General features: G+C 42.0%; 1 protein-coding gene across 3 annotated transcripts; it reads right to left on the minus strand.

Annotated features, from left to right (window-relative positions):
- Nucleotides 1–31,753: 31,753 nt before the first annotated feature.
- TRIM36 (tripartite motif containing 36) lies at nt 31,754–57,043 on the minus strand. Of its 3 annotated transcripts, XM_050330189.1 has the most exons (11): nt 56,899–57,043; nt 55,654–55,888; nt 53,211–53,240; nt 48,425–48,750; nt 45,265–45,411; nt 44,114–44,209; nt 42,948–43,201; nt 42,177–42,301; nt 41,350–41,643; nt 40,756–41,053; nt 31,754–36,641 (listed from the first exon to the last, which is right to left on the minus strand). In XM_050330189.1, exons 1-11 carry the CDS (start codon nt 56,923–56,925, stop codon nt 36,287–36,289), a joined length of 2,187 nt encoding a protein of 728 aa, XP_050186146.1. In that variant the 5' UTR covers nt 56,926–57,043; the 3' UTR covers nt 31,754–36,286. The 3 variants fall into 3 exon arrangements, with proteins under 3 accessions (XP_050186146.1, XP_050186147.1, XP_050186149.1); XM_050330190.1 differs by lacking the exon at nt 53,211–53,240; XM_050330192.1 differs by lacking the exons at nt 53,211–53,240; nt 55,654–55,888; nt 56,899–57,043 and adding an exon at nt 53,080–53,171.
- Between the last annotated feature and the right edge of the window lie 12,590 nt (nt 57,044–69,633).

A 69,633-nucleotide genomic window follows, 5' to 3' on the forward strand; every position in this document is an offset into this window, starting at 1 on the left:
ACAGGGAAAGGCAGCAACAGTTCAGCTGACAGTATAGCTGTGGAACAGCAAGGCACCAGTCTGCATTGACAGCAAACATAGTCATCAGCAGGCATTTCCTCATCACATGACTCTGTTAGATCCCAAAGCATGAATGGGTTGTATGAATGAGAACCCCATCTTCTTGTAAAGGATGAAGAAAAGCAATCCCACTTACTGGAAACTTGAAACCAGCTTTATCTAAATACAAATGTTTTGCCAGTGATTGAACTCTACTCATAAACTCTTCATATATAATTTTTATAATGAACCAAGATTAACCTTTGACATTTTATTTTGCAAGACAAATTAAGAACATGTTAATAATTAATACATATCAGCTATTCTTAACACCAGTATGAAAATGTAAGTACATTCTGGCATGTTATTCTTAACACCAGTATGAAAATGTAAGTACATTCTGGCATGTGTCTACTGCTAATACAGTTCATGCATACACCCTGTTACAACACTATCTTCCTAGAGTCACAGCTTCTTTTGTTCTTCTCTGGCTGTTGGGAGAAGACTGAGGTGATCAGTGAGCCAAGTAAACGTGTTCCATTGCAAAGGCCGTTAACATCAAGAGCATCATTTTCCAAATGTTTTTGGTTTCTTGTTTTTGTTTCTGTTTTTTGTCTAACACCAAAATAGCACAATGGCATTACAGCTAAAATATTATGTCATATATAACATAAGTATGCATTGCCATATTTTCTGTCTGTAATATATATAGCATATATTCTTGTATTATATATGCAGCAACTCTGCAGTACTTTTTGTATGCTAACTAGTTTTCAGCATACTTGTACATTAAGAAACGTACCATAGTAACATACATCACCCTGCTTGTAATTTCAAAGCTAAAGGGCATGCCTCTGTCTCACTCTGCCCTGTGGTCACTCAGGTCCAATTAGCTTCCTAGGAGATTCTCAGCCAAATGCAGAATGCTTCAAAAACAGCCTATGTACCAACTCTAATTATTTCAATACAGATTTGGAAGTTATTCCTTTCCAGGTATAAATCTATCATCATAGCAAGGTTCCATTAAAAACTTTGTCTTTGCCACTTCATAAACAATATAAATAAAGTTTGACTGAATCTCATAGGCTAAAAAGAATTTTTCAGGTCAGTGACATGCCTTAAGAAATTTAACAACTTCTCTACAGATGGTTATAAATATGTATAGAGATGTTTTGTCACATATGAGAGTTTAATAATTTTAAAAAGAATAACAACTCATCTTTGAAACTTTCATCTGTAAAAACATACATATATGCCTGTATTTATATTTGCTATGTGAGGAGAAAAAAATTAGGTCTTCTTCTTTGGTTTATAATTTCCTTTGACTTTTCTATACACTGCTTAATATTCAAGGAATTCTTCATTTATATACACTATGTGTTGTATTGCTGTTCTGGTATATGATGTAGCTGCAACCCTGCTAACACTAGGAATTGAACTGGCAACCTTTGTCATTCAAGCATACGTCTCTACAGACTGAACTACGGAAACAAGCTTGCCAACTGATAGACTCATATTCAAGATACGTCATACAAGCTGTCCACCAAAGTAAGCAAGTGGAATTTTAGGGAATCTAAACTAGCAAGAGCATGTGTTATGTCACTTTCATATTGGTTCATTCGTTGCCATGCAACCAGCAACACCAGTGAGAACTGATGAGTGGCAATCTACTGCATCCTGTACAGCCGACCCTCCAGTTCCTTTGAACTCCTGTCAGATTGCCTTCCTTTATGGTCCTCAAAATAATCCTTTGGCAGTGTGGTAGGTCTTGAGGAGCAGCCAGAAAATGGTGACAATCTTCCACAAATACTCAATGCTTCCTTGTCAACAAATCTAATGGAAACAGTAATAGGTCTACAGAGAGTGAGTGCTGTCTTCCAGACAGGAACGCACCCAAAATGCAGGAGGCAAGAGCTCAGAGGTGCTGGCAATAGGTGACAAACTCTTCATTAGCATGGTCTAACAAGGCATACAACACATTGTGGCAGGTAGCTATGCAACTAAATACTTAAGACAAGTGTGCCCAGCTACTGACTTGAAAAACATGTTTTTGTAGTGAGGTACAGAAGGAATAGGGACTTTGGACTATCGCTATAAACAAAGTGTCCCTGGCAGTAGAAGTATAACGAAGGAGGGGAGAGGGGAAATATCCTCTTTTGCTCCAAAATAATAAAAACTGAAAATGGGGATAAAAAAGAGGAAAAATTTAAATACTTGCAAAACACACTGCACTGAAGAGCAGCACATATCACAAAGCTTGCTGGAGGGTTAAAGGAATTTTCTGTTTATGTGGTACTGTTGGCAGTATCTGATTGCAGGCAGCAAAATGAAACTCTTTGTCCTTGAGGACAAGGGTTACTGCTATTTTGCTTGCACCCTCTTCCAGGGCTTTTTTTTTTATCTTTATGCATCAACTGATGAATGTAGCAGTCATCCTGCGGCTGAATGCAGTGTCACTGGCCAGAATAAACCCATTTTCATAATCACTGTCCAACTCGGAAGGTAAGGAGAGCTTCCACTGCAGAATGACTGCTACTAGACCTCTGGCTTCAACTTTGTTGCTAATGGAAGTCTCACTAAAAAGGTCTAAGGAAAAACACCTTGATTTTATATTTCATGTGCTTACATTTCCAGAAGTTTAGTATTCCCAAGCCTTATTTTGACCTAAAGGTAAGCAGGTCACCCAATCAGCAGCATTATTTTCTAAAACCTTCTCTAAGTTTTTTTTTACAAAATGCCTGTAACTAAATCCCAGTATTTCAGTTTAAATAGGAGTGATCACCACTTGTTTAACAAGAGGCACTGAACACATTCTCAAATTCACCACCTCTGGTGGTTTTGGAAATGCTCTGTGGTTTTGTTTGGTTAGGCAAGAAGGGTAAGCACTAAAAATATCTTTTCTTTGACTTATCTCTTCAAGGGGTCAGACTAGTGGACAGGATTCTCCTGGATATCAGCTTGAATAAATAAATGAACTCAAGTTCCCTCTTGTGTTTCTCTACCTAAAGTTAAGAGAGGCTGAAGAAAACATAATCTTTTAATATTACAATATAGAATACAAAAAATTAAGAAAATATTCATCAGAAAATATTTAATAACTTATAGCTGTTAAACGTGAAAGAGCACTGAGATATTCTCAAAATATTTTCAGGACCCAGGCTTCCATGAAAGCACTGTTTCATTTCATAGTGAAAAAAATACACTAAAATACTTCTAGTCTTTATTGATCACCTGTTCTGTATTGTACTGCCTCAGCACTGTTACATTCATATCTAAGTTACAGCATAAATCAAGAAAGCATCAGCAGAAAAGAAGAACAGTTACAAAAATAAGTGCTCATAAACCAGTACAAAATGTGACACTCTTGCTTTCGTCCATTTCCTGAAGTAGCATCTTTAAAAATGGCAATAAAGCAAGATTTTATGCCAAAAAAGCCTTCAAGTAGCAATATTTAGTATTAAACTGGCATCCTTTTTGTCAGATGAGTGGGATTATTCACGTTAAGAATGGATAGGACCTGTGTATCAAGACTGAGGGGCCAGGCTCGGAAATATTTCTATGGTTGGCTATGTTTGCACAGTAGGATATTGCAACATGTTATATGCAAATGTTAATGTTTATATACTGCTTTAGTATATAAAGTAATGTATATATATATGTATATATATATAAAGTAGTGCTTTAGCATATAAAGTAGTATATGTTTATCCTTGTTTGGGATAAACAATGTAAATGATACTAACAAATTTATTGTTTATTTATGAGGGAGGAAAATACTTAAAATACAAATTTGCTTTGGAAAGATCAATCACAGTTTGAATGTAAAAGTCTGTGAAGAAAAAATTGTGAAAAAACTTGTGAAAAAGTTTGTGAAGAAAACTATCAAACTTTCATGTGTCTTCAACTAGGGGTATTCCTGACAAGTGTATCTTATTGGGAAGATAAAAATCAAAAGCTTTATGCAAAACCCATGAAGCAAATTCAGATAACTACAACAGGAATGGGCACCTGCCAACTGCTCTGGGCTGGCAGAGGCATCAGGAAGTGTTCATGCCTGGGTTGTCCACCTCACTGCACAGCGTTCCCTACTTTCAATTACTCCTGCTTTGCTCTGTCCCCACGTTTTTGACAAGCAGTTCCCTGCAGATCTCTATTTTAATATTGAACAGCTGAACTGGAGCAGTTGTTTGGGGAAAGAAGTGGAGGTTTTAGTATCTGGGAAATTTTTGCCTGGAGACAAATGAGACTTTCTCATTGGAGTGGTTGGCTTATAATTGCAGAGATTTAAATGTTCGTTTTTAGGTTGCAGTTCTGGTCTATTGAGATAGATGTAGCACTTGACATCTTTCACTACAATTGTTTCAGTTCTCTGGGGGGTCAGGGAGACTGATTTCAGCTCATATTTTTCTTTAGACTTTTAATTTCTTCACAGCTATAGAGGCTCACTCTTTAAAATGAAAGATAAGGTTCTGTTCCAAGGGATCTATTTGATGACCATCAAATTATAAGTTAAATAGGCCTCTAACCACAAATATGAATCTTATCTACCTACAGCAAGCAATAGAATAGGGTGAGCTGGTTTTGAATCTGTCAACATTCAGAGCTTAATATGTGTGCAGAACTGGGCTGTCTGTGGAGCACTGCTATCTTATTTCCCACAGTTTTTCTATTGTTTAACACATGTATAGGTGTTTTAGCACTCCTACTTACCTGAGCTGCTCCACACAGACACACACTGATGCAGAATCTATTTGGTCTCTCCTGAAGTGGAGTAATTTGTTTGGTTGCCATATCTCCCAAAGGACTCTGTGTTCTCCAGCAACCTACATGAGTGATTCTCAAAACCCACAGTCTCATCCCATCTCTCCCTCCCTTCCTCTCTCTCTCTGCTCTGATGGGATGTTCTTTGAAAGCTCAGATTTTCCACAGGCTGCTATTTTTCTCCTTCCTCCTTTGGTACTGCTTTTGTAAGCCAAATTCTGGCAAACCAATACATGTTTCACAACCACCAGGTAGAAATTCAGGAAGCCTGAAGCAGAGATCATTGGTTATGGTCTCAGCAATTCCACCTTACAATCTGTGAAAACTGACTTAGTCTTTGATGACAAAAATCTCTTTCTAAAATATAGAGTCTGACTTAATAGATGCAACTATTTGGGTTTATTAATATTCTTAACTACAACTGTGACTAAGAGTAGTGAATTACTGCCTCAGCTATTCTAGTATTATTCTATTATTTTTCAGTTATTGCTGTGTTATAGTCTTTTATATTTGGATGTCTTCTCTATTTTGTTGTTACATATTTTCTTCATTTGTTTCAGCTGCTCATGAATTGTGCCTACACCCTAGATAAAAAGCTTTATGAAACTCCAGAAAGGATGAAAGAGTAATTCCCATCAGATAGCTGACTAGAATGACCTAGTAACCTGCTTTCTTCACTCAAAATTAGAATTAGGATGTTATTTCTCTTTTCTTGCCATTCCCCTCACTGAAGACTCGATCCAAAGACTTCTGAGTTCAGCAGAGCTCTTCTCACTGGCTTTTTGTCCATTGGGAATCTGACTGTGATACAGATGTAGATCACTGAATACTGCAAGTTCTTGTAACAACTTTAGAGAAATAAAACATGCCTCTGAACTAAACACTGAACCAACTGGCCAAAAGACCAGAATTGCAAAAAACAGACACATGTATTTGAAAGGGAGAAGAGCACAGGAGAAGTCATGCACAATCACTTGTTCAGGTCCAGAATGATAAATCCTTGCTATCTCTAGGGTCCGCTTCTCTCAGTAAACACAACCACTGAATTAAATAAGTAGATATTGTAACTATTCACAAAAAATACTCTGATATGTTGCCTAAATGGCTGTGGGGAAAAACGACTCCAAGCCAAATTAGGTAGGAGATAAAATAAGGATACAAAGGCTTCAATGAGCCCCCAGGCTTTCTGGAATACCCCAATGTTCCTGGAATACAGATGTTCACAGTTTTTATAATGATTTTCACCCAATCCCCATCCAGCCACCACCCAGGTTCTGCCCCCACCACACGTCTTGGAAATTGGGTCTGGGGGCATTTTGGGACCCCTGGGTCTGGGGGCATTTTGGGACCCCCTCTTCTTCATCTTCATCTTCCTCAGAGCACGTAATGTCCTTGGAGGCCTTCCAGAATTCTAGGCCTGAAGGTTGTTGAGTCTATGGCTATAACTTCTTCTGTAGGGTTAGGGTGTTCTTCTACAATTCTACCTTGAAAAAGAGACTAAACAGGCTAATGGAATTCATGGGAATTGGTATGGGAATGGGTAACAGGGGTTTGAGCTGGTGTGTTAAAGGGTAAAGGGATAATATGCTGCTACTCTAAAATCTACATTTACTGCATAACTACTTCTAAGGTCTACAAAAATTTAAAAAAATCAAAACATCAAAACCTCCAAGGTATCAATACAAAATATGGTTTCAGTTATAAAATTATCATAATGAAATCAGGTGCTCTCCTGAGTTCAATGAATGCAGACCATAATAAAGATTTCTCAAAGCTGAGAATGGCTGCCTTCCCCCCCACGCCCACCCCTGGCTGTACTGGGGTAGCAGGGATGTGTGGCTAACAGAGTGAACTTGTGTGGGAGGGAGGAAGGGTTCACGGTGCCACTCGGCAAACAGAGGGACTGGGGAGCCCCCAGGAATGCTTCCACGTCCTCACTGGTGGTACTGGGAAGAAGGGTGTTGCGTAGCAGGGCAGAGGGTCACAGCTGTGCCATGCTCAGGCAGCTGGTGCTGGGGGGGTGCAGCTGACCAGTGTCCCGTCGTGCCACAGGGTTGCTTTCCAAGCACACCGTGTTTCTTGGAGGCTGATCCCAAGCAAGGACCTGCAATGGCCCCATCTGGCAGCAGAGGAAGACATTGACGCTCCCCAGGTGAGTTTTGGGTGGAAAGGCAACCCTGTGCTCAGGCCAAGCTGTGCTTACTTGTCTCCTGAGTGTCACCATGCAGGTGTGGCACCTGGAGGGAGGACATCACCTGGATGAGAAAGGACACCCCCCAGGCAGCAGACATTGGACACAGTCTTGCAGGGACAGGGAGCCTCTGCTGCTGCCCAAGGCTTGGAGAAGGGCAGGGCAAGGTTTGGAACAGGCTGTCCTGGTGACACACCAGCTCTCAGGAGCCTCTCAGCTGGAGCCACAGTTGCAGCTACCGGCTCCTTGCCTGTCCTGCTGCATCCCTCAGCATGGCACTGAAAAGCAGAACAGGCTGTGGGACAGCATTGTACTCAGGAGAGTAATAATATATGTGAGGATCTTAAAAATTTATAATTTGATCTTCTTTAAGTAAACTGTTATGTTTTAGCAAATTTTATGACGGTGTAATTATGCAGAATTTTCTACATCTGAACTTTTTGTTTAAAGAAATCAATATGCATCTTGCATATCTACTTCATACAGGTAAGAAATTCAGACTATAATTTATTAAGCAAATTTGGTTGTCTGTTCTTTATTGCTTCAGTATAAGATGACAGGAGGTAAAAAATAAGAAAGTATTTAGAGATGCTGAACTGAGCAGAGAGGTATAACAGGTTATGGGCTTTTTTCAGAGAATATTTTGCTATGGATGCAATATCATCAAAAATCTTACAGGCCATGATTTAGTTCACTATTTCTATTCAGGTAAGTTTTCAAGTACATTTGTAGTCAACAAAACTTTTAAGGATGTGCTTAATTCTCACTGCCTTAAAAACTATAGTCTATCTTTATTTCAGCTCAGTATCACTATAGGAATCTCACTGGAATGCATTAATTTTCATGCCCTAGATAAATGTTGCAAGATGAACTTCTGAAAGGGTTATCCTTTCAACTGGTTGAACTTTGTGTATGTTTGTACTCCTCTGTCTATGTCAAATCTGGCCTTGCAGAGCTGACAAAACAGCTAACTGTCTTCGTGTATCTCTGTTCTTTCTATACTAAAGCATTAAGTATAGTCAAAGAAGTGGTTTAAAAATGGCCTTGGAGGTTTAGGGCACAAGAAAAGATCCATTATTTGTTTCTCTTTCATCATTTTTGAACTTAACATTGAATTACAGGGGCAGTATGACAGATGAATTTAGTCAGCCATGTTATGAAATAGTAAGTAAATAGTTTACTGAAGTTAGAGGGAAGTCAAGGATTCTGTTTTCCCCAGAGATTACATGTTAGCTTTAATAAAAATTTGATACTCAAAATAGACATCTGACGTAATTGAAGTGTTTGTCTTGAAATGGTATGAATTGGCATTCTCATAAGGAAAAATTAAACTAGTGTTAATGACTGTAGCCCCAGATAAGCTGATGGTGCTAAATAAAACCTTAGGAGCTGAGCATCGTGTGTATCTTGGTATGACCTCAGGCATTTCAGTCAAGTATCAGACCTGAGAAGATGAGTACTTCTGTAATTATCGGTAGGTGCTGCCTGTTGTAGGTTTGGTTGGTTCATGAGTGTATTGACACCAAAACCAGTAGAAATTATGAAAGGACACAAAAAAAATTCTGCCACAAATCCAAAAATTGTGGTCAATCTACATATATCCTGGAGAAAGACATCAACCTACTGGCCTAAGCCTCATCAAATACTAACCATTTATTTATCTTAGCCCTTGATAGAGGGTTGTTCAAGGCTTGTGTTTTCTCATTTTGACTTTTATGCTTTCTCATTATGATATTCCTGAATAGATTATAAGAATACAAAGAGTTAGATACAATACTCCATATAAGCATTTTTGCAATATGAAAGTAAGCTATAGAGCAAGTTGATAAATATCCCTTGGTAGGGCCATTGATCAGACTCCAAAACATTCTTATGTTGCTTTCCTAACCTCATACATTTTCACCATCCATTTCAATGTAAGAGTACCTAAATTCAGTGTAACACAAGTCACCACAACAACCCAAATGAGTAACTGCATCCACACTAGATAAGAAAATAATATGGCAATTCCATGAATAACAGTTGTTAAGGAAAAAAATATACGTCTATGCTGCAGACATGGTGGGATTTGCACTCCAAAGGGCCACTCAGCTTGCCTCCTCAGACGAGGCATCTGTGACTTACAGGCAAGGTTACCTGGTCAGCTGCATGCTGAGGGTCAGGCAGCTGCAAAGGAATACCACCACACTACAGACAATACCTGCAACCTCCACAAAACCCTAAAGCAGACAATGGCCAATGCAGTGCAGCAGAGTGGCATATATCCAAAAAAAGTGAAGCCCAAGAAAGCCAGTGTACTTTTAATCAACCTAACCTGTGATCTCAAGCAATTTAATTAGGTACATTTGACAAGGCCAATTTTATTTTAAGCCCTATTGACTGTCATTAATTCTGCTTCAATCTTTTAACCATTCCATCTTTTGGCCACAAATCAATGCAAGATTGACCTAAAATTACTCAGGTCATTTCACTTACCTTTCTAAAAATATTGTCATGACTTTCATCCTGTCCCTAGATTGTTGGAACATATGCAGTTATAACTTTACAAGAAATTGTAGACATGGCCCAGTTATGTCTAGTCCAAATACAAGCATTTTTCTGTCATTTGGTACCGTAGTTGGAGTTAAAAAGATGGAAGAGGCTGGAGGAACCTGGACCTCCAACCTGTGCATTTCTGTACCTAGAGAGTGTTTGTCTGCTCCAGCTGGAGGTGGTACCTCATTAATCCCTATTACTCCCATACATCCCTCCTGGCCATGCTCTCCTCAAATCTTAGTGCATATTAGGGTGCAGTCTCCTTATGTTAAGGAATTTGCAACAGGCACTTCTACAAAATTCCTCAGGCTTGTCACTTGTCTCTGTAAAGAAGAGCCTAAATGTTGGAAAAGCATATTGAGTCAATATACCCCAGGGATGACAGAGGATTTGCCCTTTAGGATGCGGTGCAGATTAGGGGAAATGCAAGATTACTGAGTAAAATACGTAAGACCCTCTCAAATATAATTTGTCCTGACTCTGGATTATGCACTGCTTACACCATATTACTCTTCTGAATCAACACCTGACTCTTCAGATTCTATAGCATTATCAGGCTGTTTGTTCTTGGATTTACCCCTGTCCACACATCTTTCTTCCAGCTGAAGTCATCCTAAATTTCTGACTTCTTCTAAGTTAATTTTCCTTTCAGGACCCTGGGCTTTGTCTCCTCTTCATTCTGAACACCAGCTCATTACTTTGAAAAGGGCCCTCTTCATTAGGAATACATCAACAACTACAGCCATCAAAACTATTCTTTCTCTGGATCTAACAATGATGATAGCATTGCTAGGGAAAAAGTCTGGTGTATCAGAAAAGAGTACTGGGGAGGGAAAAGTGGAACTGGACTAGTAACTAGTCCTTATTAAATAATTAATACAATAAAATAAATGCATGTCAGAAGGCTTGAAAATCCCAACCATTAAATGAAAATGACTGAAAGGAAGAGATATTCTCAGGTGAGCATAGTTGCTGTGTTTCCATTTGCAATGATTCCTCATGTAACAGACTTACCTCTAACTTTCAAGACAATACAGCAAATTGAGTGTGTTACAGACATGTTCAGAGGGAGTTTGAGAGGTCAGGCTCACTTTGTTATGTAACATAAAATCAAACTACACAGGGTCATGCAGCATTTCCAGTGAAGACATGATAAGAAATAAATTAATCCTGACGCCAAGGCTCTGGCGTAGTATGGCTCATTGCACCCACTAAGGCTAGAGGGAGTAGAGTGAGGAGCATCTCAGTCACAGTAAAGTCAGTGGTGAAGCTCTTTGCCATGGCCTTTTAGGCCCGGACTTCATGTTTATTTTGTCAGTATGTGGTAACTGCAAATAAAATGTATTTTTCACGGTAAATTATTCCTTGCTGCCTGTTCAGCACTTACTCCTCCGTGCTCGAGTATCTTAGTCAATGACATCCATTGCTGATAACAGCTGGTTTGATGGTTTTATTATCCTTTAGTTATCATTTTCTATTTAAAGACATCAACAGTATTGACTACACTGCACTAAACATCTATTTAAATATGATGACCCAGGCAGCCTTTCAGACTGGGGATGTTCTCTCTTCAAGTGACTTGAACTTTTTAACTTCTTTTTAGTTTATCTACTAGGCCACTATGTCCTTCATCCAGACTGTAGGGTAGTGGCCGTGCGTGCAACAGGCCTGAGTCTTGAAAAAGATTTATTTCCACCTTCCAACCATCTTTAAGAGTAATCCTAACAATACAGGGAAACCTGAAAGGTAAAGCAGTGGTGACTGCTTCTTTCTGTCAGTTTGGTGGCTGTGATACTGGCTGCAGGGGGCCTTCTCCTTCCTTAATTAATATTCGTTCTCGTGTTTTCAATCAGCAAGAGAATGTATTGACTGCCTGGAGAATGAGTTTTGCATACCCAGACTGTGCCAGGAAGCAAGCTAAGGAGCAAAACTATTGAAGTTTATCTGACTATTCAGACAAACATGCTTTTCTTGGCCAGTTGAATTTTGACAAGATTGTTTGAGGGTAATTACATATGCTGATAATGGATTGAGCTAGTCCCTGAATTAGGAGACAGGAGACACCAGCATGGAGTTTCATTCTAGGCAGAGGTGGGAGTAAGAGAAGAACCTTGTTTTTTTCTTCCCTTAAAACAGAGCCCCAGAGTGCTGGCAAATCTAGAGAGGACATCAGCATCCAAACTGAAGATCTGCCATGCAGAAGTGCACAGTTATTAACAGAACAGGGACATGTTAATTGTTGTTGTAAGTGAACACAACTCTTGATGTCTAATGGTATTACTTTTTGTTTAGTCATCTAAGTAAACATTAGTTCTTCTAAGTGTTGTGGCATAGACACTCAGCTCACAAAACCCTCATTTCATTCCCTCCAGCACTCTTTGTGTGCTCCAGTCATTTTTCACAGAGTAATCAAAGTAAAGAAATAAGGCATCTTTCCTCAAATGAATATGGTGACACATCTCACTGAAGGGTTCTGCCTCCTGTAAAAGGAGTGTTGATCCAAATCCTTTGGTGTCAACCTTTGGCCAACCCCTTCAGGTTGACAGGCCTAGAAATGGACCAGGTAAGCCCTGAGTTCTCTGAATCTCATGGGCTACATCAAGATAACTGAGTGTGGTCTCCACTTTCACTGCAGTATTCTCCAGTTCTGTTGGAGCAGTTCCTCCACACTTAGCAATAGAAATGCCAGGTGAGTTGGCAACTCCATTACCAGCTCAATTTTTGTTGGTCATTATGACTGCAAGTACTGAATTTTAGGCATATTCTGAACTTTGTAGAAACCTCTGTGTATAAGCTTTAAGCCTGAGGAAGCCCCTAGTGTAGCTGCACAAAGACCTGAGTATGCAGTGCATGGATAGATACTATTCAACAAGGAAGGAACTTTCACTGCCAGGTAAACCTACATGGAATATCACAGGACCCTCTAAGGTGGCGAAACTAAGGCACAAGTGATCTTTCATGATCATGAAAGTACAAAGTACTTCTATCATTCCTCATGCAGAAGGCATTAGTTAGGGCCAAGAAGACTGTGTCAAGGACCTGAGTCATGTCTGGGGCCCTGCCACAGTTGGTCCATGGTTGTGATCATCAATGTGGCATGGGAAAATATTGTATAGTTTCACTGTTGGGAACTAAACCTTGGAAGGAAGAACAGCAGATTAGGACAGGAACTGACCCTTGGAAAGAGAAACAATGGATTAGGTTAACTGGTGGGAACTTGACTTCTCAAAGAGAAACAACAGAGCCAGTGCTGGCATGGAGTTGGGATCATAAGCCATTGTGGTCTCGGTTCGTGCACTGGCCACACGTGAGCCGATATCACAACTGGAAAATGCCGCTCCTGGGAGGGGGATATAAGAGGTGGTTCTGGGTTGGATGGGTGAGGAGGATGAGATGCACACTGCTTCAATCTCAGGGACGCCCCAGAAGGTGCATGGCCTGCCTGCCCCTCCCGAGTACCATGCTCCCTGTCCTTCTCCTGCTCAGTGGCTTTTCAGAAGTCCAGGGGTTGGTATGTACTAATTGCTATTGTGAGTAACAGAATAAAGCTGCTTTGCTTATACTCTTCGTGTCTTAGTGTTTGTGATTTTGGGAATCCTCCCAAACTTAGAACATAATTTTGGTGATGAGGATGGGATTCCCATATCACAAACCATAATATGAAACAGGGCTTGGTCATTGCAGTGCAAGCTGCACCAAGAGGCGCTGTCCTGACACAGAGGTGGACAGGGCTTGATCAGTGGAGCATGTAGCTGCAAGAAGAGATGCTGTGCTGAGTATATGGGAGGTCAGGACTCGATCTGGGTGCCTAGACTAGTAAGGGAACGTTGTAGTGTTTTTCTGTGTCCACGGTGTGTCAGGTGCCATAGACTCATCGGTAGCACAGTGTGGATGCTGTAAATATAACTGAAGCATTTTTCAGATTCAGTTAGACATAGCTCTTAGTCCTTTGTGTTTGTGATGTTGCCGGATGATACCAGTAGAACAAAGCTTTCATTATTGCTTTTTCTGTTGTCATGACAATGTCCCAGTGCATTGGTAAAGATGTTCCATAAGAAGGAACCACAAGCTGCAGCTCCACCAATGGAGTGACTGAGGGGGACACAGGAGCCGTGGAGTACGTTGTGGGACAATTTAGAAACCTGTACAAATATTGGGCCTGAACCATGGGGGGCTAAAGACTCTAAAGAAGTGTTGAAGTACTGGGGAGAGTTTGCACAAACAACCCATATCTGTTCAAAGGAGTGGTTAAATCACGCTGGCCGAATAACAAATTGTTTGTTGTTCATGTACAAGGTCATAAAAGATAAAAACACAAAATTGAAACGACAAATCTACATGCAAAAATAGAACAGCTAAAGGCAGATATGTTAGTACAACAGCAAGCAGTCAAACAAGGGGAAAAGCTAGGGAAAAATTGTGCCACATTAGCCGAAAAGTATGTCTTTCAAGTAGCCAAGAGATGGAATAAAAAGAAAGGGATAAGAGCAACTGGACCCCATGTTTCTTGGCAGAATTTACAGATGATTCAAAGAATGAATATGAAATAAACCACACCCCCATATTCGATTGTCATGTATTGCATCGTGACCCTTCTCTGTTTACTCGCTGCGTTATCTGGTGGTCGAGGGCCAATAAACAAGGGGTCCACACACTTGTAGACATCGGGGTGGAGGTCACAACAATACATGGCAATCCTGACAAAATGCAGAGTCAGAGCACCCCCGTGTGGGGCTTAGGCAATCAACCCATAGTAGGGAAGCTTAACAAACTGAGAATGCAAATTGGTGGTTGGGACCCTCATAACTATTCTGCTATGGTTGCCTCAGTTGGTGAATACGTCCTAGGTGTGGATGTGTTGTGGGGCTCTACATTAGAAATCAGTGGTACCTATTGGCCTTTCAGTAACACACCACAGCTACATGCCAGAGCTATCACTGTGGGACTGATATAGCACTGGAAGCAGATATTCCCGTAGCTACAGAAATTGTGAACATAAAACAGCATAAGGTTACAGGAGGAGATGCAGAAATCCAAGTGACAATTAAAGATTTGTTACAAGCAGGAGTTGTCCATTATGCACATTGCCCTTTCAATAGCCCCGTCGGGCTGGGGAAAAAAAACCCAGATGGCAGCTGCCAAATGACTGTTGATTATAGGGCAGTGAACAAGAAAACATCCCCCCATAACTGCTGCTGTGCCTGAGGTTGTTACATTAGTACACAAAATTCAGGCACATCCAGGAACATGGTATGCTGTAATTGATGTGGCTAATGCATTTTTTAAGATTCCTATTCCTCGTATCACTCAACATCAGTTTGCATTTACCTGGGGAGGAAACCAGTACACTTTTACGTGTCTTCCCCAAGGCTGTAAGCACAGTCCTACTTTTTGTCACCAGGTAATACATCACACTTTAGTGCAACATACCTCACCTGCTAAGGTACGAATTTTACAATATATAGATGATATTTTTATTCAAGGACTTTGTTTGGAACAGGTACAACAAGAAGAAGATGCTATTTTTGCATTATTACAGCACTGTGAGTGGGCAGTCAACACCAATAAAATACAGGGTCCAGCTCAAGAAGTTAAATACCTAGGCATTGCATGGACTCAGGGAGTTCAACAAATCCCACAGGAAGCCCTAGCTAGTATCTGAACCTGGCCCAGCCCAGAGGATTAGCTGGAGGCACAGTGCTTTTTAGGGGCTGTTGGGTATTGGTAGTCATATGTGCCTGGTCCAGCAGTGTTACTTAAGCCCCTGTACAGAATAACTCAAAAGAAGGCTCAGTTTGAAAGGGGACCAGAACAGCCCATTAGGTTCCCAGTCAATGGTCAGGTGTATCAGGCCCAAGCAGAAAACGGATATCTATGTGTGGTACAGGAACCTGCACTCACATTTCATCCAGGAGAAGTACAATGGTTAAAAACAGATCTGGTGATAAAAAGTTCAGAGGATCAACAGGTGGTTTTGTGTTTTCTACTTACCCCTGTTTTAGTAGCCAGTGTTCATAGTGTTAAATCCTGTACAAGTGGTCCTAGGGAACCACTCTCTTTAGGTGTTCGAAACACTGTATCCTCTACTCATATTCTTTCCAGTGGAAAACTTGGATCAATCCTCTTTTGCATTATGCCCCCCATCTCTATTCAAGGTCCTTCACAATTTCACTTTTTCCATAGGAGGTATCAGCCTCCTATGGAACCTGACCCCATTTCTGCCGAAGTAACAGTGGCAGAAAAGAATCAGGCAGTTACCTTTACTGTTCCAGGGGAGCAGCACTGGTGCCGAGTACCCACTCAACACCTACATTGGAGAGAGTAAAGAAAGGTAGCTGAAGGTGGAGGAGGAGAATAACAGCTCTTTTGTTTATGTCTTAACAGATTATTCCAAACACATGCTCCTTTGGATCAAAACGTCTGGGTGACTCTGGTTAATGTGACCAGACAAGATACCTTATGCTTAGTACCACCATGGCCCAGAACCCGTTCACAAGGTGTCTGATCAGCATCCCACTCACCACCCTGGAGCTGCAGCAATTGTGCAGCAGCACCACTGCATCTTTGGCCTGTCCAGACACCAGACTGTGGCCACACCTATTGCAACTTTGGAAAACCCCAGCCTTACCATCACAGGAGTTGCAGATTCTGAACACCTTGAATGCAGATGACTGCACCACTTTTACCTTTACCAGCACAAAGAATAACACTATGTTTTGGTGGGTCAATGCCACGATACTATGGTATCAAAATGCTTCACGTTGGTGTAATTCAACCCCTGCAAGTCCAAACAGGAGTTTTAACACACATATGCAAATCCCGCCAGGTATCTTTTTAATCTGCAGGGACCAAACCTGGGCCGGAGTGCCAGAAGCAATCAATCAAAGGTGGCCCATGTACTTTGGGGAAATTAACCTGTTTATCTCCAAACACAGCTGTTGCAATATGGCTTCAACAAAACCAAATGCACCATTGTCACACACAAAACATACATGCTTTTACTCCTGATTGTAAAGGTACAACCTAGTTTTGGGATGCTGCCAAAGTAATTACTGCCTCTTGGCTGGCTCCTGGGGTAGCAATTGCACAGGCCCTCACTAGCTTAAATAAACTTGGTTGTTGGTTAGCAAAGTTTAGCAATGCAAGTAGCGCAGCTATTTTAGATTTATTAATCAATGTAGACAGCATTAGACATACTACTTTACAAAATCGGGCAGTAACTGATTTTTTGCTTTTAGCGCAAGGACAGGGGTGTGACGATTTTGACGGGTTATGTTGTGTGAACTTAAGTGACCATTCCAGCTCCATCCATTCACAACTACAACAAATGTGGACACTCACTCCACACCTCATCAAGAATACCGGCTGGAATCCATTTGCCAGTTGGACATGGGGCTGGGATTGGCTAAAGAAAGGATTGGTATTGCTTTGTGCCTTAGGTGTTGGGGTTTTATGTATTATATGTTATATTCCCTGTTTAGTGTCATTAATATGATCTTTAATAGGTAGTATGTTACATGGTACTGTTATTTGTATGGTGGAATATCGATGAATTCCAACCATGGACCATGCAGTGGCATATCAGGGATGTGAGTCATGTCTGAGGCCCTGCCACAGTTGGTCCGTGGTTATGCTTGTCAATGTGGCGTGGGAAAATATTGTATAGTTTCACTGTTGGGAACTAAACCTTGGAAGGAAGAACAGCAGATTAGGACAGGAACTGACCCTTGGAAAGAGAAACAATGGATTAGGTTAACTGGTGGGAACTTGACTTCTCAAAGAGAAACAACAGAGCCAGTGCTGGCATGGAGTTGGGATCATAAGCCATTGTGGTCTCAGTTCGCGCACTGGCCACGCGTGAGCCGATATCACAACTGGAAAATGCCTCTCCTGGTAGGGGGATATAAGAGGTGGTTCTGGGTTGGACGGGTGAGGAGGATGAGATGCACACTGCTTCAATCCCATGGATGCCCCGGAAGGTGCATGGCCTGCCTGCCCCTCCCGAGTACCATGCTCCCTGTCCTTCTCCTGCTCAGTGGCTTTTCAGAAATCCAAGGGTTGGTATGTACTAATTGCTATTGTGAGTAACAGAATAAAGCTGCTTTGCTTATACTCTTCGTGTCTCAGTATCTGTGATTTTGGGAATCCTCAGGAACCTAGGACAATGACTAACAGGGAAGCTTACATACTCATTGGCCAAAATGATAGTATAGCATGATGAGGAAGCACTTCAGCCTACAGAGCATTTTTTTACAAGAATGAAATACCATGCCAGGACACTAAATACTTAAAAGTTATCTCAGTAAAAAAAGTGTCTCCATCCCATGAATATTGCTCTATCCATAAAAGATTCACTTTGCGAAAAAGGCCCCAAAGATACAATGGAAAGTTCATCAGCAAAGAACCAAGTGACTGAGATGCAGTGATGAAAAGCACTGCAGCAACTCATTTCTGAGCATGATTAAGCAGGTGCTTGGCACACACAAGCATTTGATTATGGCACTACAGTCTAGTGTTTGTTTAATCTGAAATACAGTCTCTTGTATTTGAGCTGTGAATATACTCGTTAAGAAACTGATAGGAATCAGTTGTGCATTTGTCATTCACAAAGCCCAACATCTTCATGAAATCTTTCTTTGTGGAAGCAGTACAACACTGACTGATGCTGGGACACTTCACTGTTATTCAAACAATGAACAAAGTTTCATGATGCGAGTTTGTTTTTTTTTTAATATGCATTTTTTTCCTCTTACGAGCTACTTTCACAAACTATTAGCATGGTAATATCAAGTCCTGAAGCAGACAAATAACATAATATTTATAAAGTCTCCTTTGCCTATGGACCTGTAATTAGGATTTTCCAGTGTTAACTGAATCATAGCAAATAGCCCTATTTGCTAAATGATCACTATGAAGGTATCTTTATAAACAACAAAGAAGAAATATGTCTCAGAGAATGCTTTTCTTAAGTGATAAACATTTGTCCTCACACAAAAGTGAATATTAAACGTGTATTTATGTAAAATATCTGCAACTGTATAAGAAAACTTGGAACTTGGCAAGTAATTTGTTGTTTCCTACTGCTTTCTGGCTGTAAGGTCCCATTCACGATTCACGCACTTAAAAGCACGTGGGGCTCAGAACTGTCCTGAAAAACAAACCCCACACTTTTATGCAAAATCTCACATTGAGATGTTACAGGTCAAGCTTACTGAATTTTTCTGTTGTTTACCACTATACCACACATACACACTCTGAATGAGCCTTCCCTCTTATGGAGATTGAAAATATCTCTGCTGTACATCACTAACTGTTGTTGCCAGGTTCCCCAGAGCCCTGTGCCATGACTGTCACTCCCTGGCGCTGAGGCAGTGCCCCCAGACAGGGTGGCCTTCCGCAACCACCCTTGTTCAGCCAGCACTCACACAGCCTCTCTGCTACCGCTGCAGCCTGGAACCTGTTGACTCAGTTTAGCCTGACTTGCATGGTTAGTCAGGATTCCCTGGGAAGGTGCCTGTAGAGGGTTGTGAGCTCTTTTGCCACTCTGTCAGGACTATTTTAGTTATATTTTCCAAAGTAAAATAACCACTCAGCTATTTGTGGAGGACATCCTCTGCTGCACCCTGATTCTGAAGCAGGCACAAAACTGTAACAAAGTTCTCCACTATTTGATGAGCTGGCATCAGCAGGCAAAAGAGTTAGCAACACAGTACTAAATATCACTGACAGAAGAGATTTTCAAAGACCTATAGAATCAGTTGGGGGAGTAAAATCATTCCTATTATATTGAATAATATATAAACACCTATTTTGAATAAGATGCTGGACTTTCAGGCTGCTAGAGGGGACTCTGGTCTGAAGGTCAGTGTTGATCACTAGTTCTAAGGTTCCCAGTAGCTGACTAGTGTGGCTAACAGAAAATTGTTTATTTAGTTAAATTACAGCATAATAATGAAGAGAATTCCACAAACCTGACTGCAATGCTTATAGGCAAAGACAACTAGAAGAGATCAGAATATAAATAAATCATACCAAGAAAAAAATGAGAAAGAAGAAATCACTGTGCCTGTACTGATACTTGATTATAGAGTATTTAGCTCATAATTGCATGTTACATTTTTGTTATATGGTTTCATGTTCTAAAAAGTTTACACTTTCCCATTACATGTTCCTCATTCTCATCCATTCAGTATCAGTCACCATCCCTTTAAAAACAGTTGGCTGAGGGTGTAAAAAAACCAGTCAGGCAGCTGGTGGCAGTGTGGCCAGAAGGATCTTAGATCAGCTTTGCTGCTTAAAACTGTAATACAGGATTACATCATTGCTCTTTACACAAAATGTCACTTAGCAGCCTTGACCTGAAACAGATCCCTTCTTCACTTAATCATGACACAGTGCTGGTGGCATAGTCTTTAAATAAGACACAGACGCTTCAGGGAAACCAGTGTGAATGTGTCAGAGAGGAAAAAATGACTACAGCTTCTGAGCTAATTGTGGGGTAAACTCAGGATGCTACTAAGTGAGGTTAATCTAATAAGCCAAGAATAAAAGCACAGACAGGAAAAGCAGTTAAACACACAGGGAAACAGAAAGTCAGCATGCTGGGTCCCATGGAAATGGGACAAAATACTCAGGGACATTGCAATAGCTGAACTTTCCAAAACAATTCATTCTTCTCCCAGGACCCTTTTCAAGCACACAGTTTCCAAAACCAGAGGGTATCAAGTCCTAGAAGTTGTGAGACTGGTTAAGTAATGCCAGGTGAAATAACAGTCTTTTGCTCAACACCTTCAGAAATTATAGTTTTATAACTTTGATATGTCTAAGTAGTTAGAAGGTTTCTGCACTGCCACCAGAGAAGCAGTTTCCTTCTTACATTAATTTTCTTTCCTGTTTAAGAAAAATAAAATACATATATCTGCTGAAACTTACAAGCAAGAAGTCAATAAGTCTGGGAGAACAGAGATATACGGAATTCAAACTATACCCCACACGCTTGCATATATGAGACACGTGAAGCAGTTGTCTGCTGTGGATTCACTTTTGGGGCTGTCTTTCCATAAAAACAGGAGGTGCTTGAGAGGGTCTTGGTGAGGGTGGGGGAAGCAATCAACAACCTAGAAAGCGTGACTTTTAAAGACTGAAGACTTTTAAAGAAGTTGACTCAGAAGGTCGTATTTAAAAAAGAAATTACAAAGGAGGAAGGGATGTGACAAAGATCTATAAAAACTCTGCACACTCGTGCATAGAAAAGAGGGTGATTTGTTGAAGTCCATCATACATAAAATTTTATCAGGCAAGCCATGCCTCTGCAGGAGACGGGGACTCTACCAGTACTGTCTAGGGAGTCTGTGGAAACTCCCATATGAGGGCAGGTTCAGAGCACGTTAGGTAACCCTGTGTCTGGACATTGTCATCAGTGATGACCTCACAGTGTGGCAGGGACCCTTCTGCATCAATTATCCTGGTATTTTGAAGAAATCATTTACTGAGCTGATCATGGAAAAAAAACACCTTATCTTCTGTGTGTTGTATAAAAGAAAGTACAAAATTCAAAGATACTCTTGCTGTTATAGTTGCCAGTAGACAGCCCCGAGCTGGTCTCCTTTCCAAAATTGAATAGTTGTATTGCTTAGGAGGAGATTCAGACATTCGGATATACAAGAACTGCTTTAGATGCCTACAGCCCCATCTAGACAGCAAACTTAGAAAATATTCTCTTGCCTGAGTAGCCTGCAGTGTAAATGGGTTCTGTGTCCTCTTTTCACCTACGTTTTCATTACCAGTTTAAGAAATGGTGGTGTGGTCTTCTCCAAGTTCTTTGCTCTTACAATTATTTATAGTCTTGGACGCGCAGTGACTATGAATTGAGTGTTCTGTATTAGAACAAGCTGCATGTCCTTCTGGGAACGTAGTGAACATATGCCAAGAACAGCCTCCAGCTGAGACAACCGGAGCTCAGCCAGAGGAAGGTTCCACTTGGTCTCACCTGGGGCGGCTTGCTGCCCACAGACCATATTGTCCCCTCTGCACAGGCCTGGGGGAGCAAAGGCAGTGCATAGGCATTGTAGGAACAATTGGCACCAAGAACAGGACACAATCTCTCTACTACAAATGTGGGAGGGATGCAGAAAGGAAGGTAGTTGGTATCTGTTCAACTTTACTCAAGTGGGGAAAAAAAATGGTGTTTCAAAAGCTTGCTCAGAACTCAGCATTTGCAGGAAAAGAAGGAGCTCAGCACTCTTTCAGGAAAAGAAAAAGTGCACATGCTTCACCCACTGATCCAGCAATTGAGAAACAGACCTGGTGCCCAGAGCAACACTCCATTTTAGTTGCTCCTACTCATGGTGGCACAAAGCTGAGTGCTTTTGGCTTTTCTAAAAGAGAGCAAAACTGTAAGTCTGAAGCATGTTTTGTAGGTGCATTAACAAAATGCAGGTAGGAATCTCTTTTGCTCTCCATAGGCCTGATCCTCAACACTGCCAGGTGAACGCATTTCCTTATATTTTACTGCATCTGTCTTACATGTTCTGCTGGGTAACCTTTGAAATCTCTCTTACTTAAGGAACTAGTAGGGCACAGGAGATTTTTAGCCCTGTAAAAATGTGTGCCTAATGTATACCTCGTATATACACGCCAAAATTTGTTCTTGCACTTTGCAACAGTTGTCTCAGTACCAGTGCAACGAAAGTAGACAGAGTGCAGGACTGGTAATCCTGCATCTCCTATCATACCTGGATAGCCCACAGATGTCCACACCAGGGCAGTGCCCAATTTGGGCCAGCATTGCACAGACTCACTATCGCCCTTCTTCATGGGGGACCTGTGTTAGCCAAGACTCAGCTGCTCTTCGGCAATCCAGCAGCGACTTGGCTTTGCTATCTTCTGCTCTGCTTGGGAATCTGATGGCAAAGCAATTTCTCTTCTGCTTCTCAGCTCTTAGAGGGGCTGAAGGACTGTCAGGTACTCCCCATGAGGCTCGACATCTCTCCGAGCATCCGGCAAAGGCAACCAGAGCCCACATCTGTGAGGCTTTGCAAACCGCTGTCTCAGCTGCCGCCCACCAGCTGCGGGTTGGTGCAGGCGCTGCTCTGGGGGCACAGCCTCTGGGATGCCCCGGCTGTATCCCCGGGAGGTGGAGGCGCCCCTTTCACCCCTGACAAAGCTGTCCGTGAGAGCTCCCGCATCCCCTCGGGCTCGGCGCTGTCCCCGCAGCCGCATCCCCGAAGCTCCGCCGGCCGCGGGAGCGTGGCAGAGCTGCCCCCTGCCGGCAGCACCGCGGCACAGCAGCAAGCCGGGAAAAGAAACGGGAGGGTTTTGGTTGTGGGGAATTGTGGTGTTTTGTGATTTTTTTTTTTTTTTTTTTTTAATGCGTGGGGGTGGGTTGGCGGTTTTTGGTTTTGTTTTTTTTATTTATTTGGTTTGTTTTGTTTGTTTATGTTCTGGACTTTTTGTTTGTTTGTTCTTTTCCTTTTATGGTTTGGGTGGTGGGGTTGTTTAGGGCACTGAGGGTTGTGTCGGTAGGGGCTGCTGCCCCTTGATAGGAATTCCCATCATGCTTACAGGCCTGCCTCTGGCTCTGGTTATGGTAGGATTTCATTTCGGGTGCTCCTCAGCAAGATCCGTTTTGGGTTGCATCTACCCATACACTGTTCACATAACTCCTTTCAAGGTCACTGGTAAGGTCACACTCCTAAAATTCCCCATGTATCTCAGACGGATGGCCAGACACACTGGAGCTGAAGCAAGTATCTTATTTTTAAAAGCAACAGAGTTTTAAACTGATTGGTACTGTGGGTGCTTGGGACCAGACACCCTCTGTCACGGAGAATTCAGATATTGTCAGTCTTTGACCTTCTAACTGGTTTTTTTTTTTTTTTTTCCTCACTGACATTTAGAAATGCTTTGCCTTTATAGCAGCTAATTTATATTTGGTTGCATTGCAATACACCCTAACAGAGAGCTTCCTCTATCCATACATCACAAATTAATAATCTAAATCTTTACCACTTGCAGCAATCCCATAACTGACCTTGAGCAGCACAGTGTACTGATTGCAGCTCCAGGTTTTCAATCTAAGCAGGCATCCTACTTCCAACTTTCTCCTTTCCTATCCCAGTCCCATTGCCTGTCATGGCACCCCAAGTAGAAATGTATGTTTCTTGGCCTTTTACATGACCTAATCTAACTTTTCTTTGTGGCCTTTTGGTCTGTCATCAGGTCAAAAAAAAAGGAGACAGATCTAAACTTTTGTTGTTTATCTGCACAAATCCACAGCCTTCCTTTGGATCTCCAGGTGGCCCCTGTGGGGAGGTTGCTGGCCCAGGCCCAGCAGTGCCCCTCAGCTGCTGGCCAGCCATGTCAGGGCCATGCAGGAAGGGCCCCATTAGTACTATTGCAGAAGGGATCCCCATGTGGTCTCACCTAATCTGTCGCTAACAATTCATCCCAGGCATCTGCCTCACAGACAGGCTGGGAGGGCATCCAGCATAATCCCTCTCACCCAGCATGTCTGGACAGCTCTTCCCCCTGTTGACCTTTAGATTTGGTAGCAAAATGGTAGAAAAAAACAAACCAGTCAAAGGGCTGCAACTTTTGTGTGTAAGGTGCAATGAACAAGAACCCTGCCAATGGTCCAGAAAATGGACATCTGGTGCTACAGTTTCATGCATTCAGTGGATCTCCTACAGCTGACTTCACTGCTCACTTCTTACAAAATAGGGGAAGGTAATAACTTAGACCTTCTACCTATTACTTTCCAGTATGATGAAAATATAACAGCTCTGAAGAACAAGGAACTGAATGGTTTACATCACCAGAAATCCTGTTAAAAAGGGTTCTGGCTGCACTCTACCCATAGCAGTTCTCAGGAAGTGTTGTGACCATCAGCTGCATGGTTTAATGGCAACATCTTAAAGGAACTAAGTTGATAGCTTAATGATACTAATTTTCAGATCTGGAAGACTGTAGACTGCACAGTGCCACCAAAACCTGGCTTTTCAGCTGAAGAAACTGTACTTCAAACTGAATCTGAGTGTACAAGTAGAAGCAGAGATGATCATGCTGTCATGATCTCAGAGGTTAAGAGTTCAATGACCTGATATCACTGTGTTTAAAAATGGTCACTCAATGAAAAGTAAAACATGGAGGTGAGTAAGAAAAACTGAAAAACTTTTTTGCAACAAAAAGAAGACTAATATTATTTCTTTGGAGGAATCTTATTTTTCTTCATAATATGCTGTATATGTGCTTTCATGTTTGTTGTTAAGACCTTCATCTTTCTGTGACATCCATGTGGGCACACACTTGCATCTCTCCAGCACAAAGCTAATTTGCAGTTGAACGAAATGTGTTGTTCTTGGCTTCTTTTGGGGTCTGTTCTGGAATTTATGAAGCTGCGGAAGTGCAGTGATGGGGTCTTGAAACTAATATAAGCAAGATGGGTTGAAATTACCTTCTCAAAGCTGGCTTTGTTCCATTTGCTTGGTTTTATCTTTGACAGCCTTTTTGTGTGGAAGATATTCTGCAAAAGGAAATGATCAGTCAATGTTTTGTCAGTAGAGTACACTTTCTTAAACACAGGGGAGCTGAGCTTTCCTGGAGGGGATTAGCTGTGTTTCAAAATGAGAAAGATTATTTGGTATTTTCCAACTGAGCCTCAACACATGTTTTTCTTCTTTCTTCTATTGAATCCAGCAAGAGGTTTTAATAATTAAATATACAAAATTTAGCATAAAACTTAAATAATCTTAACTTGTTAATGTTAACTCTGTCAAATGATAACCACCCAAAGATCAAATCAGAACTTGTTAATGAAGGTGTAGAATAGGGGTTTCCTTCCACTTCAACAAATACTTTGGTACTTGCAATATTGTAGTCTTACACTTTACCAAGATAGAAATTCCTAGCTGTTAAATGAAGTAAAATAATATTAACTATTAAATATTATATTAACTATATTATATATATTTTAAATTAAATATTAACTGTTAAATATTTCTGCCACTATCTATGACAACACATGCAAGCATTTAGACTAAACCTGCTATACAAAGTGGAAGGGTAGAGAGATAAAAATGTTCTAGTAACTCAGTTACAGAAAAAAGAATTAAAGATTGGCAGGCTCTTGTATGATGAGGTTATAACACTAACTTATTTTTCTGAAAATTTTATAATTATATCCTTTATCTTGACTTAAAGCTGCTTTGCTCTGATTTGTTATTTGCTTCAGGAAAACCCTGGAACAAAGTCCACTTCATAGCTTCAACCAATTTGGGGCTGAATATGTTTTGGCTTAATCACGTATGAAGAAAACATATGTGAATGAAACCTAAATTTGCTTTGGAAACTGGATAAATTCAGGCTATAACAACAGATATGCTGGGTTAAAGAACATGATTAAAATCCTGTCTGCACTGAAAAGAAGAAATAATTATGTCTGCATCAGACATCTACTTTGTTAGTCTCAGTTCAGGAAGATGGAACTCATAGCTCACTTTGAGTTTTGTCTTTTTTAAAATAAAACTTGATATTGTATTATAATTAGAAAAAGTTGTAGGTTTGAGAGAAATGAGAGAACCACAGGGGAAAAAAAAAAAAGGTTTGTATCCTTTTAAAAGGAAATAACCAAGTGTAAGAAGTTCAAATTTTGCTAAATCCACAGCAAGCAAAAATGTCAACTGGTGATTAAAAAAAATCTTTTTTGTATTGATAAAGAACATTTTTCTTAAATCAGAGTTTACCCTAAAGACAACTTAAGAACTTCCAGTAGATTTCTCAATGTCAAAGCTGGCAAAGCCAAAACTAAATTTGTTAGAGCAAACACATCGCAAATGAGAACCATATTGATGTCAACTGTGAAACACAGTATGATCACTCACTGAGTCATACTGGGTGTAAGTTTTTAACCTAATTTCCAACAAGTTGTTCTGTGCAAACCTACTTGTTGAACTCTGTTTCAACAGGCAGTGCATTGCTTAGCATAACAGCTGTGGAAAATACAAATATGTTCTCTCTCCTTTGCTTTTCAAAGCCTTTTGATTGTGGCTCTCCACCATCCATTTGCATTGTATGTGTCATATCAAAGGGAACAGGATGGCAGCCTCTAAAGCAGTGGCTTTGTCATTGGGTTTGCATTTCAAAGTGGAAGAACCATTTCCTGTATTTACTTCAAAGCAGCCAGCCCTTGTGCCTTAGCACTTCTTGTATGTTCTGTTGAGGACAGCCCAATGCTACCAGCAGCACTGGAAAATACATTAAAGCTTAGGTTGGTCCCATGTCAAAGAGCACTTTATGCAAACCTAAATCTTTCACTTCTCCCTTCAGAAGTAAATGGGTATTTGTTTGACTGCAGATTGTACAAAGTAAAGCACACACTCACTATACATGAAGCAGAGCAAAGCAGGCTCAGCCTGTCTCCCAGGAAATACTTCCAACAGCTGTGTGAAACCACACAGACCATCCCTCCCAACTATTTTAGTTTCTACTTATCCATCAGTATGTTTTTAGTATGTGTTCTTATTAATACTTGAGCATTTCTTCCTTACTGTCCTACTACATGCTCCGGGCTCACCAATACATGCAACTGGCTTTATTAGGATGAACCTGGAGCTAGCTCGGGCAGGAGTGTTCTGGAGCAGAGGATCATGGAGCAGAGCACCAGGGGGAGTTTTCCTAAACCGGAAAAACTTCCAGGTTAGCACTGACAGAGGGACTCCAGACCCTGAGCAGGGAGAGCTGAAGCTCTGAGGCATGGCAGCTATCCCCCTCATGGAAAACAGCCCCCAGAGGAGCATGAGCGAGCAGGATGGGCAGCCAGGGCATCTGCTCACTCTGCTTGAAAAAGCAGCTTCTGAGACACAACAAAAAACGGTGGCAGGGCCCCGAGGAAAAGCCCACCAAAACAATGCGTGCTGTTGTACTGACTGCTCTCACCAAAAGTGTGAAAAGTGTGCTGGAAGATAAACTCATGTTCAGTTACTCTTGGATGCATTTGCAGCACAAATCTGTATGCTGTATGTTACTGCCCTTTGATTACAGCAGTAATGCACTGATACGGGTGCTGTGACTGCTAGGTGCTGGCTGGTGCATGGGGAACTGGATGGTGCTCCAAGCTGGCCAGCCTGCTTCCATGGAACCTGACAAAACACAAACTGGATAAAGTAGCAAAAAAACCCAAATAAAATCTATTAATGGAATGGAATCTATTTATAATGGAATACATATGGAATTAAGGTATTTGGAGAACAAATAGGATTTGCAGAGAGAAATGGTACTGGTACATTCTTTTCTCTCTAGTATCTTGAAAATACATTTTCCATCCTTTTCTATGACAGTAACAAAGTTCTCTGAAAGAAAATGAAAATAAAACAAACCTGGTACTATACATGATTTTTCTCTCGTAACAACTCCCACTCTTATCCTTCTCCATGCTCATTTTTCTGTCTCAATAGCTTTCTAAAATGGACTCTATCATCATTTTAAAATAAGATAAATTGACAGTTTAAGTTACGTTTACTTTGTGTAAGAGTTTGCCTGTTTCCCTCTGAGGTAGGAAAAAGTTTTAATACAATCAGCATGAATGAATTCACATCTGCATAAATACCCTGAAGTATCAGAGGGTGCCTGATATATAGCACCTTCTAAATAAGGGAAGAAGTGAAAAATTCAACTCAGGTCTGGAATGCCTGAACAAAACCTGCTTCCTTTGCTAGTTAGCTCCTGGGTAGTCTGTGAAGAAGGGTTCTTCTCCTGCTGTGGGGATCCAGACCCTGAACGGGTATCCTGTGGACATGGCCACGGAGTATTTCTGCCAGGGCAGAGATACAGGAACTGGACTTGAAAGGTGTCCCCTATACTTCATTCCCAACTCCAGATCCTTACAGTAATAATAATAATAATAATGGCCAGTCATCATGAGCAAAGATCCGGGGAAGGTCTTTACACCTTCCAGCCTGTGCATTGGATTTTTTAGGTGAGACACAGTGTGCGCGGAACTGAGCCCACCCTTTAATCCTAAGGTTCATCTGCCGGGGCCAAGCGAGCTTGGACGGTGGCAGCGAGGTCCTTAGGACGTAGATGGATTACCTTACATGGCTAATGAGCTCCATCTGCCCGGGGAGTGTCCCTGACCGGGAATCGAACCCGGGTCTCGGCGGTGACAGCGCCGCTCCCTTAACCACTAGACCACCAGGGGCTCCCTGGATCCTTACAGTAAGTCCCAAGAAACAGTAGGAAGGAAGGTGATAAGTGTCTGTGTAGTCCACAGATTTAGTAAGGAAAAAAACGAGGAAAAGTAATCCTGTCAGCTCCACTGGAGTACGTCACATCTCACATCTTCTGACTTAGTGTTTGCACGTACAGGAGATGTACCACCAGCAACGACCCAGGTCCTTCTGTCCCACAGTAGAGAATCCCTTCATCTTGTGTACTCTCAGGTGCATAGGAAATTACTATCCCCTGTCACCTCAATAGTCTAAATACCTGGATGCAGTGAGCACACTTAATTCAGCATTATGCAAAATCCTGAATAAGATAGCCCTAAGAATAATTCTCGATATTATTTGAATGAGTCTCAGTGTCTTCTGACCTTCCTAAAAATTTCATGAGCAGCCAATGAACTTCCTGGAAAAAAGATACATTCACTAAAGCACAAAAATAAATGCACATATCCAGATGTCTAGATACAGGTAGGTTTAGTGAGGAATGAAATGAATCCTTTTCCCCAGTCAAGTAGTTAGTTCAACATCCTGCAATTCTCTTTTGAAATGACTTCTCAAATGAATTCTCAGTTTTTAATCACCATTCATTGCTTACCTCAGTTTTTAAGGAGTATTTATGAGACTTTTTCTTAAAGGAAATTTTTTTCTTCCACCAGTTCAGTTATGGTGGTTCTGTGGTATACTATATAGCAAAGTAGGATGACTCATTTAAATTGCTTTACTAAAAATTCTGCCCTTAAAAGCTATGCCACAGTTCTCTTTTTAGGAAAGAATAGATAGATAGATAGATAGATAGATAGATAGATAGATAGATAGATAGATAGATAGATAGATATGAAGACAAGGGGTTTTTTGAGATCAACACAGAATCTAAACATAATTTTCTTTTTTTTAAAGCTTGGCCAGAAATGAAGTCATCTGTACATCATGCCATTTAGGAAGAAACTGGGAGGAACACACTGAACTTTCCCCTGTTTTAGCCCACCAAGTTGCTGTGGTGGGCTGCACCACCTCCACCAACCCCAGCAACAGTCACTTCTGGACAACCTGCCAAGTGGTTCTGCAGGTTGTCCATGTTTAGCAGCACCACTGGAAATTTCCTCTGCCTGCCTGGCTCCCTTTCCTGCTCAACCATCCAGGGAGAGCCACCAGAGAGTTTGAGAGAGAAAATAGTTCTTTTTCCTGTTCTCTAATTTTTTTTTTTATTTTTTCCCCCATTGTGAGTTTTTTTATCTACCCAGGACACTTTCTCTCCACCATCATCTGATAGGTTGCATCTCTACAAGTATAAAAGTACAGCTCTGTATTTTTTTAAATTCCTTCCCATATCGTTACTGTGAACAGAGGATGAGAGAATACTGACACTGTAGTTGTTTTCAGGTCTGAGAAAAGAGCAGTAGAAAATCCAATAACTGTACCAAAGCTGAACTGATATGGGCATGATAGAGAGAAAGAGAGAGAGAATTTAATACATAGACAGTAGAAAATTAATTTTGAGAAAAGTATTTTTTTTAGACTGCTTGAGCCCCCCACTTCTCCCTTACAAATGTTTTATGGGAGACAGGAGGCAGGAGGAATAAAAGGGTTAAGAACAAGGACTAAGCCTGTCAAACCAGGCAGGCTAGCTAGAACAAATGGATCCTTTCAGGCTAAGTTGGATTTGCTCAGTGAAATGTTTATAGTTGGGCAATAAATACACAAAAAGCCTTACAATTTTGCCAAGGAGCTAGAAATATCCTTCAGGCCAAGTCAAAGCCTCTTCGTTCTAATTTGAGACTCCAGTGCAAACTGAAATTCCCTCTCACACAGATGCATCGTTTGTTTTTCTGAACCTCAAAATAAGCTTTCAGAAACTTGGTACTGAATAGGAGCTGAGCCAAAGACCATCTGAGCCTTCCCCTGATGGCAAGCACCCCAGGAAGCAGGAGACAGCTGTGCATTCATGTGTTGATGGGGCACTCAGAATATTCTTTAGCACAGACCTTTTTCAAGTGCTTCCTCAGCCACCCTTCTGTCTCTACAGTGGCAGTTTTACTGTGCCTCAAGCAATAAACAAACCTGTCATTATACCTTCGAATTACAGCCTTGAGGATGGCAGTCAAATCAAAAAGTTGCTGGTAAGGTGACTCTGTTAAGGAGTGCAGAGGCACCAATCTGCCAGCCTGACAGAGAGGCACAAGAAGTATGTTGCCAAGAGGGTACCCCAACTTGTCAAGACCATGGGCTACCACCCACTACTACTGTTTCATGTGGGTACAAATGGTGTCACAAGCCAAAAAATGGGTAGGATCAAGGAAGACTATAAAACCCTGGTGAAGTAGGTGAAAAATATCAGTATCCTAGTCATCTTCTCATCTACACTACCAGTTAGAGAAATGTGAATAGCCAGAAGTAGACCCAAAGTGCATTGACTGCTTTAACTGCACTAACATAGCTCACAGGACATTCCCTGTGAATACAACCTCTATCATAGCTCACACAGCTGGCCTGGAGGCAGCAACCACCAGAGGCTGGAACTTTAAAACATCCTGCAAACAGCATCACTGACAAATGTAAATACTGAATTTTTCAAATGTATGCAGATTTAAGCAGTGGTACTAATTTTCAGAACTGCAGAGTAAGGCAGGTCCATCCAACCTGACGTTTCTTGGCAGAGCTGCTCAGGTGGGAGAGCCAAGTATCATCTCCTTCCTCTGTTGGGGAATGTGTAGGTCCCCTCGAAAATGCCCAAGAGCCAAGTTCCTTCTGGGTGCACATTTTCCTTCCCTGAAGGGGAAGGAGGCTCAGGCAGCCAAGTTCCTAACATCAGCATCTTAAGTAAAAGCCTGGTACTTAGTCCAAACTAGACTCTTTAGTCCTCCTAAAATCAGAGGTACTGGTATATGGGCAGACCCAAGAACCAAAAGCAGTGCTTTCTCCCCTCAAGTAACCTGTTGTCATGCATTGTAGGAAACATTATTTCAACAAGGGTATTTCAGAGCTGGGACGTAATAATGTGAATTACTAATACACTGTATTTTCAACTTTTATTAAAAAAAAAAACAAGACACCACTTTTACATTTCAGATTATTTTTAAACAAGGCCTTTCTGTTAAAGCTTTAGATTATCTAAAAAGTGTTTACATGATTCACACCTGCACGAAGCTTTGCAAGTCACACCATAGTCACCAAACAGCTATATTGCACAAAGATCCACACATTACCACACCATTTTTAGCTTAGTCTACATTGTAAAGTGCTGTTTCGTAGGGATAAACTTGAAAAAATAATTATCTGGATAGGCAAGTACTGCTGAACTGCATTTTTGAAAGTTGACACTTCCATGGTAGTGGAAAAAATATCACAGCATGTTGTCAGTGCCTCTTGACAGTGTGGGGTTTTTTTTATTTAATAAGCTGAAGTAAGCACCAAAGAGTACTGTCTGGAATGCATACTAAGCAGTGTTCAAGTAACACCAAAAGCGAAACCAATCTTTAAACTCAGAATGAGATAAATACAAACAGATATATCAAAAGGTAGATAAATATTTAAAGTAGCATCAGTTTCTGTCCCCCAGAGTAAGTAATTGCATAGCAGAACACATCCGAAATGAATTTAGAACTACAGTAGGAAAAAAAAACCCTTACATTTTTAATTTCTTATTTCTATATTCTCAAACCAGTAATCCCCTTTTATAAATCAATGAGTCTGAGACACTGTCTTCGTATCTAAGATAGAGTTTTCCACTTACGAATATTTCCATAAAGTAGCAAAAGGCCTTTATCTGGTGATACTGATCCAGATGCTCATAAAGACTGTAAATGTGGAACTGCGGAGCGCTAACCACGACATAAACCCTCTAATTTAGACCAATTTCTGAAACTCAGGAATCAAAAGTGAAACATTTCTCTAAGGAGGGAAAATTGGTCTGGAAACAAGAAATCAGAAAGTTCAACCCTATGATATAGCTTTAAGCCAGTGTTAGGTTTGGTAGATGAACCAACAAATGCCAATTATACACTAGGAGAAGTCACAGCTACTGAAGTGAGAATCCCTTCTCCTGGGTCTATGTGACCGCTGCACTCAAACAAGTGTCACTTACTCAATAGAGTGTACCAGTATGTAAGAGTTTTCAGTGTTTGACTCGTGGTTTAATAAATATTGAAGGGTAAAAGAAGTAGGAGGAAGGAAAAGTTTTAAAAGCAGAAAGACTTGCTGTGTCTTATTACAACTTAATTTACTCCAAGACCCGGAAACAACAACAAAAAAAAATGGTCATGTTTGTGTTACCTCTGAAGCTAGTCAGAAATATCCAGGTCTAGAAGTGACTGAAGAGCTGCAGAAGGCCCTCAGAACTGAGTGACTAGAAAAACAAGCATTATCAACATTAACAAATGCAAAACAACACATCAGGTGGGGAAACCCCTATGTGCAAAGCTTGTTTACAACTAAACATCAGGATTGCATGGAAACCAAGGGAGAAGAATCTTCATCAAAATCAGCTTACTACCAACTAAAAAAGGCAAATACAGTTTTAGGGCTATGGAAAGACAGAAAACTCAAAATGTTTTCATCCCTCACAGCAACAGAGTGTCTTATGGAGGGCTTCTTCAGTCACCCTCAGAGAAGAGGGCAATGGCTTCAATCCAGCAACAGGAAAGATGAAGGAGAAGGAATGATGGAGATGAAAGGCTATGATGATAATCACCTATCACAAAAGAAATTACCTAAAGGATAACTAGTGGGGGACAACTTGCCTTTTCTCCTGCAGGAGAAAATTCCAGAAGATATCCCTTGCTTCACATCTGCTGTCTGGGACATGAAAGTGTTTTCTTTCATGCTTCTTTTCAAAGCCCACACTGAAGCTGAGGAGTGCACTTCCACATATAGCATTACCAAGACAGAAACACTTGCAGGTGAGACCTAGACAAGAAATTGCCCTTGCTGGGCCTTTCTAGCCCCAGGTGGGCTGTCATGCTCACCTTGGAGCAGATAACATTTCTGTCAATTTTTTCTGACAGTGGCCACCAGTCAGAGGCTTAGGAGAGAGAACACTGGGAGGGGTGGATCTGTACAGATCAGATCAATACAACAGTTCAGACAGCAAAGCCCACAAAAGTTTTGCATTATGGCCTACATTCATTTAACTGTATTGTGATTTTCAGGTCCCATTTCACAGCTCTACAGCTGTATACATGTACTTAGTAAGCATACTTCACACACATTCATCAAGATGCAACACTATCCCCAAATTAGAAAGCATATCCCCAAATTAGAAGGCATATCCCCAAATTAGAAAGCACCAAGTATTTATCAGAAACATCCTTCACTTTAGATCCTTACTTTTCCACAAGTTGACAGTGGAAGCAACCTATTTTTTTATATATAGGTTTCTATAAATAGAGGCAGTCCACCTCCATGTCCAGTAAGATCATGTAACAGATCCACCTGGAAGGTAAGTCAAAACTTATGGAAGACAAGAAAGTGATCAGGGACAGCCAACAGGAGTTCACATGCCTGATTCACCTGATGGTCTTCTGTGACCATGTGACTGCATCAGTGGATAAGGGAAGAGTGACAGATACCATATACCTGGACTTCTGTAAGGCTTTGATAGGATCCTCCACAGCATTCTTATCTCTAAACTTGAAAAATATGGGTTTGATTGGATGGACTGTTCAGTGGATAAGGAATTGGCTGGATAGCCACATCCAGAGAATCACAGTCAATAGCTCGATGCCCAAGTGGAAACCAGTAATGAGTAGTGTCCCTCAAGGGTCTGTACTGGTACCAGTCTTGATGTGGGTCTCCTGAGGTACCCCAAGACTGAGCACAAGGTCCTGCACCTGGATCCAGCTAATCCCCAGTACCAGTACAGACTGGGGGATGGAGAGCAGCCCTACAGAAAAGGTCTTGATCATCCTGGTGGATGAAAAATTGGCCATGATCAGCAATGTGTGCTTGCAGCGCATAAAGTATCCTGGGCTGCTGGGTGGCCATCAGGGTGATTCTCCCACTGGAGTACTGCATTCAGCTCTGGGGCTCCCAGTACAGAGGAGAAACACAAAAATTGTCAGAGGACTGGAACACCTCTCCTGTGAAGACAGGTTGAAAGAGCTGGAGTTGTTCAGCCTAGAGAAGAGAAGGCTCTGGATAGACCTTATTACAACCTTTCAATATATGAAAAGGGCTTAAAAGAAAGATGGAGTGAGGGGGAGAGAGAGAGATTTTTACCAAGGCCTGTAGAGACAGGATGAGGGGCAATGCTTTTAAACTAAAAGAGTTTAGATTAAGATTGGATATAAGGAAGAAATTTCTACAATAAGGGTGCTAAGACACTGGAGAAGGTTTCCCAGGGAAGCTGTGGTTTCCCATCCCTGGTCCCAACCCAAGGTCAGGTTGGACATAGCTTTGAGCAACCTGGTCAAGTGGAAGGTGCCCCTGCCATGACATGAGCATTGGAACTAGACAGTCTTTAAAGGTCTCTTCCAAACCAAGCCATTCTGTGTTTCTATGACTCTTGGAAAAAATACTGTGTGATACAGTTTTTAACATTACAGGAACTGAAATCTGAAGGGAGACATCCTTTAAGGCAGAAATTAGGTCTCAAAACTTAATCAGTGCACTTTTAGCAATCTTACTAAGAAAAACCCAAGCTGTTACTAGATAAAAAATTAACCTATAAGAGTGAGTATTAAAAGAAATACCTGATTTTTTTCAAGTTCACATATGATTACTCACGTCAGTAACTCCCTTGCTTTTGCTTAAACACCTGGTACTATTATTCATACATGCAAACACTTCTGAGTTTTGACTCCAAATTCTGACATTTAAGGTAAAATTGCACGTTATTTTAAATAGCTTATAGTAAAAGTCTGGAAGAGTAAAGAAACTTACCATCAGGCCACCAACTATATGACACCATGTGCCAGAACTTGAGTTTCAGCTTACAATCACATTAAAGGTATACAGCATGCAATCAGATTCAAGTTTACCCTCCTCTTTCCAATATAACTTAAATGTTCAACGGCATTTCTGATTTCTAATTTCTTCCCGTTTTATATTGTATTTTTTCAAATACTATTTTGTGCTGAAAGGCCCAACTGGTGCTCAAGGGTTAACTGGAAAGCATTGACCCCTCAGAGGCATTCAGGCAGATTTCTTAAAAGAAGAATGGCAATCACAAACTGTCAGTTTTGACTTCATTAAATACAAAACTGACTATGTAAGGATTTGAGTTAAATAAAAGGCAGATTTCTACCCCTGAAGAGTAAGTTTTGGTTGCTAGTCCTGAAGAGTAAATTTTGGTTGCTAGTCAAACTTCTTCCCTGCTTCCCCCATAAAAAAAGTCTCTGGAGGACAGCACTGCATAGATGACAAGAAAGGCAGGAGAATTTCTTTAGTGTGGAAAGCGCCTGGACTCTTTATCTCAAAAAAACACAGGCCAGAGGCTTGTGAGCAACATGTAGGTAGAATATAATTAATCAGGACCGAAAACTAAGGTAGAATTCTTCTGCTTTCATTTTGCATCTTGAAACAGCAATGGGAAGAGACTACTGCGCTAGATGTCGTCATTGTACTCTCCGTACTTTGCTATGACAGCTTCCTCAAGATGAACTGCTGCACCACCCATTAAAGCAAATGCTGGGTACATTATGCCAGAGCAATCCACCTCACACTCATAAAGGCATTTCATACGGCCTGCATCATAAAACCCTACTCTGCCTCTGTCACAGTCAAGGCAAATGCCCAGGCACGACGGCAGGGGAAGGATTCTGCTTGCTGGATCCTTGGGAGCAGCAGGTGTAGTGGGGATAAAGAACTTTTTCATGCCTAAAGTGACCAGCGTGCAAGGCTGTGATGAGTCAAAGAAGGCATCTTCACTCCCACTGTCATGACCACTGTCTTGCTCATATCTGGAAGAGAAAAACAACCATGTGCATTTGTCAAATTCTGAAGTGATGTGAACTGGAAAAAACATGTTTGAAAGACAGGAAACACCACACAATCACCCACAAAAACCTCAAAGAATATCATAGAATCATAGAATACCCTAAGTTTGAAGGGACGCACATGGATCATCAAAGTCTGACTCCTGGCTGTGCACAGGACAACCCCAGTAACCACATCACATGCCTGAGAGCATTGTCCAAACACTTCTTGAACTCTGTCAGGCTTGGCGCTGTGACTGCTTCAGTGGGGAGCATGTTCCAGTGCCCAACCACCCTCTGGGTGAAGAACCTTATCCTAATATCCAGCCTAAACCTCCCAACACAGCTTTATGCTGTTCCCTTGGGTGCCGTCACTGGTCACCAGAAAGAAAAGGTTTGTACTTGCCCCTCCGCTTCCCCTCAGTCTCCTGTTCCCCAGGCTGAACAAGTCAAATGCTTGTCCAGATGCTCCTTGTATGGCTTCACCTCTAGACCCTTCAACACTGTAGCCCTCCTTTGGATGTTAACAGCTTAATGTCTTTTTTGTATTTTGGTTCCCAAAGTGCACACAGGACTCGAGGTGAGGCCACACCAGTGCAGGGCAGAGAGGGACAATCCCCTCCCTCAACCAGCTGGTGATGCTTTGCCTGATGCCCCCCAGGACACGGTTGGCCCTCCTGGCTGCCAGGGCACTGCTGACTCACGTTCAACTTGCTGTTGATTAGGACCATCAGGTTCCTTTCCATGGCACTGCTTTCCAGCACCTCATTTCCCAGTCTGTCTGTACATCCAGGGTTGCCTTGTCCCAGGTTTAGAACTCATCACGTGTCTTTCTTAACCTTCATAGGGTTAAGAATCAGACCTCTGATTTGTCTGATTTGTCTGATTTGTCGAGATCTCTCTGTAGGGCCTTTAAGGGAGTAAACATCTTCTCCCAGTTTGGTATCAGCAGTAAATTTATTTAATGTACCTTCAAGTCCTGCATCCAAGTCATTTGAGAAGATATTGAAGAGAACTGGGGCTGAGGATAGAGCCCTGTGGAACCTCACTAGTGACCAGTCACCAGCCTGATGCTACCCCACTCACTATAACTCTTTGTGCCCAATCCATGAGCCAGTTGCTTACACAACACACAATTTATTTATGCGGCAGTGCACTAGGTGTTTCATCCAGAAGGATTCTGGGAGAGACAGTATCAAAAGCTTTACTGAAAACCAAAGAGATTACAACAACTGACTTCCCTTGGTCAGCTAGGTGGTTACCTTTGTCATGAAAGGAAAGTAAGTTTTTGAAGAAGGACTTCCCCCAGTAAACCTATGCTGGCTGTGACTGATGACTGCACTGTCCTTCAGGTCTTGTTCAATAATTCCCAGAATAATCTTCTCCATAATTTTACCAGTCACTGAAGTGAGACTGACAGGCCTGTAGTTACCAGGGTCATCCTTCCTGCCCTTCTCAAAAACCAGGATATTAAACAGCTTCCAGTTTACTGAGACCTCTAAAGACCGTGGAAACACCAGTGAGATCTCACAATGACACAAACCAACTCAGTACCCTAAGGGTGAATACCCTCAAGTTTCACAGATTTATGGGGACTCAGAAAATCCTGCACAAGTTTGGGGGGTTGGCTGGGAGTTGATCATTCTCACAGTCATAGTCCTCATGTTCCGGGACCCCTAGAGCCCATCACTCTGGTGTTGAAAACTGAGGTAAATAAAGCACGAAACACCTCTGCCTTGTCTGTGTCCCTGTTAGTGAGGTAACCATCCCCATCCTGTAATGGGCCAATATTATTTCTGACTGCCTTTGGATATTAAATTTTTTTAAAAAAACACCTCATTTTATTGTCCCTCACAACACTGGCCAGCTTCAACTCCAACCAGGTTTTGAATTGTCTCCCCATAGTAGTGAGTGGCAGCTCTGCATTCCTCCCATGATACCACTGCTTTCATTGGTATTGCTTTTTCTATTTTTGCCTTAACTCTAGAAGATCCCTGCTCAGCCAAGCCAGCCTTCTGCCTTGCCTGCTTTTGGAATTGCCTGGCCCTTTGCCCTTAGAAGGTGTTGTTTAAAAAATGACCAGCATCTTCAATAGCATTTTCCCAGGAGACCTGACTCAGTAGTCCCCTGAGCAGTCTGAAGTCTGTTCTCCTCCTGTCCAGAGCTGAAGCTTTGCTGGCACTTTTCCTCCTCACAACAGAGATTTTAAACTCGATTACTTTGTGGTCACTGTGGCCAGCACAGCCACCAATCACCACCTCATTCACGAGACCCTCTAAAAGGGTCACAAGACCTCTAAAAGACTGTTAAAAAGGAAAAAATCAAGGAGGGTACCTTTCCTAGTTGGCTCCCTTAGTACCTGTGCCATGAGGCTAGCATCCAGGTGCTTTAGGAATCTTCTGGACCTGTTTGTGCCAGCTGTGGAATGCTCCCTATTAACAACTGGCAAGCTGAAGTCCCCCTTAAAGACAAGTGCAGGTGATGGAGAGATATCCCCTGGTTCCTTAAAGAATAATTCATCAGCGTGGTCATCTTTTCTGGGTGGCCTGTAGTAGACTCCCAGGATGACACCTGCTTTATTTGTCCCTTAATCCTTACCTAGAGGTTCTCAATTGTGCCATCACCAACTGCAAGCTCCATACATTCCAGTCCCTGCATTACATACACCACCCCACTGCCTTGCCTGCCCTGCCTTCCCTCCTGAAGAGCCTGCAACCATCCAACATGGCACAACAGTCACAGGACTCATCCCACCAGGCTTTGCTTACACTAGTGACACATACCCAAGCCAGGAAGGAAGACGCATTTAGTAGGTGGATTACACTCACTTGGGCCACTTCAAACAATAAACTCTAATAAGGACGAGACCACAAAAGACTTCACTAAGGAGCGGATGTGTCTAAATGTACTTATGTGAGGCAATCATTAAAGAACCTAAAGGTATAGTAAATTAGTTGGCTTGAGAAGTAATTTAGCAAATATGACCGATCCTTAGAGACAAAATGATGTCCAGTGAGTTTGTCATACTGCCGCTATATTACAGTATCTTTAAAATTCACCACAAAAGCTAGTGGTTTAGTGGTTTAATTTTAGGTTTTTTTTTTTTGAAGTGCTCTGTCTCAAGGCTTTCCTGGACCACTTCCAGGATGGTTACTGACGAAGGTTCTAGCCATATTTGCTCAGTCTACATGTTTTTATCCTGACCTCTGTCCCCTGATAAAGACATACCAAAGAAGCACACATTCTTCAGTGCAGGCAATCCCTACCTAGGTTTCCAGGGGATTCAGTCTGGGTGGGCTTTGAGGCCAGTTGGCTAAAGTTTTGCAGATACGTGTGCAGATAAGGAAAAAGAAATCAAAAATTTGGATCTAATTTTTCACTTTGCAAAAAATACTCCATCTGACTTTAATCAGCTCCAGACTGAGCTGACATACTTCCAGTGTGCTACACAGCTGGAAGCTAATACATTCATTAAATTTCGGAAAAAGAATTGCCAGGAGATAGCCTCCCAGCCTGCAGTTCCAGGCTTACTACAGCTGCAATTGAGAGATGGATATCTTTTTATTGGTTTGCCCACTGTACTCTGGCTTGTGCTTAGTACTGTAGCACTCCAGTACTGTATGTGAGCATATAGCCTGAGATAAGCCAGTGACTTGGAATGCACTGTGACCACGCAAGCTACTGGAAAAATATGCAAATATACCCAGTGAACATTGTACCTCTGAATGGCTGCCAAACCTAGTAAAGGGAATTCCCTAAGGGAATTAAGGCAAAGTCTTACCAATGATAATTAAGCATTGCTTCAAACTTAGAACTTACACTTTCTTTTTTAACCTTCTTGCTTTAACTGACATACCTTAAAATCTACAGGAATCTGACTTCTTTCCTAAAAAGAAACAAAATAGGACTCTGGATAATCAGAACATCTTTCTGCTAACAGTAGGGATGAACAGGACAACCTGCTTACACTATATTCTTCAAATCACTTTTCACTGGTTAGGTTCACCTTGTGTACGGAGACCAGACTTGCCCTCAATTTATTTTTTAAACAGCCATCTCCTTATATAAAATATACATTAGGCAAGAGTCTGCAATTTACCTTGGACTGGTCACATCATGGGTACTGTGGAACAATTTCTGTATCTTGTTGCTAGGAACAACTCCCACTTTCACCAGGTATGAATAGGCTTCCACACGAAAGGCCCAGAAGTGCTTCCCTTTGGCAATCCCAGTGTCACCAATGATGTAATCCAGAGTTGTGTAGCATCCAACCTGCAGGCGCTCAGATCCCAGCAGTAAAGGAAATCCAGCCCTACTTTCCACAGAAGTTCTTCTTGGGTTCAGCTGGAGATGTTCATTGTTGTATCCACATTTGTCGTCAAACAGAAAACTGAAAACTGAAAAACAGTATCCCAAAAAAATTCTGCTTAGTTAACTATTTGGCTTTCTAAGCTTATAAACTACATTCTAAGTCACACCAGCATTAGAATTCCTCACTTTTAAATGCTACCAGGCATGTCATGCAAGCTAACAGTCTCTGTATGTTACCTTCTTAAATTTTAATAGTGCTTCTAAACATTTATGCAATGGGTAACAGTGTAATGGACATCTGGGACCTACTGGAAAGTACTTAGAGCTCTTAACACTGACAGACACAGAATTACCACCTTGTGGACATAAGAAAACCCAATACCTGAAGCTGGAGGTGTACGCAAAATAACTTCTCGGCTCCAAGGGCTACAGATGGACCCCTTATATCCTCGAACTCTAAAGGCGTAGCTGCTGTCATCATCTAGATCAGACACTACTTTGGTCTGGCCACAAACTTCAATCTTCTGCCATGTCACATTCTCCTCATCTCTATTAAGCTTATGATACTCAAGAACATAGATGTCAGCTGAGTCTGTCTTCCCAGGGCATTCCCAACTGATCAGAGCTTTGTTGTACATTCTGCTCTGCTCTTCATTGATTTCTGGTATTTCTAGACCTGGAATAAACAAGAAAAAAACCCTCAAATTTAGATGTACATTGTTTTAGAATTAACCATACACCCCTTTGCTGAGTGGCTACTGCCCTGTGTAAGGAGGGAATCTGACTCACTCAGTTAAAGTGAGTAGATGAGGGTGGTTCTCTGTTTGTGCACTTAAATAAATCCCTTATTTTTTACTTTTACTTTGAAAGGCTCAAGACTTTTTTCCTGGTAGCTAAAAAAAAAAAATATTAAAACCTACTATTTCCTGTCATGCAATAAAGAGTTTCTAGGAAGACCGAGTATGATGTAACTACAATATTTTGGAAGTAAGTGTAAACTGGTACTGAATCCAGTGGCATCTTAACTTCCTTATGAGAGCTGAAGATAACACTGCTGCCAGGTAATGCTTTCAGGATTACAGAGACAGAAGGGACAACACAAATTACAAGACTGAGCTCTGCAACTGCTGCCCTGTGTAAGTTTTGCCTTTCCTCAGCGAAGCCCTTAAAGCCATAACTTGAGGAAGAGTTGATGCCTTCAGAATTTACCATTAGAATGGAAGGACAAGTCACCAAGGATGTCTTCTTGTTTAGCAGTGTCCACCACAAAGTCTTCAAAAGTAGTTTCAGCTGCTGGCCTAAAGGTCTTCAGAGATTCAGTAGCTTTTTGGATTCTGAAAACAGAAGCAGGAGAATAGCAGAAGAGAGAAAAGGGAATTCAAGTAGGTATTCCTTAAAATAAAAATGCTAGTTTGTGCTTTAAAAAAAGTTCCACTTTCATGAACTTACTGATGTCTCCCAGAAATTTTTGTCTCTCTAGACAGAATTCAAATGCAAAATTTAAAGGCCTTTTGTATCTCAGTGTAAATATAATGAACAGGTAATTGTTCGGCAGGGAAAGCATTTAAACAATTTGGAGCATTATGTTCAAAGAACAAAATAGATGTGAAGGGCTAGTGGAGAACATAAATATCAAAGAACTTAAAGCCAGAAGAAACCTGCTAGATTAACTTGCAAGTACCTGATACAATCTCTGAGCAAAGGAATTTGTCAGGGAGCCAAACAGACTACCCTTCCACTGTAGTCCCACTGAACAGGGCTAGGCACTGTTGCAGGACAGAGCCCTTCCTCTGCTGTGTGTTGTTTCCTAATGCACACTCTACTGTAGTAATTTTGACTGAACAGTACCAAGACCATTTCCTGAGCCTCTGCAGTACAAGGTACTGCATTCAGCACTTTGCTAGCAGGTGTCAAAAGAGTACAACTGCACAGAAGTCCTGGAACAGTACCTGTATCTCAAACATAAGATATTTAAGATACCTGACATGAAGTTGTTTTGCTGTTTGAACAAAACAAGAGGGATCAGTTTCTTTAAGCACTTCTTGAGCATATCCTACAAGGCCATTATTTTCCAGGAGCCCTTGATATTCTTCCACTTGCGTTTGTAATTTTTCCAGCCTTATATTCTTAGAAGTTTCAATTGCCCTAAGAGCTGCAGATTTCTTCTCTTCCAGGACATGATATAATTTCTCAAAACTCTGAGATGCTTCTTGTTTAGCTCTTTCACTGTTGCACTAGGAGAAAACAAAAGACATTTTAGAGAGACTCCACAGCACTGTGGTTCTGTAGAGAAATATACTGAAGTTTGTTCAAGATATCATAGTAATCTAATCATCCCTTTCACAGACAACACTAATGAGCTTTGTTATGCTCTTTAGCACTGAAAATTAGATCAGCACTGCACCCAAACTAGTCAGCATTTACTGTCTGAACACAAAGAATGAAGAGCAGGAAAGTATTCCTCTGATTATGTCTTGAGTTATGCATTACATTTGTCAAAACAGCTCATGAAAAAGCACTTAAAAACAGGTCAGTCTCTGAAGTCCTCATGCACAGAAGCTAGGTGCTCTTCCACCTTTCTCCATTACTCTGAACTGAGGATCCAGTCCAGTTTCTCACCTATACCCTCTGAACTGCAGTGCCACTGCTGACTACCACCCTGGGTAAGAGGAACTGCAAAGCACAGATGCAATCTGCAATCAAGGTACACAGGAACTCCTCCAATTTCTGCTTTTGTGTTTTTCAGCTTGTGTGTGAGGTTCCAGCTGTGACTCTTCTGCAGAGAGATTTTGCCCTTAATTCTGACGTCACAGTAAACAGGCAGTCTAAATGGTGCAGCACTGTTAATATACAAGTGACACATGTCCAACGCACCTGCCACTGGTTAAGGTATCAGTTAAGCTTTGTTTTATTTAAATTTTCAGCAGCACACAAAAATTACCTTTCCTCTGTGTCATTTCCCTGTTTCCCACACTAACAGGGTTAGGTGTCACCTTGTGTGACTCACTACTAACATAATCTGTTCAGAAACTGCTTTACTTCTTAACTGAAAAAAAATAAAGTTTGAAATGTTTCACTGAAAACAGTTTTGAGTCCTTGCTGTGTCTTTAAGGGTCATCTCCAGACAACCTGCAAGCCACTCTTACCTCTGTTTCTTTCAGTAGCAGATCCAGCTGTGTGATGTGAGCTTTCACCTGGCTCTCCTTACTGATGAGGTACTCGATATCTTTTGAAAGCTTCTCCTGTTGAAATAAAACAGCAAGATGGCAGAATAAGGGTATCCACCACAAAGTGACAACCATCACAGGCAGGTCATCCAGCTAGTGTTCAGTTTACATAGCCACAAGGACAACAGCCTGCCACCAGTCATGAGCAGCAACCCTGTGGAGAATTGCTTGGTGACCTGCAGTGACTGCACAGGGACAGCAGGACTGGAGGCACAGCCTTGAAGGACAAGAGGCAACAGTGTGAGCAGGCTCATTCCTCTCCAGCCAGCCAGGAGTCACCCTCTCTTAGGTTAGGAACACAAGGCTTCAGGACATTAACAAAACTTACACAAAAGAGCTGTTAGTTATTAACTCGCTTGTAGTAAAATATGTTAGAAAAAGGAGTGGATCAAATGACAGTATTATGAGTGTCTCTGTACTCCCTTAGATGCAAGAGTTAGCAGTTGTACAGGAAAAGCCTTGCAAACTGCTGAGGAGGCCAAAGAGCACAAGGCAGGCTACTCTGATCTTTTTTTTTTTTTTTTGTTCTCCTGTGAGCAAGGCAGGAAGAAAAGGTAAAGGAGGAAATAGGAGCAATCATCGTTTATTAACAAAGCAATGTTTGCAAGTTTTCCCTGTTGTGCTGTGCTTAGGAAATTAACAGCTATGCAACTTCAGAAACATTCAAGGTCCCAATAGATACTTCTGATGCAAACTTTTCAGAAATGCTTCTGAAATATCAGTTACCCCAAGATACTAGAATATTTATAACAAAAAAAATAATTGACTGCGAAGTATTAACTGCTTAAACCTTCTGCATTGTATGTACTGCTGTACAAATGGCTAAGATTAGGGGAAAGCACTTGTAAGGGTTTATGTTTTAAGCCTCACAGAAAACACAGTGTAGTAGACATGCACTTTGTCACACTAATATATACATTAACCAATATTGCACAAGAGCGTGCCTCAAGACTAGTTCAGGGTCTTCTAAACACAAGTCTTGGCTTCCAGCCAGAGGGAGTTTGCCCTTACACCAGAAGCTCAGCACTCTTCCTCTTCTTAAGGCCAGGTCCAATGATATTTACTTTTACCTTAAGGGTTTTGTAGGCAGTGCTCATGGTTGTTACTCTATGGTTTGCATGACATCCACCCAGTTTACAGAGATGACAAACAGGCCTTCTGCAGATTTCACAGTACATGTTTACCCTCTCCATTTCATGTTCTGGACACATCAAAATCTGGGCAGGGAGGGAAAAAAGAGCAGAGAAAATACAGATTTACTTAATAAAACCGAGATGCTCAACAAACCATCAAAACAATCAACCCAAAGCAGCCTGTGATTTCATCAGTGGATTTTCTTTATAGTCAGTTTATCTTCCACATATTATATTTGTCAACGTCACACAGTTTCACAAGGTTTACCTCTAACAATGTCTGTGTACCCAACTTGCCATGTAGCCTCCATACGGCAACCAACCCTTTTGCTAATCCCTGCCCAAGTTGTTTGCACGCCTCCAGCTCCCTACACTCCTGCTCAGAGATGTAAATGCAATGTATAACATACCCAGCCTCTCAAAGAAACAAACAAACAAAAAAAAACCAAAAAAAGTTCATGCCAGCATCTCTTGAAACAGATATGAACTGTTTCTTAAAGAGCTGATGTAACACTTTAACAATTTAAGTCTAAGACTATGATAAACCACATAGCCACTAGTCTTGGAGCAACAAAGTAAACCATATCACCAGCCACAGTTATTTTAAAGACAAAAGGCTCCAGTATTTCAGTCTTTCTGACTCCAACTACAAGTTGTTCACACCGAGTGCTAATTCCAGGACCAGCTTAAACAGCATTGCAAAAAAACTGGTGTCCACAAAAAATCATCTTCCAAAAACTGAACATGTTGAAATAATTGCTCAAAAAGAAAAAAAAAAGTGCCACTCAAATCCAAGTTCAAGCAACAGATAAAACCATATAAAAGGGGTGTGTATTGGTTTAAAAAAAAAGAAACAATGTTTTGCCTCATTCCAGAGCGCTACAAGGCAACACTTGGACCACCTATTCCATAGAAGTTACCAAAAAACAGCTCTTGAGGAATTTTTGCAGTTTCAAGATGCCCACACACAGAAAGGACAGGAAAGGGCACAAAAATAGAAAATTGTGAGTAGCACAAATATGGACACAACAAACTAAAACTGCACATTTTCTCCAAAACCAACTTGTAAACCTCAGTTGTTATCTAAAGGTATGGTGAAAAGCCCAAAGACACCAATCTCACTAGCGCCTTGGTACATTGAGACTATCATTAAGCCAAATATGCAATAAGCAATCACTGACTACTGGATTTGGAAGGAAAAAACAAAGGGGAAAAAAAAAAAAAAAGAAGGAAACTGCCAGGAAAATCAGCTCTGCAGGCAGACATCTCCAAAAACTGGAGTCATTCAGTTAGTCTGTGGAAGTTATTTTTCCACAGCCATGTATACCCACACCTAACAGAAAACATGTATTTTTATTCATCTCCTCATATAAGTAAGAATTACAGCCTGAGACATAGAGACAGCAGAGGTCAGCAGACTACCTTGTCTAGTTCTCTCAAAAATCAAGAACAATCAGCCCAGTATATTCTTCTCCCATCCCCACCACACACAATACAAAGTGCTCTGCAGTCTCATTGAAAATTAAAGTGATGACTGTCACAATTGTTTAGGAAACCAACAAATATTTCATGTTTTCAGCTCAGGTCTTCAGAATGCAGGGCAGTGAAAAATGCACTTTCTTTCTTTAAGTAGAGCTCAGGTATTCCTCAAAGAAGTCTCTATAAGAGCAAAGTAAAGATCAGCTTACTGCCGTAGGGAAGATTTTCCACAAAGTAGATCTATCTCTAGTTGATTTACCTATACTATGTTTCTCTTTTTTTTTTCCCCCCTGTTCTTCACATTTACTTAAAAAAGCTAAACCTCACACACCCAGACATATTCAACATATCAATATCAGAATAATCTAAACCACTCCTTCCCCCTTTGCTCCACTTCAACAAAATTCAACTACTGATTTTCAATCCCAAATTCAGTCTGGGATTTTCAATCCCAAATTTAGCATGTAGTATAAATCATATGGCACCTTTAGGAATACCTAAGGATCACAAGGTGCCTTCAGTATTTTCACATAGCAATGTTGCAGCTGTGAAAGCTTATATACCACAGAAGAAAAGTTTTTAAGGAGCTGTACAGCACTTTAAAGCAAGAGCTAGAAGACCACATGGAAACTTTCACCTTTCTCATTTACCCCATAAAGGGACCTTTCATACAATATGTGCGCTAGCACATGGGAAAGTGCATGAAGCTCATGCCAATTTTTAACTGGAATTAATGTTAGACTCAAGAAAAACAGCACCAAGTGGACTTCTGGATATTCACTATCTGGTAGCTAGCTTACTTTGGAGGCTCTCGTTTTTCCAATCTCAGAAGAAAGGTACTGTGAAGTCAAGACCTTCTTACACAATGCACATTAATCAATTTACTTAATTTAATCAAAATTAATCAGGACTCCTTGACCATCAGCATTTCTGTTATCTGTGGGACCTCCAGCAAGGCCACCAGCCAGAGGCACAAAGCATGTGCTGGGACATTAAGACCTACTGTGGTCCTTTGTTAGAGAGATGGTGTCTGTGACAATTTCTCCTGTTGTGCAACTTGAATTCAATAAGGCACTGTCATGTACTGCACCACACTCAGCAGCAGAAACAAACGTAACAGCACTTTTGCAATCACTCTGCTTTGAATGCAGCAACAGTAGTAGCAGTGTGTAAACTAGAAAATTTGCCCAGATGCTAGGAAGGAGAGAAAGAAGATACTTCATGATGGATCAGGCACAAAGTATCCAAGGGGAATGTGCCTTAAGGGGGCATGGAGGAGGCCAGGTGTGTTGGCTTTTTAAGTTTACCACATATCCTCCCTATGGCAGTGCCATTTTAAATGTTCAAGATCATGAAGTCTTATCAAAAAGAAAAAAACAACAACAACAAAAAAAGACTCAAATAACAACAATTCATCCATTCCACAAAGCAAAAAAACTTACTTTGAGGTCCTCTTCAAATATGTTCTCAGTGTCCTCATCAATGACAACCTTATAGTTCACTCAGTAAATAACAGCAATAAAACAACGGTCCTAAAAAGCAACTACCATTGCACAGATATGTCTAAAGCTACATGAGAATTCTGCAACCCAAATTCTGTAAGATGTGGTATACTTACCTTGGGTCTGAAGTTGGTGGTTGGTCCTACATATTCATGCTGGGCTTTCAGAGTTCCCCAAGGATGGTGTATTTTGAAACATTCATTGCAATAGCTTGCACTGCAGTCCATGCAGCTTTTTGTAGACTCCTGAGGAGGAGGTTTGCAGAAATCACACATAATAGCAATGGCTGCCCTGGCTGCCTGTCTATATCTTTCCACAATGGTTTCCAAAGTAAAGTTGCGAAATAAGCCATTGATGCCCCGTTCTCCGAGATCAATATCCCGCTGGCAACCCGGACAAGGAAACAAAGTCGATCTAGGAGTCAGTGAATTGCGTTTTCTGCCTGTGTAGACACCAAATTCGAATTTAGAAGCAGCATAAACAGAACTGGTTTAGATTTTAAAAGACATACAGATATGAACCAAACTACTGTAACACATTGTCCAAACTAGTACAACACCAATTCATATGCAGTCTGCCAAGCCAAAGAGAATACAATTACCATGACAAGGTGGTGTAATGTCTGACTCCAAGGGACATTACCAACTACTCCTTGAAAATGTAATTCTATGTTAAGATAAATTTAGATGTGCCAATCCTATCTTCTTCATCTAGTTTTGGATGCACTTAAGCTTTTGAAGCACTAAACACAAAACCTTGTGGAAGCCAGTTGGTTTTTAGGCTAAATGACTGCCCATGTAGAGAGCAACAGCTTTGTAGCATGTTGAAGTGAAAGACACTTATTCCCAGAGCAAAACTAGTTATTCCCAGAAAATTCCACTGTTACACAGGGTACATCCATCTTTATTCATTTCAAAAGGAAAAGAGGCAGAGCAACTGCACTTCTACCAAACAGCTACAACCAAATTTCTTCTCTCTCCAAAATAAAATCACAGGCTCAAGAAAAGCCACAAACCTAAGGAGCCCTTGGAGTCTGTCAGGGGGATGGCTCACACAGACTCAAAAGCTTTTTACAAAGTAATGTTGTTGAGGTTATCAGACAGGGAGTGCATCCCATGTCTCACTCATAAACGCACAGGACACAACTATCAGAAAGAATCCTTTATGTAATTTAGAAGCAGGCTAAGCCAGTCTTCAGTCTTGTGTCCTCCCAGCTTCCCCTTACAAAGAAACAAACAAACAAAAAAAACATCTTCTGTAGCTGGTACATTGTTTTAAGACCCCTTTGAGAGCACTGCATGTTGGTATAATTAACTGTCCCGATTTCAGCTGGGTTAGAGATAATTTTCCTCTTAGTAGATGGTACAGTGCTGTGTTTTGGATTCAGTATGACAACAGCATTGCTAACACACTGATGTTTCGGCTGTTGCTAAGTGGTGTTTACCCTAAATCAAGAAATTTTCATTTCCCATACTCTACCAGTGAGCAGGAGGGAAAAGAGATAGGACAGCTGACCCAAACTGGCCGAAGGGATATTCCATACCATAGAATGTCGTGTCCAGTATATAGACTAGGGGGAGTCAGCCAGGAGGAGTGGATTGCTGCTCAGAGACAGGTTGGTGCCTGTCAGTGGATGAACTGAGTGGATGCATTGTGCATCACTCGTTTCTCTTGGGTTTTATTGCTCTCTCTCTTTCATTACTAATTTTTTTTAATTATTGTTATCACTCCAGTATATACTGCAGTTTATAATTAACTCTATTCCAGCCGAAACCACGACACTAACAAATTCATTAATTGAGGTATGACTTTAAGGTGAATTCTTAGCGTTGAAACTGGTTCTTCTTCAAAAAGGGAAATTTGTTCTCCACTGTATTTAGTCAATATTTTCCCATTAGATATGCTGATGCTTTATTCCTTTCTTAAGTGTCCTACCCAAGACACTTGCCTTGTGCTGTCCTCCTGTTGGTGTTTCACCTAACAATTCAAAACCTACATTCCTATCATGCCCTTCTCAGTCTCTTTAAGAAAACATCAAACCAATACTCCCATAAGGAATTAGTTCCTTTAAGTATCTTTGAAATTTGACCCATGGTAGTTATGCATGATTGTCAGCTAAGAAGCCACAACCAGAGCATAAGTAAGTGTGTACTAACTGACAGTCACAAAGTCAGCTAGTCTCATGCCTTTCTGTAGGTTCTGAGCAGAACAGCCAGACTGCATTTACAGAACAGGATGGGTAACACAAGGCACAGGCGTACAACTGTCTTGGTAAGGGAAGCTGAGACTTTTTTTCCCTAATTTTATTTTTTTTCAGTACTTACTTGAAATTAATTAATTACCCAAACTGCACATCCTTCAGTACCTGTAACTTGGCATACACAGCAACACAGGCATGCAAGGCACAGCAAGAGCAGTGAAACATGGACTGTATTTCCAATGTATGCTCCAAGCTAGCAGTGCACACAGGAACACAGAGAGAGATCTTCTACACAGACTTCTACAACAAAAAGATGACTTCACATGCAGTGTCATGCAGACAACAGCTACAAAAAGGGATCTGGAGTACATACATTTGGTGAAACTAAGAAAATCATACATTGTGGTGGTACATATGCTATAGCAGAGAGCAAACAATGACTAAGCAAGATAACAAGAAAAAAAAACCAAACATGGTGCAGTGGTCAAGTTTAAAAATACAATCTGAAATTCATATCCATCCCAATGGAGACCTTTTATTCTGCCCATGGTGGACCAAAATGAGACTGTCATCATGAGCCATGCTCTGCAAAGACTGGTGACACTGCTTATGGAAAGCAATCCAGTATCAGGGAAGTCCCATGCACCTGCAGATGTCTCATCCCTTTTCATTGACAGCATTCTGAGGGTCTAGGTTGGGGCTTTTTTCCTGTTTTAAATCCCCAAAGTTTACTTGCTAAGCTTCCTGGAGTTCTCTGTCCCTTCAACACTCAAGAGAAAGGAAACATTCTCTTTCTGCCTAGCAAGTGTTTAAATATTATCATGCCATAAGAATTAGTCTGCTTTCTGTTTAGAGGGTTTCTACACTCTTATTAAAAAAAAAAAAACTGATTAAGTAATAAATTACTTTAAGTATTATCTTATTATCTGTTTTGTGTCCAATTTGCCAAAACTAAATTCTACTTATACATAAAAAAAAATTCCAAATAAACAAAAAAACCACATGGAAAAAAAAAAGAGCAGCACAACCCCTGGATCTTGTAGACATGTTATATATGCAGCTCAGTGAAACTTAGATCCATCCCATATTCTCTTTTACACTTTGTCAATTCAGTTTGCAACAAACTTGTATTTTCTGACATATTTTTTTAAAATATTAGGAACCATCACAAGAAATTTTCCACTGTGGTTTGTAAACAGATTGCTCCACTTGCACTAAGTTGCTCAATCAGTAACAAAAATTATCACAACATATGCTCATGATTTGCAAACTCACAAATATTACCATATAGGTTGCAAAGACTCAAGTCAAAGAGCAATCTTTTAAAGGCAATGTTCAAATTTCCTATTCCCAAGGAACTGAAAAGTCCAAGCTGCAGTGAATGGTTTGCAAAGGGACAAGACATCTTAAAGATAAAAATGTGTTTTCCAAGTAAACAGTATTACCAGAATTCTATGGTTGTGGAAGACATGGAAGTTAAATGTATGAGAGTTTTAAAAAAAATAAGATTTTAAAAGTCAACTGGATTATCTTAAAAGACTGGAGGGTTTACAACATAAATGCATATTACCACCTCCCCTAAGTCAGTTAATGCTTTTAGATGAACTTTTAGAGAGAAAGAAAAATACAAACTGTGAGAAAAGTCAGTAGCTCTAAAATGTTACTTTCAGATACCTTAATTTTTCACAAATCAAGGGTGCTTTCTGCCGAAAGAGCAGATGAGGACAGCTTTCCAATTGTACTGACAGGGTCATATGGTATCTTTGTTTTATGACACTTTCAGCCTTCAACTGAAGCACTTTAAACTTTCTCTTGTAATTAGCTGCTTTGTCCTCCCCTGAGAGTGAAATTCGGATTTGTGTTTAGCTCGCATCTTTCGTGGAGGATAACATATTCCTATGGATCACTCACGTGCCTGCCAATACTGTTGCAATATGGAGTTTGGGGATTTTTTCTGTTTTTGACAGAGCATCACATTAAAAAAAACTCCAGTATTAATGTTAACAAGTCCACACAGTGGTTGAGTTGCGCAGATGAGCTGGCTTTTGGAAATGAGATGCACTTAAAACACTGGCTATCCTTCAACCTGACTGTGTCATTCATTAAGCCCACCAAACATTACAAGTCTTGAAGGTTAAAATATTTAGCTTTCCTTGTATACTCATATGCTGCCATGGTGTAAATTTCAATCCCATTCTTTATCAAATTGAGTAGGTTCAGATACAATGAAGAACCAATAATACCTACCATTTGAAAGTGATAGCCAAACATGACCTTTAAAGGTTAGGAAGATCAATCTAATAATTACACTTCACTACCAGTAAGACAGCAGTTTCACTAAAACTTGAGCATGTAAACTCATGAAAATTAAAAAGCAAGGGGGTGGGGGAGGTGATGTGGTGACTACTGGGGTTTTGTGTGCATTTTTGCACCCATCGATGTATATTCAGTCATACACACACAAAAAATAAAAAATATAATGCAACTCTTAACTGAATTCCAGTCCAGTTGACCTTTAAATCAGTGTTACACAGAATGAAAAGCTGTCATTATAGAACTTCTTTGCTGTACCTTTGCTCACTGAAAAAGCTTTTTTGTGGACTTGACCACTGACAAAAAGGTATATGCTAACCAACAATATTTAACTTGAGATCTAAATGCTAGACTATCTGTAGCCAACACAAGAAGTGAAGCAATTCTACCTCTCCACCCAAAAGACCTCCTCTGTGAGGCTGCAAACAATGAACAGAGAGCTGTTTAGACACCAAAAAATGATATACCATTGGTTTACAATGGTTCAAATGAAAAGCATCAACTGTTTTCTCTCCTGTGGCTGTTAAACTCCTGCAGGGCTGAAAGGCAAGAATCTTTAATTTCCTAGCACATGAAACAACTGTAGTATTTAAGCAGAACAGAAAAAGGGAGAAAGAAGAGACTGGGGGGGAGGGGGACAGGGAGAGATATTTCAAACATTCAGTTTCTGCATTACCTATCAGTGTTGCACAAGTGTCAACATAAACGCATTACATGCTTTAATTACATTAACATTGTAATTACAGTAACATTACAGAAAATTAATTAGCACTAAGAAATATCCTTCATTTTCATTTCACATGCAACTTGATTTTTTAAATTAAAAGTTATTTTAAATATAATATAAACAGAGGAGTGTTTTTAAACCGACACACTGGATTTTAAGCAGCCCACACACTCCATGTGAAAAAGAGAGTTCTACCAGCTCCATCCTTTTTGCATTAAGATAAACTATATTTGCAAATGCAAGCTGTGTGTGCACAACAAATACAGAACATGAACCATTCCTCCTAGATCTCAAGAATTTAAATGCCAAAACCATTTAAAATAGAGTATATTCTTTATGGAGACAACAGGGATTGCCTAAATGGGAAAAAAAAAAAAAAAAGAAGAAGAAAAAACACAGTGGGAAGAAAGTGTCATATCCATTTTCACATGTGACACTAACGACTTGACAGTGATATACACTGCAAAAGCCTACCAGAAATTCTAGTGATTTTTTGTTATACATTTGAGACCATACTTTGGATGTTTTCTAGAACATTTTCTCTCCTGTAGAGCTATTTTACTACAAATTCCCCTATGCATCACAAAAAAAATTAAGTAAGGCAATGCACATTATGAGAACTTCGGGTGCAAGATGACAAATGTGCAGATGTAAATCGCAAGGTGGTTGACCATTACTGGTACCAACTTGTCTGAGAGCAAATCCCACACCCCATACAGCAATGAAGCTATAATGCCTGTAAAATTAGAAGTGAAGACAGTATAACCTGAATTTACAAATGTATTCCTTAAAGCTCCCATTTCCATATGCTTTTCATTTTGCAAATTTGAACTGTCTGAGATGATAATTGTCCTGTGATGTGCATCTGCCCAACGCTCTTTGGGGGGAAGCCCATTATGTCCAAGTCTCAACCCTCTCTTGCTACTCATCTGACAACTCTTCAGGAAAGTAATCACTCTTCTACTAGCAGATCAGATGAGGAGATATCTTCCCATCAGTTTGCTGGGATGGTGGCTTACTGTGGTGGCTTAAATCCACAGACTACTGTGGATTTAAAGATTACAACTCCTGCAACAACTTGTGTGCATGTATCTCAGGGCAGGGTGAAAGTGGCAGGGGGAAATACCAAGAGCTGGCTTTTTGCTTATCAAACTTATTTGAAGGAGTACCAATACTAACAACTCACTAGCTGTTTAAAAGCAGTGGGTGAAATTGCACATTTGAACTCTGAAAACTCGGGCGGATGAACTTTAGTAACAGGAAATGCAAGAGAGAGCTTTAGAGTTTGCCTTGTTGGTGACTCTTCCAAAGCACCAGGAAGTGTGGTTTTAAAGTGGATAATTATGTCAGAAGAAGGCCTAAAAGCCAAGATGGGGTTTCTTTCAAGAAGTTCAGCATGCACAAAGCACTTTCAATGTGTCTCTATAAAAAAAGATCAACTCATCTGTGGATTACACAGACAGCTGTAAGAATCTTTATAACATGATACCACAAAGGGCATGAGGAATCCTATAGCTAAGTGCTCCTTAAAGCTTCGAGCAGACCACACTGAAAGCAACTGTCAGCGCAGTCTGCTTAGAGTCATCTATCCTCCAAATCTGCAACTGTGCAATAATCATAATCAATGGGAAATTATTTACTGTAAGCATAATGAAGTGGGCAGGACAAAACTACAAGTTGCAAAGTCTCTACAGGCTCAGAAGGAAGTCAGAACTACCACACCGAGGCTGGCTGAAGCCCGAGAGAACCACCTCAACCGTGCTACTGACAGGCAATAAAAATCGCTGAAATCTACGTCTTGACGCTACTGAACGTGATGCTATTGCATTTTGGTGTAAGTGAAATACAGAAATAAACAAACACAATAGTTATAAAGATTTACAGGATGCCACAAAGACAAATCTATTATGTACGAAACAGAGCGCATTGTCCTTAAAAATATTCCCATTGTTCTTGACTCAAAATGAACAAGACTTGCACTATCCCTAAGTCATGTCTCTAACCGCAGCAGGAGTACTGGGAAGCCATTTTACCAATGCAGATACCAGTCATCTTAAGCCAGTATACTCAGAAAATTAGGAAAACATGCACAAATTCTTACATACCTGATCTACTAATCCTGTCAATTCTGTCCATGCTAGAAGCAGAGATTCTGATTCGAGGACTACTCTGATTAGAGGATTCAGAGCCTCCATCAGCAAAAGAGTCTTCAAACGCAAAAAGTATTTCTTTCACACATTTGTGACAGACATTGTGCTGGCACGGAAGGATCAGTGGATGGGTAAACAACTCCTTGCATGCTGGGCAGATAAGCTCTCTTTCGATACCCTTAATGGCAACCTTCATGATAGAAAGAGGGAGAAAGAAGTGTAAGCGCAGGAAAACACGAGCCATCAAGATTTATGGCACTGCTCTGTCACCAAAATCCCATCTCTGTAGAATAAATGCACACAGTTTTATCTGGTTTGAGGCACTTCTCTGGCTAAAGCTGCAAACAAATCTCAATTAACATTTATGAAAACACTGACAACGCTCATTTCAACTGAAGTGAGCACTGCCACTAGGCAAACTCAGTTCATCTTTAGGTCATGTCTGCATTGCAGGGGAGGAAAGGAGGGGAGTAGTCTTAATTCCACTCAAGGACCTAGTGAAACGAGTGCAACCATACTTCTTAACAATAGGAGTCAATACGTTTAGCTTGTTCGCTCGCTTTTCAGGAACGAAAAAAAAGAAAAAGATACTAAGTGTCAGATACTCAGTACTGGTTAAACAACAGCCTTTCCTCACGTCTAATTCACATTTAAGGGCTGAAAGTATCTTGACTTCATTAGGTCTATAATTCCGAGTGCGGAACATCATTTATTTATTTGTTTATGCGTTTATTTACGTCTTTATCCGCCGCACAAAGAGCCGCCTGTGAATCGGTGCAGCTCTCCAGCAATTCCGCGGCCCCCACGGTTCCCCCCGGCCCCGCGCCCTGCTAAGCATCAGGTGTCGGCGGGCGCAGGCACAGCCAGCCCAGCCCAGCCCAGCCCAGCCGCCGCTCCGCCCGGGCTCCCCGCGGGATCGCTTCCCCCGGGATCGCTTCTCCCGGGAGCGCTTCTCCCGGGAGCGCTGCCCCCGCGCCCCGTCGGAAGGGCTCCGGGCGAGCCCTGCGCGCCGTCCCGGCTCCGCGGGGCTGCCGCCGGCGCCGCTCCCGGCAGGGCGGCGACGGAGCTGCCGGTACACACCCATGAGGACGGACAGACGGACAGGCAACCTGCCGCAGCCCACCCCGCACCTCAAGCGCAAGGGACGAGGCACCCCGCCCCGGCGGCCGCGCCCCGCCGGTTCCCCCCACCCGAGCTCACCGGGCTCTCCGGCCGGTCACCCTCCATCCCGGTGCCTCCTCCTCCTCCTCCGCCGGCTCCGGCGGGCGCCGTCAGCCCAGGACGCGGACGGGGAGCGCCCGCGGCGGCGCCCGGCGCAAAATGGCGAGCGGGGAGCGCGGAGCGGAGCGGCGGGCGCGTCTCGGGGCGCGGGGCAGCGCGGGCGGGGCGGGGCGGCCGCGGCAGCCGCCGCAGAGCGGAGCTGTCCAGCCGCTCCCGCCGCTCCCGCCGCTCCGCTCCGCTCCCCCGCCGCAGCCGCCGATTTCACTCCTATTGTTTTGGCTCTTGTCTTTCGCCGAGCGGCACCGGAAATGCCGCCCGTCCCGGCGGCCCGGAGCATCGAGTGCTCTCCCGCTCAGCCCCTGCCACTGATAACCTCCCGTGGTGCCCGTGTCAAGGAATCGTTGAATCGTAGAACGGTTTCGGTCGGAGGGGACTTTAAAGAGCACAGAATCAATTAGTTTGGAAAAGACCTCTGAGGTCATCGAGACCAACCTATGATCGAACACTACCATGTCAGACAGAACATGGCACAAAGTGACACATCCAGTCTTTTATTAAACACCTCCAGGGGTGGTGACTCCACCATCTCACTGGGCAGCCCTTTCCAATGTCTAATCACCCCTTCGGTGAAGTAATTCTTCCTAACGTCCAACCTAATCCTTCCCTGGTACAGCTCAAGACTGTGACCTCTTGTCCTGATCATCTCACTCCAAGCCCCCGCTATGGACAGGGACAACTTCCACTAGACCAGGTTGCTCAAGGCTCCCATCCAACCTGGCCTTGAACACTTCCAGAGAGGTGCTATCTACAGCTTCTCTGCACAACTTATGCTGATACCTCACCACCCTCATAGTGCAGAATTTCTTCCTAGTATCAAATCTAAACCTATCTTTAAGTTTGAAGTCATTCCCCTTTTTACATCACCTGCCCACTTAAAAACTCACTCTTCCTCTTTTTCATAAGTTCCCTAAGTACTGAAAGGCCACAGTAAGGTTTCTGTCAAGCCTTCTCTTTTCCCTGTTGAGCAGTCCCAGCTCTCTCAGCCTGTCTTTCCAGGAGAGGTACTCCAGGCCCCTCATCACTTTTGAGGCCTTCCTTTGGACTTGTTCCAACAGGTCCATGTCTTTCTTGTGCTGAGGACCCTAGAACTGGACACAGTGCTTCATATGGAGTCTCGCTAAAGCAGAGCAACAGGGGAGAATCAACTCCCTCACCCTGCTGCTTTTGATGTAGCCCAGGCTTTCTGGGCTGTCAGTGCACAAAATGTTGGCTCATGTCCAACTTTTCATCCACAAGAACCTCCAAGTCCTTTTCCATAGAGCTGCTCTCAGTGACTTCTTCTCCCAGTTTGCATTTGGGTTTGATTCTCCTGGGCCCACTTATCCAGTTTGTCCATGTCCCCATGGACGGCATCCCTTCCTTCTTTTGTGTCAACTGCACCACTCTGCTTCACGTCATCTGCAGACTTGCTGACATTATGCTCGGTCTCACTGTCTGTGCCACTGATAAAGATACTGAAGAGCACTGGTCCCAAGACAGAGTCCCAAGACACACACCACTTGCCACTGGCGCTCACCTGGACATAGAGCCGTTGACCACAACTCTCTGGCTGCATCCATCCAGCCAATTCCTTATCGGCCAAATAGTCCACTGCCCAGGCTGCCTCATATCTTAACTTTTTTAATGGGCTCAGCTGCACTGGTGAGCACCAGGTCCAGTAACCCTTCTCTTCTGAATGCTTTGTCTAACATTTGCACCAGAAACTTGTCCTCAATGCATTCCAGGAATCTCCTGGATTGCTTACAACCAGCTGTATTGCTTTCCCAGCAGACATCTAGGTGGTTGAAACTCCCCATCAGGATGAGAGCCTATGAGTACAATGCCCCCCATAACTGAAGCAAAAAGTCCTCATCAACAGTCTTCCCCTAGTCACACTGTCTGCAGTAGATCTCAACCACAAGATGCCCTTTACTGGTCTGGTCATTGATTTTTAGCCATAATCTCTCAACTTGTTCATGGCAGTTTCTCAGAGGCAGCTCTTCACAGTCTATCCATGTCAGAAAGGTGTGTGGCTGTCCTTGGGGAGAGCACCACCACCATAAATGCAGAATGGGAAAGGTAGTTTGACCATAGGCTTTAAGGATGCAGGAGGCACACACCAGACAGCTTTTGTGGCAACCAGGATGAAAAAGAGATGGGGAAGAGGTTATGACTGTCGGCATCCCCTATCCTCCACTTACAGTGTGTTTCCATTGGAAAAGGCATAGTAAATACCCTTTTCAACCATCTGCCAGAACAAACAAAAATACTTTTAACTCTCCAGCATCTCTGGATTTTGGGAAGGGTGTGGACACCACCATTGCAGATGCAATAATTAATACAGCATTAAGCTAAGGGATAAAAAAAAGTTAGGAAACTTGGAATGAAAGCATACACTGTCTGTACATTGCACAATGGAAGGAGGTTTAGTTAATTAAAACAGATGAAGCCTGAACTGAGTGAATGATGAAATGCTGTCAGTTTGACAAACTCTAAACTTGACCTACTTGCCTATTTAAAAAACAAACATCAGGATAATAAGTTCATTTTCCCTCAAAATTACCCTTCCTATGAGTCAATAAAAAACCCCATAAATAAAATGTCTTACTTGGGTATTATTTACAGCTGTACTTTGGTGGCCTGAACATGAAATTTGAAGGGAAAATTCCACTCAGAAATCATGAAGACAGAGGTAATTTTTTTGCATGTCCAGCACTACAAATAAGAACTTCCTACAGAAGACTTATAAAGATATTATTTCACATTTACTTTAGAAACCACTCTCATAAAAATAGAGAGTACTGTGCTTCAAACTGTTCTGATAATGCCAGTAAATGAACAGTATGCATATTCAATTTGAAACATGTCACTTAACTGAGAAGGGGAGAGAATGAGTTGGTAAGGCCATGTGTTGTCAGCCTTCCAACTATGTTTTGACTAACAATTTGCAAGTCCTGAATCGTTATTTTTATATTATTATATTATCCTTCTACTCTCCCCAAATGATGCTACAGGCAGGCTTTAAGGCTGCAGCTTTTTAAAAGCCCTTGTCTACAATGGCACACTACCCATTGCTAACACTGGATGTCATTGATTTTGGGCCAGATAAATTATCAGCTGCAGATTAGAACAAAGACCCCTTGGCTGCCTTGGAAACAGTATGAAAAAATTTTGTCTTTGGTGGCAGAGAAAGGAAAATCACTCTGCATTCTTTCCAGAGGTGTAAGTGCCAGCGCAGGTGAGTGTTACTGTGTGGACAAACCTGGAGCATGCATTTTTCTCCTGTCCTCTCACAGCCTTCACATGGGCCACAGTGCCAACTACTGTTAATGCCAGGACTTGTGAGTGATTTTTTTTTCAATCCCTTAATAGATCATTAAGGTATTATCTTGTTTGTGTGCCTGTTTGCTCTGGCTTCAGGGTACTTTAGAGCAGGATTTTAATTACCACCTCCATCACATTAAGATGTTACATGAGTGAAAATGTCCTTAAAGGCCTCCAAAGGTCAAAACTTCCCCTTTTGCACTCACACCTTTTTGCTAGCCTCCCCCAGCCTAGGACCACTAAATTTGCACTGCCAAAATTTGCATTAGCTTTATGGTACTGGGAAGAAAACACAGCAGTTAGGAATCACTGATACATTAAAAAGATAAGAGCAGAAAACAGTGTCAGAAAAGGCTCCTGCCCTTAGCCACTGCAGAAGGGGTTGGTAAGACCAGCATTGCCACAGAGCTCGAACCTACCCTTCTGCTTTGCTTCCAGCCAAAGGTGTGTTTCAATTGGACACCTGTTCTGCTCTCAAGAGACTCCTTTTGCATGGAGTAATATCTGGAAAGTGTCAAAATAGTTCTAACACATCCTTCAAAATTCACTCCAGCCCCCTCAGCAGGCAGGGTCTGACCAGGTATTATGGCATGCCTTGCATTCCCAAGACAGCAGAAAAAGATAGAAACTGGAATGGGTGGTGATTGCCATCCTATTTTTCCTCCTCCCTCAGATTAAACATGATTGTTAATTTAAGAATTGTGATGCAACAATCTCCCAAGTGCTCGTTCCCTTTAACTATCAGTATAATTTCGAGAAGGATGCAGCACTGGTTTGCAAGAAGTTGTAAAAATCCCATACTGCAGTTGCAGTCCTACTGCATGAAGCAACATAAGCCTGCCCCACGGCACCACGGAGGTTCTACCAACACCTCCCCTGCCTTCAGTAGTAAGGTCCTCAGACCAAAGCTTTCCAAGACATTTATTTTCATGTTGCTTTTGCAACTATGGCTCAAGAGTCAGTCGGTTCCATGATGGAACTGCAGAGATATGCAGAATGAAGATGGATTTTTTCCTGAGCTAACTTGACTGACTTGGGGATTGAGCTATCAGTCATAGACACTTTTCTCTGTGCAATGTAAGTATTTTCCTCCAGAGTGAATGCAGAGAGGTTTTAGCCTGCATCCCACTCCTTGTAAATTGTCAGTGATACAATTTGCTTCTCTACTTAGTTCTGAAAGTTTGAACCTCATGAAGATTACCCCTATCCACAGGATTTTCCCAATCATACAGGCTGAAAGATCTGTTTTTAGCTCAGCAATAAGGCAAGAATTTATGTTGCCTGAGAGAAACGTTCCTGTTTTGGCTCAGCAATACAGGCTTAACTTTGTTTTTGCAAGGGTTACCCTTCAACCATGCAACAGCCAGCAAGGATCTATAGACCTTGGGCGTTTCAAAATTATTATGACTTGAAAATCTCTTGTCGTAAAACGAAAGTGTCAGTCCCTACTCCTTTGATTCAGGATTGTTTATCTTCTCTGCAAAGATGTCCCACAGACCCATAACTATCAAGGCTGGATAGAATTCCTAACAGATCCCATAACCTGATCAGCTGAACTGAACAAGTTTTGAAGGTCCCACACGACACTGCTATGCACAGAGCACTGAGTCAGTAAAGACTGTGCTCATCAAACTGTCAGAATATTGAGACTGCAACCAGCTTTAGGTAGGATTTGTAGCTAGAACATCTAAAAGTGTGCTAAGCTGGCTCAGAATATCTTTAATTTTTCACATACTGCCACATGTAGAATAATCTGCTTCGTGCCTAGGACACCTGGAAAGCAGTACTTGCAGGAGATCCAAGGAGCAGCTACAGGCAGCAGTCAACACAGAGGACTCTGCTCTTTCCCTTCACTCTCTGTAATCACTTGCAAAGCAAATGAAAAAATTATAATGAAAAAACTTTATAAAAATTAATGATATTGAAATCAAAATAACTTCCAGCTCTGAATTAAGAGAGAGTCATACTTGCAAAGAAATGACTATTGTTAAGTAGAAAGGAAGTATAAAGGTTACTCCTAAAAGGATTTTGAATATAAAACAATTACATTAAAAAAAAAGAATAAAATCAAATTTACAGGAAGATCAGTCACAGACTCCATTTTTGACACCATAAAGGTATTACATGAAAAATAAGGATGGTACACATGTAGCACATGGGGAGTCTTCCTTCCTTCACTTCAGATTGTAGATAGCCCTGTCACAGAGGGTGAGGTTGTCAGCTCTCCCTTGTCATGTTATATCCTATGCACTTGTACGTGCTTCAGGGAACCCGCTACCGAAATGATGAGGACACGTCTAAGGTGTGGAAACACACCTTTATCACACAGCCCAACGAACTCAGCTAAGTAACTGTGATTAAAAGCTGTGAAGACAGGCAAATTGGATTTCAGTTGCTCTTGACTGCTGGATTTCAAGCTCAGGTCCTCCGCAGTATCTAACTTAATGTTACCTGAAATTGAACTCCAAGGTATCTTTACATGTTCTTTCACCAAAGTTGCCTTTTTGTGCAAACACCTCTCACAATATATACACAGTCTGGCACTCTGTAAATTGAACAAATCACTGTTAAAGGACTATTCTCCTCGCAGGGACCCAAACCCCAAAGAAGTGCTTTCCTACATATAAGCAAGAAATACATAAATCCTTATCTTCTACAATGTGAGGAACAGAGCTCCAGTTCAGCTGAGTCAGTCAGCCCAGAGCAATCTGCCAGCCCCCACTACTAAATTATGCTGTATTTTCCTTCTCCAGCTTCTTGTGTGGTTCGAATTTGGACCCCTGTATAGCTCTATCCCTTAATTTCACCCAAACAAAAGCTGAAACACTACCACAAGAGAACTTTACATCAGCCTTTATATGAACCAGGCAGAAGGAAGGGACAGAAATCAGTGTCACCTGCTGGTTCCAGGTGGAGCACATGCAGAACTTCAAATGCTCTTCAAATTATCTTTATATATTTCTCATGTTTATATCATATGGGGTTTAGGGCTTGTTTTTAATAGTATATATCTCTCCACATGCTTTTTCTGTAGAATTATTTTAAAGCTGTTCCGTATGAAACACAGATTGTCTGTTTCTGCAAACAATGTGGAGGGAAGAAATAGATGGTAAAACAAAACAAATAAGTGAAGGGGAAAAAAATTAAAAATAGAGCATGAAATCAACAGCTAGTGCACAGGGACAGTGTCAGTGTTAGTCTATCTCTGAAACTCACACATATCAGCTTATTGATTTTATTCAGTTACAGAAAAATGCCTGAAAATGGTTCTACAGAACAGATGACAAGTATTTGTATCATTTACTCCATCGAACATGAATATTTCTTTACATCACCTAAAAATTATTGGAAGTTAATATTACAAGAGAATCAGATTCATTAAAAAAACCCAAACCCATACATCTGTGTAAGTAAAACAATTTGGAATGGAGCTTGGGTGAATAATTGGAGGTGGGTATGTGTGTGTTTTGACTACTGCAAAAGTCAACTCAAAGGGAGGAAGTGGGGGGGGGTCAGTAAAGATGGGGGGTTGGAAGAAGCCTAAGACTGTTTCTGGAATGTTACATCATTTTGAGGTGGTTGAGTGTTCGTCCTTGCTGTTGTTTGAGCTGATACTTCAGAGTCCTGAAAGAGGGTCACATACTCTCCTTCTTCCCCGGTGCCTCTGATACAAAATGCAGTTAGTTGTTAATCTATCTCATAGGGGTATTTTGGAGTTCTCAGATGCTTCTGTGACATTTGTGACAGGTGCCTTGGAGGCCCAGAATATCTTGGAGAATGGTGTAGTGAGCCTAAACAGATGCTGTGGATATATGGATTACACAAGGACTGTCTTATTGGGACTAAAAGTGCTACATGCATCTTTGTGTTCTAAGTACAATATGCAAGTTGTGTGTGTGAAAGAGGGTCACAGAGGAATAATTAGTACAGATCATTAATAGAGATAACAGGTTTTTGAAGTGACATTCCCCCAGGGAAAAGTGATATATAATGATTTGCCCTGTTTGAGAGGCCTGACAGAGGCTGCAAGCTAAGTGGAAAAACAGCATGCTTGCCAAAAGATGTCACATGCCTAGGGTCTAAGAGCTGATGCATCCTACCTGTGGTGACCCGCTGGGACCCTACGTATGGAGAGGTGAGTGTGCAAGTGTAAAGCATTCTTTATTGATCCTGATTTTCTAATAGTTCTTTGTTCAATGAAAGACAAGATGCTTAGCAATTAAGTCAGAGCATGTTAATGCTTTCAGGCTTTGTGGTGAAAACTTTATTGATAAGGGGGAATGGTAAAGAGAAAACTGGAGTTCTGGAACCTCTAAGCAGCAATACCTGGCCTCAAGTAAATACAGTTTACCATGCAGAAGAGTCCTTTTGCAGACATGATTTATGCTATCTGAGAAAGCAGTTTAATTATCCCAACAGAACACCTCCAAGCTGCTGGTTAACATCAATAAATTACAAAGTAGATGTAATCTAAAACCCTGGTTTGAAGGGAAAAAATGCAAAAGGCAAATGTGGAGAGCAAGAGGTCTCAGAGCTGGGCATCGGAGAGGGTCAAGCAGTGACCGCCACTATGGAAAGTCTGTGAAGGTCACACAGCTGATACCGCTCCTCTTTTCTTCGAGTACATCAAGTATCTGTGATGATGGGACTTGGCAACATCTTTGTCCATATATAAACGGCTGCACTGTTTGTAATAAACTTGTGTATTTCACACTACTGTGCTAACTCTGCTGTCTACCAAGCCATAGGCTCTTCCAGAGGGTGTCTGATTAAAATACAAACTGTTTAATTGTGGGAAAAGGGACACACATAGCGCTCCATTACAGGCTAAAGGAGTTTCTGGCCTGAAACCCTTTATGATTTTGTTTATTATGTAAAATGAACAGTAACAAGACTTGTCCATCTGAATTTTCCTTTCATGCCCCAGACATGGTTACTCCTGGGCAAGAAGAAGAAGAAGAAAATTACACAGGAAGCCCTTCATTCACCTGCTTTAAAGGTTCATCCAGAATTTTTAGAGGAGGGAGGGAGGAGAGGGAGGAGGTGAAAGGCGTGCACAAAGTACAGGCTGTGAAGGCAGCCTTTGGAGATATGGTAGAAAACCACCAGAATGCATTTGAAACAATCTTTCCAATATCACCATTATTTGCTACACTTTTTTTTTAAAGTTTAGAAATACTGTGACTGCTTCAGGTTTTTTAAACCTACCGTGGTGGAGTCTTTGGTGCTCCCTGGATTTCATATATACCAGCAGTTCACAGGTACAAAAAGTTGGATTCCTTCCTTTTTTCAACAAAACCCACTTGCAAGTTTCCCTCAAAACACTTGCCAACTCTGAATCAGTTCCTGAGGGAGACACTTCAGCGTTGCTCGCGGCCAGTTTCTCACAGCAGAATCCCAGAGGGACAGGGGTGTACCGGCCCTAGCGCCCCACATCCTTGAGCTGGCAGACCACCTCACAGGGAGCAGGGCTGCAAAGGCGCCCGATGCCCCAGTGTGCTGGGCTGAGGGACACTTCACATTGAAATTTAATCTTTTCTTTTAACTTTTTCACCCTGCAGCTTCGGAAGCACATGGCAAATATTAGTGGAGCCTCCAAAGTACGTTAGCTCTAAATAAGAGTCATTCATCCCCTCAACCCCACGCTGAAAAGCCCCAAACAAACCATTCCAGGAGGGAACTGGCTCTCCTCTCGGGCTGTGCTCCCCGCCCTGCGCGCTGTCCCGGGGATGCCGAACCGCGCTCCGTCCTTACCCTGTCCCGCTTCAGCAGGTCCAAGAGGTAGGAGAACCGGCTGCTGTCCGCTGTCACCTCCATGGCCCCGCAGCCGTGCCGCGGGATCACGCCGCCCCTCCGCTCACCTCGCCCCGCAGCGCAGCCCCTGCCCCCGCTGCTCTCCGGGGGAGGGCCGTCGTGCCGCGACAGATGCTCCGCCCGCCCACCCGCTCACGGGTCTGAGGATGCCCGCGAAAACCTCTCACCCTGCAGCAGCGCGGGAGGACTGTCAGGTACCTGGAGGTGCTCAGGAGCACCGCCTCTGATCAGATGCTGCGGCCGTAACAGCTGTGTTAAAGCTGGCAGGGTTACACCTACTTGTGTAGGTGTAACCAAAATCCTAGTGGTACTGTATAAATCACTCTCATCTTGCATGTAGCTCATGCTGGTGCATGCCCACAAGGCCAACGCCCAAGGTGGGCATGCTTCTTTTCAAAGTACAGCTTGATGTGGGATGTATGCTGAGGTACAGCATGATGCATTTGCCTCTGGGCTCCATTTGGTTTTCTTACTTTCTATGCATTTGTTTAGATGAAAAATTGTGTCTAAACACATCTGAAGAGAAGAACATCTATTAATGTAATGTATGTAGTTTTGTGTATGATCTGCCTCATGTGGTTGCTCTTGGCTGGTGGTGTGTTTGTGGGGTAACTCAAACAGAAGGAAAACTTCCTATCATCTCTTTTTCTGTATCCCAGAAAAATTTCTCATCTCCCATTATAGATGGATACAAGATGCCTCTATACAACTGTGGCAGAAAAACTGGTCCCAGCAGCTCAAGTACCTTCCACTCCCTGATGAAGGCAGCCCTAAGGTCCCACTGAAATGTTCACACCAGAGAGGAGAACCAGAGAGGCAGGCACAATTACCCAGATACAGTGGGCAAGAGAGCCCCAGAGAAAAGCTGGGGAATGGTGATTGAGACATGGCAGGCATTGCATTCCTGCTCCCTGCCTGTCCCCACTCCATGATGCTGCTATACCCTGCTTCTGGCTGAGACACTGCAGGTCACTTCAGCCAGTATCTGGCTCATTTCTTCCTCCTCTAGTCTCAAACCTCCTGAGACCCAAAGGTCCCAGCCACATTCAAGATCTGGGGGAGTGGGACAAGTAAATGGCCTTACACTGCTCTCTCACCAGCTCTATTCCAAACTCAGAGGTGGAAGGCAACAAGCTCTTCTTATGCTGTAGCTATCAGGTAGCCCATGGAGCATATCACCCCTTTGTGGTGAAAACATACCAAAGAGTATTTTATAACAGTATAATGTGTCCCCTCAGAGGCTGTATTTCCTGAGCATACTGATATAGTAGTAATGTTATCCCAGATTCTTCCTTCAGGTTACTCACTGAAACAGAATATTCTGCCTTTCTCAGGAAACAAGACTCATGAATAGCTCCAGACATTTCTGTTACTAGATACTGTACAATTATATGTATCAAATGACTCATTAATCAAATAGCTTGTTATTATGATATAGACAGGCTTTCAGTGCTCCACTTCTTGCTTTTGTGCAAACACCCTGGGAATAAACAATGGGCAGTGGTGCTGGGGACAGTCAGCTGCCATCACCCACACAGCTGAGAAGTCTTCAATACATAATTCAGCTCAGTATGAGATATTTTGCTTCTCTGATCTAATTTCAGCTCACCAAATGGCAGTCATGTAGGAAATTTTCAGTACTGTAATTTCTTTGGGTCGGTGTTGGGCTCTGGCAGAGAACAGGGCTGGCCAAGGCTGGGACAAGGGACTGCCTGAAGGAATGCCTTATTTCTCCCAAGCTGCTCAAGTCCAGTAGTCATCTGCAGAAAACCATGCTGCTTGTGGCTCAGCAGCAGCGGCACTCCCACATCCAGGAAGGCTGTACCACAGTATCAGTGTGAATCTCCAAATGATAACCAGCACCAAGCAGCAAACATACCTTTGACCCTACTGCTCTGTAATGACAGGCCAAGGAATTTACAACCCTTACTGCTCCACAGTGCAAGAAGACAATATGTATCTGTTTACTCTAATGGAACCCTTTCAGCTGGAGGCACATCTGCACCTGAATCTCATTGCAGATTTGTTATGTTCATTTTAAGTGACTCCCAAGGACCATCTGCCAAAACCTGTGAGACAAAGGTCTTCTGTGGTGCACATACCACGGGTCTACTCCAAAGCTTTTGTTTTGCTTTCTTTGTCCATTAACCACACCAGTTCATTTTGAACTATGTGGTCTGAATCTCTAGCTGCTTTCTCACCTTTTTTTTTCTTTTACTTGAACAGTGTGGTTAGTTGGTTTTGCTTTGTGGTTTTTTTTTTGTTGTTTTGTGGTGTGGTTTTTGTTGTTGTTGTTGTTTTGTGGTTTTGTTTGTTCGTTTTTGGTTTTGTTTGGGGTTTTTTTGGTGGTGGTGGTAGGGTTTTTTTGTTCTGTTTCTCATAGGTGTTGCAGGTTATGAACAGCCTGGGATGTAATTCAAGGACTTGAGACAGAAGGGATGATTCCTAGCTCCTCTCCCTTCACCTCCTCATGTCCCACTTCCATAAACTGATTAATGCAAATGTAAAGAGATGTAAACGTAGCTCAAGTCATGAACTCAGTCAGGGCAAGAAGGATACAGGAGAAGATGGAAGAAGCTGATGGTTCTTTCATGATCTCTTCTTGGAGTGTTTTTGTTTCAGCATTAGCTCTGTTAGCACTCCAGGTTCAGGTGGCTGTCAGGATTCAGGATGCCAGAAGCAGGAGATTGCCACAAAACACTTCTGCATTAATTTCACAACTTCAGCAACGGTATCCTCTGAAGCAGTTCTAGCTGGGATGATCCTGGCCCCTGCATGACAGCACTCTCTGCCATCAAGATTTTGACACCATCTCCCATAGCATTCTCCTGGAAAAGCTGGCAACCCATGGCTTGGACAGGGGCACTCTGTGCTGGGTCAGGAACTGGCTGGAGGGCCGGGCCCGGAGAGTGCTGGTGAACGGGGCTGCATCCAGCTGGCGGCCGGTCACCAGTGGTGTCCCCCAGGGGTCAGTGCTGGGCCCAGTCCTGTTTAACATCTTTATTGATGATCTGGATGAGGGAATTGAGTCCACCATTAGTAAATTTGCAGATGACACCAAGTTGGGAGGGAGTGCTGATCTGCCGGAAGGCAGGAGGGCTCTACAGAGGGACCTGGATAGGCTGGAGAGTTGGGCTGATTCCAATGGGATGAGGTTCAGCCAGGCCAAGTGTCAAGTCCTTCACTTTGGCCACAACAACCCCTGCAGCGCTACAGGCTGGGCACAGAGTGGCTGGAGAGCAGCCAGGTGGAAAAAGGACCTGGGAGTTTGGATTGACAGGAGGCTGAACATGAGCCAGCAGTGTGCCCATCCTTGCCTGGATCAGGAACAGTGTGGCCAGCAGGACCAGGGAAGTGATCCTTCCCCTGGACTCAGCCCTGGTGAGGCCACACCTTGAGTATTGTGTGCAGTTCTGGGCCCTTCAGTTCAGGAAAGACATTGAGGTGCTGGAGCGGGTCCAGAGAAGAGCAACCAGGCTGGTGAAGGGACTCGAGCACAAGTCCTATGAGAAGAGGCTGAGGGAGCTGGGGTTGTTT

The sequence above is a fragment of the Myiozetetes cayanensis genome, unplaced genomic scaffold (assembly GCF_022539395.1).
Source record: "Myiozetetes cayanensis isolate MyiCay16 unplaced genomic scaffold, myiCay2020 scf4, whole genome shotgun sequence".
Classification (NCBI taxonomy): Eukaryota; Metazoa; Chordata; class Aves; order Passeriformes; family Tyrannidae; genus Myiozetetes; species Myiozetetes cayanensis.

Excerpts from the sequence above, each read along its gene's own strand:
- TRIM36 (XM_050330189.1), bottom strand. The coding sequence starts at position 56,925 with ATGGAGGGTGACCGGCCGGAGAGCCCG. Across the intron at positions 53,241-55,653 it reads TGACAGGATTAGTAGATCAG|CCTCACAGAGGAGGTCTTTT; the intron begins GTATGTAAGAAT and ends CATTGTTTGCAG. Across the intron at positions 41,644-42,176 it reads CTTGTCCTTCCATTCTAATG|GTCTAGAAATACCAGAAATC; the intron begins GTAAATTCTGAA and ends TGTTTATTCCAG.